This window comes from Microtus pennsylvanicus, chromosome 2 (genome assembly GCF_037038515.1).
Source record: "Microtus pennsylvanicus isolate mMicPen1 chromosome 2, mMicPen1.hap1, whole genome shotgun sequence".
NCBI classification, from domain to species: domain Eukaryota; kingdom Metazoa; phylum Chordata; class Mammalia; order Rodentia; family Cricetidae; genus Microtus; species Microtus pennsylvanicus.
In genome coordinates this window covers 125328021-125389092 of record NC_134580.1, presented here as the reverse complement: position 1 = coordinate 125389092, position 61072 = coordinate 125328021, and the positions used below count along the sequence as shown (strand labels likewise).

The 61072-nt window shown below is 45.1% G+C and overlaps 2 protein-coding genes across 3 annotated transcripts; both read right to left on the bottom strand.

Moving 5' to 3' along the window:
• Window positions 1-416: 416 nt before the first annotated feature.
• Window positions 417-13007, bottom strand: Gzf1 (GDNF inducible zinc finger protein 1). 2 transcript variants are annotated; one of them, XM_075962399.1, is made up of 6 exons: window positions 12922-13007; window positions 8720-10091; window positions 6595-6689; window positions 5077-5244; window positions 3329-3486; window positions 417-2788 (listed from the first exon to the last, which is right to left on the bottom strand). In XM_075962399.1, exons 2-6 carry the CDS (start codon window positions 10072-10074, stop codon window positions 2447-2449), a joined length of 2118 nt encoding a protein of 705 aa, XP_075818514.1. In that variant the 5' UTR covers window positions 10075-10091; window positions 12922-13007; the 3' UTR covers window positions 417-2446. The 2 variants fall into 2 exon arrangements, with proteins under 2 accessions (XP_075818514.1, XP_075818515.1); XM_075962400.1 differs by lacking the exon at window positions 6595-6689 and having other exon boundaries at window positions 421-2788; window positions 8664-10091.
• Window positions 13008-21647: 8640 nt separating this feature from the next.
• Nxt1 (nuclear transport factor 2 like export factor 1) lies at window positions 21648-25497 on the bottom strand. Its single transcript, XM_075962398.1, has 2 exons — window positions 25303-25497; window positions 21648-22383 (listed from the first exon to the last, which is right to left on the bottom strand). Exon 2 carries the CDS (start codon window positions 22325-22327, stop codon window positions 21905-21907), a length of 423 nt encoding a protein of 140 aa, XP_075818513.1. The 5' UTR covers window positions 22328-22383; window positions 25303-25497; the 3' UTR covers window positions 21648-21904.
• Window positions 25498-61072: the final 35575 nt, after the last annotated feature.

The window sequence follows — 61072 nt, the reverse complement described above, 5'->3', positions numbered from 1 at the left end:
GCCCACAGAAGGCAGCCTTGCTTTCTCACAGATGAACTGCTAGGATTGATAGGAAGACACCACAAAGTGGTGTTAGCGCCAAGGTTTATGTCCTTAAGGATCACCTTCCTCTCTTGGGAAGAGACAAAAACCTACATAGCCACATGGTCACTCTGACTTGTCACTGCAAAGACTGGTAGGGTGCCTTTACATTATCTGCTCCCCAGCTCAGCGCAGGCCACTGCTAAGCAGGGGCCATTCTTCTGTCTGACACTGTGGAGGTCAATCATCTGTGGTGATTATATAAATAAAAATCTACAGACCCTGATTTTAAGTTTTAATGTTCATGCTATTAAACAAGTTAGACTAATTTCAGTTAAGAATCTTTTTTTCTACAGACCATGTTAGAGTAATGTAAATAAATTTAGAAATGCAGAGCCTTTACAAAGACATTTATTAACACATTAAATTTTATTTAGAACTTTGAAACGAATTCAAGACAGCTCTTCCAATAAGTAACAAAATAATCTATTGTTTAAATTCCTTCTCATCAAGATGACTTTATTCCATAACACAGTTCATCAGCTGGGCAGGTTTGCTCTTAGCGGGTAAAATGATCATGTGCAGTCACTAGTCTGTAAACACAACTAAGACAGCCAGGTCACAACTGAATGTGAGATAATTCAGCCCTGAACCTTCAAGAGCAAGTCCGAAATACTAGAAGTGCCTGGAACACCTTTTGGTGGCTTTAACAGCTTTCTTGAAGGTGTTACCACAAAGTCAGCACTGTGGAAGGACCCTCAGTTTCTATTACAGTGCTCTGTCTTCATTCTGAACTTAAGGTATCTTCCTCTTAGAAACTAGAGTGTTCTCACAGCAAGCTTAATAAGTTAAAAACAGGAAACATCAACTAGAAAGCAGAATAATTCTCCCATTAAGGCGCTCTTAAAATTAATGCTTACGGGTCACACATGGCGAATGCCCACATACCCAAGGCCCTGTGTTCATACATCAGGAATAGCAAATGCCACAGAATGCATTTTTCATAGTGAAGTTTGCTGAGCAATAATTCAGCATGAGAAAGCCAAAGGAACATTGGAGACATTTCTGGTTCTTTATCCACTGGTTAAGGCATAGGAATTGAGCCGGGCGGTGGTGGCACAGGCCTTTGATCCCAGCACTCGGGGGGCAGAAGCAGGCGGATCTCTGTGAGTTCGAGGCCAGCCTGGTCTACAAGAGCTAGTTCCAGGACAGGCACCAAAAACTACAGAGAAACCCTGTCTCGAAAAAATCCCCCCCCCCAAAAAAAAGGCATAGGAATTGAGCATGCCAAGGCTTCTGGTACCCTCTAAATCAGTGGTTCTCAACCGTCCTAATTCTGTGACCCTTTAATACAGTTCTTCATGTTGTGGTTACCTCCAACCCTAAAATTCCTTGTGTTGCTACTTTAATAGCTGTAATTATGCTGCTGTTCTGAATTGTAATGTTAATATGCTATAGAAACCCATGGCAGGGTCACTACCCACAGGTTGAGAACTACTGCTCTAGCTCCTTACATGCTCCTAAAGAGGTGGCTTTGTAGCAGTTACTAGTCTGTGTCACCTTCCACTGTGGGGACTCTGGACGTTCTAGAAAAGCCTGGCAGAAGTCCTTGAGATTTGCCAGGCTCACTCAGCAGGCTGGTTGTGAAAATGCGACTAGTCAAATGTTCTGACACCTCCTCTTCATTTCTCACACCTCTGCAAACGAGACAACTATTTTGTGAGATTCTTTGGTAGGACAGCTTTGACTTAATCTGATTTAGGGAATGAAATTAACAGCCACATCTCATCCCAGGTTGAATTTTATGACCAACTCCCTACCTGCACACATGCTAAGGTACTACACGGAAACGTTCAGTGTGTCATTTCCTCTTCGTGTGTACAAATAGAGGATTAGGGAGGAACAAATGCAACCTTCAGCTCCATCTTAGGATCCCCAGAACAAATCCTATTTTCTTTTATCTTGGTAAGGAAGAAATAGCTAACTTTGTAGAAAAATGCCCTAAGAGGATCAGAGTGAAGTAAACACACGTAGAAGTATAAGGCAGGGCGAAACTAGACCACGAACAGCACCTTCCCAAGCTGGGTCAATGCTGTGTACTCTGTGATTAGGACAAGCAGTGGCTTAGACATCAAGGGAATCAAGCATTAGTGTGACTGACAGGTACAGCTACGCCAGGGTTAAGGGGTCAGTGCTAAGTGCCATATTTGTTGATGAAATGTAGCTAAGATCATGCAGATCAGAACGTTTCCGGAAAAGCTTTAAGTGTGGTACAGGCGTGCAAGGTCGTGGAAGTTTGGGGAAATGTTCAAGGCCAGTCTTGCCTATATCTCTGGATAGACAACTAGACAACTTTTTTCTCAGCCCCTGGCGTCACCTGGAATGCGGCAATTACACAGACTGTTCAGCACACAACTTCAGGCTCTCACTCCATGTTGGTCAAGGTGGGAAGGTGTGCAGGTATTGAGCCGGTCTGTGACGTCAGCTCACCAAGCTCACTGATGGTAGTGGTGAGAAGAGCATCCTGAGACACCACTGTTTTGCAAGCAGTGTCTGTGGAATTATTCTCCTGCACGGCAGGCACACTGCCTTGAACTTCCAATACGTTGTTAAAATGGCTATTTTCACCAAAAGATAATAATCTACCTGAAAGTTTGGGCGATACATATTCATCATCGGGTTGTTCTGTCGTATGTCCTTCGTCATTCTTAGGTGAGCCATCTACAATGACAAGGAAAGACTTCCACGGCGTATTCTTATCATGTATCTACAAATAAAACAAAAGTCACTTTATGTGTTTCTAAGTCTCCCAACTTACAGATACTTATTAGTAATACATGCATCTTCTAAAACAATATTTTCTCTTCAGGGCCTGGCACCTTGATACACACCCATTAAAAAAAAAATAATCCTAGCATATGGGAGTCAGAGACAGGAGGGTCATGCTGGGTCCGAGGTCAGCCTGGACTACAGAGCTAGACTGTCTCTCAATCAAAAAGTAAATATTAAAAAAAAATGATTTTTAATTACAAAAAAGAACAAGCACTCCCTGGTTTTTAAATATGCTTTCTAGTGGACCACCCTGGCACTAATTACTAAATTAGTACAGCAGCCTCTGCAAGGAAGTATTTGGCATAGACTTTGCAGTAGGGGGCCTTAGCCTTCCACCTTATTCCCTGGATGTCACTGCAGGACATTCAGGAGAGAGAGAACCTTGGACTCTCTGGATGGGAATAATGACAGGTATTCAGGGCTAGCAACCTAGACCAGAAGGGCTTTATTTTTAAACAGCCTACCCATCACTTACCGAGGTGTGCCTCCGGAGAGTGGACTTGTCAGTAAATGTTCGCCCACACGCATTGCACATGAACGGTTTCTCTCCCGTGTGGATGCGATGGTGGCGCTGAAGGGCATTTACCTGGGTGAACTGCTTCCCACACTGGTCACAACAATAAGGCCGCTCTCCTGAACACAGAGAGAAGGAAACTACTCAGCCAGTTCTCAGTCTACTTTACTTAACGCTGGATACACATCTGCATAGCCTGAGCACTCCCCAAAAGGGAAAGCTATACCACAACAACTCAAGGAAGTGGCACCTGGTGGAGATGCCAATCAACTATACTGTAATACCCAAGAACTTACAACTGTACCAAGAATAGGTCAGTTCTGTGCAGGCAGCTGACACTGTGTGAAATACAAACCAGTAGCCCTAGTAATACACTGTCCTAATAACAAATAGCATGTTGTGTGCACGTGTGTACAGTAACATCCATTCTTTCTCCCGGTTTATATGGGAAAGACTTGCATCCATTCAAGCATCACGCTCAAGCTGACGCACCACAGGAAGCTGTGTGCCCTCTCAATAGGCACCCATGCTGCACACAGACTGTCCCCCATTTGCATACTAAAGTGTTCTCGATTTTCAGTTTATCAGAACCAGAAACTGGGCAGATAAGGTGGCTCAGTAAGTAAAAGTACCTGCCAGCAAACTGGAAGATCTGAGTTCAATCTCCAGGACCTACATAGTGAGAGGCAAGAACCAACTCCCACAGTTGTCCTCTGACCTCCACGTGTGTCGAGGCACTTAGTCACCCACACACATACATGCACAAAATAAACTTAATTAAAACAACAATAAGACAAACAAAAACTATAAACTCAAAAGCATAAAAGCCATGTGGGAAGCCAGGCCAGTAACCCAACACTTGTGCGGTAGAGAGAGGATGATCAGGAATTGAAGGTCATGGGCTACAGAGCAAGTTCAAGGGCTGTATGAAAATCTGTCTCAAAAATGAAAACATAAAAATAGGGGTCCACGAATTAATATAGTGGCACAGTACTCATATAGCATGTACAAGGCTATATGGCCAGTCAAAAGCCCAGGAGGGAGTGAAAAGTTTAAAAATACTATCATATATAATTATACTTTAACTTAAAAAATCACTTTAAAAATGTGATTATAGCCAGGTGGTGGTGGCACACACTTTAATCCCAGGCAAAGGCAGGCGAATCTCTGTGAGTTCAAGGCCAGCCTGGTCTCTAAGAGCTAGTTCCAGGACAACTAGGGCTGTTACACAGAGAAATTGTCTCAATAAATAAAATCACTCTAACAGAGTTTGACCATTTTCTCCTAAAGCTTCGATTCGGAATGAATTTGAAATGTGCCTCACAGTGTTGTGGTCTTAATTCTCAGGCTGCTCACTATTTGAAGGCTATGGAATCTTTACAAACTGGCTACTTCCTGGGTGGCTGAAGGAGGTTAGTAGAGCAGATCTTTAAGATTATACCAGCCTCTGGTTCCAGCTAGTCCTCTCTAGTCTATACAATATGAGGATCCCTAATTTCCTGATGCCTTGAACCTGGCCATGCTTTTCCCACCATGAGAGAAGGAAGCCTGGGAAACTTGGAGTCACTATCAGTCCCCCCACCTCGGGAAGTTAATATAGTCACAGCACACCAAAGCAACACTCTCCAAGTGGCTTTGTAATACATCTAAAACTTGTGAACTGTTTTCCTTGCCAGACTGAACTCTTCTCTGGCACTGTGCAGCCATACCTGTGTGGATTTTAGCATGCTGGTAAAGGGAATTCCGCTGGGCAAAGGTCCGCAAACACACTTCACATTTAAAGGGTTTAGATCCAGTGTGGATTCTATTATGGTGTTTTAAGTACTCCTTAGAAGCAAAACTCTTGCCACATGTCTCACACATGAAAGGCCTTTCACCTACATGAGATAAGACAAAAGTAGACATAGTCATTAAGAACCCCTGCTGGTCTCCTCTCTACACCATGGCACGCAGCGCCAGACATTTCCTAATTAAACATCAAACACATTACTCTTGCTACTTGCTAAACGTGGTGACTATCCTGGGAAATCCAAGCAGCAATCCACTGGACTAGAATCAATGATTACTGTTCGGACAGCTCAAAGTTAACAAATTTCGTTACTGAAAATAAGAAAATTTTTACAACTTTGGGGGTTTGTTGGATTATTTTCAATAGTGTTTCTGTAGCTCCTTATCAGAACAAAAGTCCCTCACAATGGACTATCAAGCAGCTTCTAGGCTGGCACACCAGTCGACTTGACCAGACTGCAGGGCAATTTCAATGTTGTAAGTTCTCTGTTCATTCTTCCAACTCACTCATGGAGTCAACTGGTGTGCTCCTCATTTTACAAACATTAAAACACTGGCCTTCATAAAATGTTAATGCATTAATAGCCATATACAATGACCAACTCTAATGAAATCTGTGATGTGCCGCTGACTCCTCCGCAGCTTCCAGCGGTGTTCTGCATTCCTGGAACACATGGTCCACACCTCAGCTGTCAGGGCGGCCAGTGTGAGTGCTTAGATCTAGACAGTGCAAGCAAAGCAAGGCCTGGATGAGTCAGTACAGGACACGCTGATGGGCTGGGTTCTGTGTCCTGTTTACATCAAAATTTCAACCACAGGACTGCAATGCTGAGCTAGAATAAAGCCAACTTAAAATAGAGGTAATCTCCTCTCTAAGTATGATTGTTTATCATGTAAGTATTTGCTCCTGGTTTCTGTCCAGGTTTTTCAACAGTTGGCACTGACCATGTTTAACTGTTCATTGTTACAGTCAACATTCAAGCACAGATGTGCCCATAATTCAAGAGTCCTGCCTCTCAGACCAGGTCATGAGTAGGGCATGGATTTCCAGCCCGTTGGAACATTTCCTTGCAGTTGGTCCATCATGTTGTTCCCAATTGTTATTAAACATAGCAAGAAGAGAGCTGATCACACAGCTTTCTCAGATTTTGGATAATTTGTTTAGGACAGACTCCTAGAGATGAAGTTACAATAGGAACTGTTTCTTACCTCTAGGTATCTAAGACCCGTGTGCCCTATTTTAGGACCTACTGGCACAGACTATGTGTCGCCTGTACAGCAGCACTGCAGGCAGCAGGTTGGTCTGCAGTCCTCTCTTACTAGGTAGAAAAGCTTCATATAACCTGTCCTGCCATGGTGGATGCCAACTTATAATAAGCAACTGCAGCTTTCTTCTATAGCTAGGAAAGACAGTCAATCACAACAGCGTGGGTATTTACCTGTGTGGCACCTTTTATGATAAATCAGCATGTGGTTCTGAGTGAATCTTGCACCACATTCATCACAGATAAAAGGTCTTTCCCCTGTATGAATTCTGAAAGTACAACATTCAGATGATAACTCAGGGTATATTTCAAAGGTCACTTTGCAATACAATCTCCAATTTCCTCTGTATTGTGCAAAACCATTTCCTCCAAGAGAGCTGAGAAAACTGATGGGATAATCAAGAGTTCACCATATGCTTGGTGGTGGTGGCCCATGCCTTACACCTTTAATCCCAGCACTAGGGAAGTAGATACAGGTGAATCTCTGATTTTGAGGCCAGCCTGGTCTATAGAGCAAGATCCAGGATGGCCAGGGCTATACAGAAAAACCCCACCTTGAAAAAAAAATAGTTTACCATAATCCCGACACAAATGGAGTTTCCGTACAAGACCCGACGATGCTATCTTCCTTAGTTCCACATACCAGAGTAGAGCCACTGAGCAGCTCCTACCTCTCCCCTCGGCCTATTCATGCTATGCAGCACTGGAGGCAGAAAGTCCCTTTGGATACTTTACTATTAAAGGGTATCACTTAATATTTGAAGCTTCCTCATTTGGAATAAGCTTAGGAACTACTGCTGACAAAGTACCATATGACCAAACATTTTGCCATCATTTCCTAACACATGACCAGTCTCACCAGCCTAAAGAGAGAATCTGCTCTCAGAGTGCTGAGAAGCACACAGGATTATTTCAGTTACAGACAGAATGGTATGGCAATCGCCATGATCTGCTGAGTACACTATATACAAGCACTTTGAACTCAGGCAAATTGAACATTGACAGCCACCATGTTCCCTCCCCACAGTCTGTGCCACCATGCTCCCTCCCCACAATCTGTTGTAGGTTGGAAGGCAAAGACAGAATACAGTAGAAAATTCAACTGCTCAGCAGGAATGAGAATATATATACTTAGAACTATAACGAGACACATGCCTTTGATCCCAGCACTTGGGAGGCAGAGGCAGACCCACCACTGAAAATCTAAAGCAAGCACAGTCTACAGTCAAGTTCAGACCAACAAGAACTACACAGCGAGAAATTGTCTAAACCAGTGGTTCTCACCCTTCCTAATGCTGTGATCCTTTAATACAGTTCCTCATAGTGTGGTGACCCCCAACCACAAAATTATTTTCAATATTACTTCATTAGTAATTTTGCTACTGTTACAAATTATAAACATCTGATATCAACCTCTATGAAAGGGTCACTGGACATATCCTCACAAAAGGGATTACAACTCATGGGGCAAGAGCTGCTGGTCTAAAACAACAACAAAGAAAATCCTGTAAGGAAACAAATATGAGAACTCACTATCCACCTATAGTCTGAAAACAAACAGAAAGCATTGTTCAGAGGCTGGAGAGATGGCTCAGCAGGCAAGGGCACTTGCTGCTCCGGCAGAGGACCAGCATTCAGTTCCCAGCATCCACATGTAGCTCACAACCATTGGTTACTTCAGTTCCAGGGGATCTGACATTTGCCTTCTGACCTCTGAAGGCACCAGGCACTTACATGGTACACATACGTACATGCAGGCCAAACGCCGTATACATGAAATAAAAATAAATACCTTTAAAAAAATGAAAAAATGTTGTCTGATTCTTAGCTCCTAATTCTTAGATCAACCACTGAAAGACCGCTAGAGAAGTGTCTGCAGCGCTACAGCTCATCTCACAGAACTTCAGTGGAACTGAGTGAAGAGAAAGCCCAGCTCTTGTTCAAATACAGAGCATCTTGAGACCTCAGGCCACCTGGAGGCCAGGCACATAGCACCCAGTGTGCTGGATGGTTCTGCTGTACCCTGGCCTCCATGCTTGGGAGGAAGGGCCAAAGAACCATTTCCCAGACCTCCACACCTCCAAAGAGGATTCAATGTTGCCTCAATTTCCCAAGTCCTTAGATAGCACCAGTGGGGAAACGAAGACCCACAGACACAAACATGCTGGTCCACGCCCTACAGCCATCTCCAACCACCCCGTGCACTTTAGCACTCAGGAACCCTCTAGTACTTGGGAACTCACATCCCTGCACGAAGGACGGCCCTGCTATATACAGCAATATTCCCAGGCAGTCGCACCTCATGTGGGTCTTCAGCGCTGAGGGCTGTGAGAACTTGGCCTCACACTTGGTGCAGCCATAGGGCCTGTCGCCCGTGTGTGTGCGCTCGTGCATCCGCAGAGAAGTCTTGGAGCTCAAGCCCTTGCCACACAGGTCGCAGCGGTGCCGCTCACCACCACCCTCGTGCACCTGCAGCACATGCCGTTTCACGTCCTTCTTGCGCTTGAACTTCTTTGCACACAGCTCACACGGAAAGTGGCGCTCACTGCTGTGCACGTGGCGCTGGTGGCTCTTCAGGTTGCAGCGGTTGGCAAAGGTCTGGCCACAGGTGTCACATCGGTACACTACTTCGGTGGCCATGCCGTGGTGGTGCCTGATATGTTTCAGGAAACTCTTCTCATACAGGAAGGCCTTCTCACAGACTGTGCACTGGAAGTTACTCTTCTTCTCCCCATCCTTCCCTTCTTCATCCTCCTTCTCCCCCTCCGCTTTCTGCAGGCTTTCCTCCAGTTTCACACCAGCAGGGGAAGCCTCACTTTTGGAAGCTGGTTCCGTCTCCGTCCTTTCATGGTCTGCGCTTTGGTCCTGGGGACACCCGTCATTCTCTGCAGCTTCCTCCTCCGCATTTGTCTGTTGCTCTCGGAGCCTTCTTGTATATTTCTTTTTAGGGATTTCCACAAACACTTTTCTTCCAGCTAGCCTCCCACTAGGTCTTCTGATTTTAGGGTAGGGAGGCTTAGCCACATCTTTCTTCTTGTCTAATTTCTCCTTGCACTTCCTGGATGGTATTTCTGGCAAGAGGCCATTATCAAAACTCTCTATTGGATAGTCAGAGGTATCAACAAGGCCACTGGAGTGAGCATCCTCCCCTGGTACACTTGCTTTGGAGCTAGGGGTCACACTCACCTGGGGGCCACTGCTGGCCTCCACCTCCTGAGACTCAGGGAAACTCTGGGATTCCAGGAGGACTGACTGCAGCATCTGCTTCTTGAGCTGAAAGCATGTTTCAGTCAGGTCCAAACACTTTAGCTTTTCAGCCACTTCCAGCATCCGCTGCACCCGATCCTCTTCTACCTGCACCCTGGCCGTATAGACAAACTCCAGAAATGAAGCAAAGTCAACGACCTGAAGTTCATTTAAGCAGACATTAGTCCTGGTACCGTCCACACTTTTCTCATTCAGGAACACCTCCTTAAAAAACTTGCTGGTGGCTGCCAGCACTGCTTTATGGGCCATGAAGTCTTCACAGACACCCTGATACTCTACTCTGACTGTGACGTCACAAAGATGGCCCAGAAGTCGGAGCTCGTGCATCTCATGCAGAAGGTTCAATGGTGAAGATTTGGATTCCAGCAAAACTGTGCCGCTTTCCATCTTTCTTTTAAAAACAGCTTTGAAAACAAAAACAAGAATAAGCTCATATATGAATCCCTGAAGAAAAGGGACTTGAAATTATCAGGGTTTAAATTAATTCTTAAGAAGATAAACGGTAACTAACAAACCCAACTTTTCTCATTGAAAGATTCAAATCACAGCTGGATGTGGTGGCATGATTTATAGCCCCAGGTACAATCCAGTATTTAGATGGATAAGACTCAGGAAGATAAGGAGTTCAAAACCAATCTCAGCTACACAGTAACTTTGAGGCCAGCCTAAACTACGTGAGAACGCATCTCAAAACAATGAAAGCAAACAAACAAAACGCATAGACAAGGCTAGAGAGACAGCTCAGCAGTTAAGAGTACATACTGATCTTGTAGGGGACTCAAATTTAATTCTTAGTACCCACATTGGGTGACGCACAGCTGCCTCTCATTCCAGTTCTAGGGGATCTAACCTCTCATTCCAATTCTAGGGGATCTAACCTCTCAGGTACCTGCATTCACGTGCACATACCTCAAACAAGATATACACACATTATTAAAAACAAAACAAATCTTTTTTAAAAATCCACACATAGACACACAGAGTAAAATTATGCTTCACTTCTTGGCCATTTTCTAAAGTTCCTGAATGGGTTTCATGAGATAATATTCACGAAAACAATACTGGCAAGACTTCCCCCCAGTGATAAGCACAAATGATTGATTAGTTTGCCTTTAGTGAAACTCAGGGCAAAAATTTGCTTACCAAGGTCATTTCTAATCTACTAAAAGACATATGCCAAAGATATAGGGAAATCCATGTCTAGTTCTTTGAGCAAGAAATAGTCATTTGATAACCACTGCCACCACTAAAAACTGTTGCATACTTCCCGGGAAAATAGTTCAAACACCTATCCTCATTGCAATGTCCTTAAATGCCTGGTAAATAGAGATTCTCTCCTGAAATAATTCCAGTTCCCTGGCATTTCTAGACTGTGCTACCTTGAGCAGGCTAAAGTCTCTCCGAACCTTCACTTCCTCCTCTTCGAAGGCCCAGTTATCCCGAGGTTTTAAGGAACACAACACTGCAAACACTTCTAGCTGGCCTGACATCTGCTATCTAGTAGTGGACTTCCTACATACCTGAAAAGGTACCGAGGGAGCCTCATCTTACAGGTGACAAGCTAGGAAGAAAATTGGTTATTTGGCTGATGGGGTCTTGAAACTAAACCACATAGCTTTCATGGTCTATGTTTAACTGAAGTTTCTGAAAACACCCCTCACCCCAGCCTCACCAGAAAGTTGTTTCCCGGCAGTTGCCATATCCCCCAGGACTCCTTTGGACTCTAAAATGCTAATCCAGCTTCATGTCTTCTGCTCTGTGGACTCTTCACTGAGACCTCTGTCCCTGAATCTATCTTCCCTTTCTAGGTTCCATTTAGTTTCCAAGTCTCCTCTGTTCAGAGCACTCCTGCCGATCTTCATCATTGCCTGCCCATCTCATTCAAGAGACCACTACCCATAGCACCCAGGCTCAAACACAGAAGACTCTCCTAGGGAGGAGACTGTAAAATCAGCACCTGTGGATGGACTGAAGGGGCCTCCACAGGAAAACACTAGCTACTTATCAAGGAAGCTTAAGTAAAGGAGACATGCCTGAAGCAGTAGTGGTGAGCCAATGCTCTTCAGAGTTCCCGCGAGAAGTCCAGGAATATGAAAAAAATTGTATGCTTATAGCCTACACACATATTTCTGATTGCATGAGGACTGATAGCTGCTTTAACCCTTTGCCCTGCATTCTCCCAGACAAGGGAACATTTTGAACAAACACCCTGTTATCAGAGGTCGTAAATCCCCTAGTTCGAGCTCAGGAAGATCTTCCTGAAATGCCATGAATCTCCAAGCTCAAGCTCAGAGGACAGCACTCCCTAGATGCTAAGATGCCAAGACACCATAAATACCATTATGTATTCTCTGTCCTATGCATAACCTTTGACTATAAAAAAAGCTTATATTTCTTTCTCGGGGAACCAAATAATTTTCTAGCTAGTTAGAAGTCGTCGTCCGTCTCCCCACCCCCACCCCGCCGCTCCAGCAGTGTTTTTGAATAAAGTTGCTTCTAGTTAGTAGACTTCCGTGGTCTGCTCCCCGCTAATTGCGTGATTCCAGGACCCAATACCAGGTCCCAGCGTGGGGACAAAGGCTATAGGCCCCTCTCTACCTGATGCTCATATGGCTAGCCTGACTTCCTAACACCTCGTTCTGCCCCCTAAAGGGAAAGTCCTTCCAGCAGACCTGGCAGCGACTTCGCCATCAACCAAGGAGACCATGAGCAGATTTCCTCGTTTGCCTTCCAAATGGGGGGGGGGGGGGGGGGGCAGCCACCAGTCATGTTGAGCGGCTATTTGTGGCCTGGTGACAGCTGTGTTCCACTGACACGCATTGGCTTTCTGCCGCCTCTGGGAAGGCCGAGCATCCTCACCAAGGTCGCTAAGTAGCCTTGGGGTCTGGACTTCCAGGCTAGGCCTCCAGGAGATGCTGCTCTCCGCAGCGTGCCCACTCTACAGGGATCCTGGCTCTCACGCAGGGTGTAAAGTCCTGGTGGCTATGGCCTCTCTGACTGCACCACCTCCGTCCCCACTGTGATCCCCCAGAGTCCCAGACGACCAAAGATCTTCCAAAGCTACGGGGAGAAGGAACTCTTGCGGCCAAGGTCCAGCCCCTTGTCCCCGATTCCGGCCTCCAGAGCCCAAAGGGACCAGACTACTGCTCTCGGCCTGGGACCCCACAGCCCGCCGTTCCAAGGGACAGCAGGCGGAGGACAACTACTAAGTCAGACAGTCCGCAACACACTCACCTCGCAGTCGGGCTCGTACCCCTAGAACAGTCTCGCAGGAACAGCGGCACTTGGGGACCACGGAATGGTTGCCACGAGCGCGCCCCGCCCCCAAGTGGGCTCCGCCCCCCGCAGGCCAGGAAGGCGCTGCGCGCGCAAGTCCAGCTGCAGAGGCGGTTCCGGCCGTTGTGCTGTGCGCTGCGTGGTCCTACGTGATTTGGGGCAGGGCGACTGGCTGGTAGCTCCAGGATGTGTACCTGCAGCAAGCCAAGGCCACGCCTGTGCAGAAGACAGCAATGGCAGAGGGGAGGGGGGGGGGGAATGGGAGAGTGTTAGTTGCCCAAGTTGGAAATACCTGGGGCTAAGTAGCTGCGTTCTTGTCCTCAGCTGGTCGTTACTGTAGAGTAAAAGGGACAACTGGGGCAGGAAACCAACCAATCACAGAGCACCCTGACTCTGAACCCAGTGCCAGCGAAAGAAACACACCCTGTATTTGAGGCCTGGGTCAGGAAAAAAAATCTTTATCCCTAGTGTCAAAGAAACACACTTTGTCCCTAGGATCAGTCAGTGAAAGAAATATGCCCTGGTCCTAAGATTAGAGTCAAAAAGCTAAAAAGGACCAGTGAAAGAAACACAGTTTGGCCATGAAGGCAGAGCCATCTCTGCCCTTGACCAGCTAAACTGGCCAATCCCTGAGCAGGAAAAAACTAACCAATCCCCCTTATCCCTGGAAAAACTGCCCCTAAGAAGCCCTATATAAGCCTCTCCACCCTTCAGTGATTCCTCCTTTCCAAATCTCTTTCTCAAAAGATTCTTGGATGATGACCTTCATTGGTCAGCGCAGAGTAGAAGAACCTGCAGAGTAGAAGAACCTGGCGGGATGTCCCTTCCAGGACTGAGCTGAAAAACCTTGCTGAGAGCCCTCTAGGGGTCCTCAGCAAGGCCAAACAGAACAGAAGAACCTTGCTAGGATGTTCCTTAAGGGAGCTGAGCAAGGCCAGCTGTAGGAAAAGTTGTAACTACTTTTCCTCCAGCTGAAGAAATTGCTACATTTCTGCAGCTGGCTTCCCTTTAGCAGAGTGTTAGCAAAAGAAACATCTTGGGCAGGAGAAGAAGCAGATAGCTCTGCTAGGAAGCTCCCATAAGGGAACAGAGCAGATCTCAGCTGTAGTGGCTCTCCAGGAGAGGAGCAGGATCCCTATATCCTGCAGGGAAACCATCTCCCACCACACCCCAGCTTCAGGTAGCCTCACTTCCTGAGAGTCAGGACACCTTTCCTCCAGGGCTGAGCTGTCTTATTGCAGCTCCAGCCTCTAGAGCTCTCCAGTTGGGGATCTACCCCTCCAGAGCTGTCCTTTTGCAGATCTAAGTATATCCTGGCCTTCTGATAAGTCAGGATATCCCAACACCACTACTGTACCACATTCCTCTACGCTGGAAACAACTATTAGGCCCTCTTGGGGGCCGTGGTGGCCCAGATCTCATTGTAGGCATGCTTGCTGTGGCATGGTGGGAAGGATGGTGCAGTGCTCTAAATCCTTCATCTTTTTGGGGGGGCTGGGGGGAGGTTTAGTCTGCCCTGGAACTAGCGCTGTATGTAGATCAGGCTGGCCTCGAACTCACAGATCCACCTACCTCTGCCTCCTGTGTGCTGGGATTAAAGGTGAGTGTCCCTCCGGCTCCATCCTTGACTTTAAAACCTGGTAATATGAAAGCCCTGCTTAGATGTCCAATTCCTGTTAAATGGTGATCATGCTTGATGCTTCAACTCACTGCTAAAGCTTTGCGAAGTCGCCTCCATACTGCCATCAGCCAACAAGACATCTTCCTGCCGAGAACAAGAGAATAGACGGTCTCGAGTCACTCTCCCTTCGTGGAGCATTTAGTTTAAGGAGATGGTGCCTTCCCCTCATTGAAATGTACACAGTCTTCTAGAAGAGTAACATACAGACCCCATCTTTCTCTAAGCTGTGGAAGCTGCATATTTGAACTAGAAATGCCCACCGGGATTGATAGCTTCTTTAACTTGGCAAATGCCTTGCTCTTACTGAAACTAGCCCCTGCTGCAGAGATGATCGAGTTCTTTATTTTCAAATAAAGTTTCAATTCAATTAGAAGATGAAGTTATGAAGTTAGTTTAAAGTATGTATGGGAGTGCCATCAAATTATATTTGAAGATTAAATCTTAAAAATATGTCAATATATGTATAATATAACTGCTTTGCTACACAGAAGAATTAAATCTTGTTTTACAATTCCATTAGGAACACAAGTGAAACCATTTTGTGTAACCTGGAAACCACTTTCTGTGACTTTAAATAATATAATACTTACAAGATGTGTTAAGGAGTCAACCACAAGGCAGCTCCCCTAACCAAGCAGGCTTCAATATGTTGATGAATCAACCCCAAATTGTGAGCCCCTTAATCTTTATAGTAGCATGGTATTATCGGGAATGTTTATGTGAATGAACTGAGTGTATTTGAAAGGTAAATCTCGTACGTGTAAAAAAAAAATGTGACAGAAAGCATTCAGACTTCTTTCTTTTTCTTCTCTTCTTCTTCTTCTTCTTCTTCTTCTTCTTCTTCTTCTTCTTCTTCTTCTTCTTCTTCTTCTTCTTCTTCTTCTTCTTCTTTTTGAGACAGGGTTTCCCTGTCTCAAAAAAAGCTGTTCTGAACCTAGCTCTTCAGACCAGGCTGGCTTCAAACTCATGGAAATCTGCTTGCTTCCGCCTCCCAAGTGCTGGGATTAAAGGTGTGAGCCACCACTACTCAGTGAACCCCATCCTTTTTGTGGGATGAAAGTTGAATGCGTTTATAGGGACTGTTAGACGGGTATATATACAGACACATATATGTGGGTAGCTACCAGGAAGTTAAAGCTCCTCTCTCTCTCTCTCTCTCTCTCTCTCTCTCTCTCTCTCTCTCTCTCTCTCTCTCTCTCTCTTTATATCCAGACATTGTTTCTGCAGGTAGAGCTGAAGGTCCTAATTGCTGAGCTCCTCACAGCCCACCAGCGCTGCTCTGCACACACTCTTAATGGACTTGTAACTTAGAATACTTTTGCTAGAAAACACTGACTGCTTAGGCCCACAAAGTTGTTATAGAAAATCTGCCTTCCCAGTGAGAAATCACTCTGCACACTTGGAGATTAATGAAGATAAAGCTCTTTACAAAAGTACCTGACAACTGGGGCTAAGGCCCAAGTAAGGGTTAGCATCAACAAAGATTTCATTAGCTTACTATATCTATATATCTATATCTATATATATTAGGCTTATGCATTTTACATATGCTTTCATCCTTAAATTTCTTTTGGGTTCTGGCCCCAGAACTTTGAACAATTTAAACAGAGACAGGAGACTGCAAAGTCTGGCTGCTTAGGAGATTTACATCTCCTATATTTATATCCAAAGATTAACATATTGTCAGAATTAGTTTGGGCACATCAGTTTTTTGGTTGCTTTGTTTTTTGAATGGTTGTTACCCAGGGGACTTAAAGGCAGCTGTACACTTCATGATGGTATGATTTTGAGCTGCCCCCCTTCAACTTCCTCTTAGAGGTAGTCTTTGACCCTAATGGCTCACCCATCCTGGTGAATATGTATTTGCATCCTAAGTTTTGTTTCTCTCTAACAGACCTAATTAGCAAACTATTTATCTCTGGGGTATTTAGCAGGCAGCTCCTTTAGCTAAATCCCACTTGTGTGATTTAATGTCTCCTATGCAAATCTCTTAGTAAATCCTTTATAATTTTTTTCTACATCAAAGATACTAAAATCTGGATGGCAGCCTAGTCACCTCTTTCTCTAAGTTACTTTGACTCAGACTTCTGCTTGACTCTGCTGACCTCACTTCATTCCCTTTCAGTTAAGTCACTGACCTAACCTTTCTTCTTAAGATTACCGTGGATTTCAGAGCTACAGACCCATAAGCGTCCTTGTGGCAAGGGACTGAAGCTACTCTCATGTAAGACAGCAGGACAAAGAACCTCTGGAAATCAGCAACAAACCACCAGCAGAATGCTGGATGAATAGAAGAATCCGCTGAAAATGGAGCAGCCTAAAAGCCACTGCATGCTGTCAAACTGACAAAAATGTTGTGTTTGATACTGCGTGTACAAGAAGTGCAATCTCAGCAGTGAGGGGGAAAAGGGAAAGACGACATGTGTTTATGTGTGTGTAAAAATTTTCCCTGTTAGTCATCCTGAAGAAGCATGTGGAAGTCAACTATAATGTGTGTTCACTTCAAGGCGCTTATTTTGGTGAAACTTTGGAAACAATCTACACACTCCTAAGGAGACAGGTGAACAGTACGTTAGACATTGTCGGTCGCATTCCGGTACACCCAACAAGCCGGACCACGCCGTCCCTGGTGAGCATGCACTGCCGATAGGAGTACCCCGGTGGTCTGGGGCACCGCTTTGTCCCTGCTCCAGGAGACTCGGCAGCTAAGACTCAGGGGCCCAGATCACGTGCTTGGCCGCTGCGTTTCCCAGGGAACCGTCTTGCAATTGGTTCTGCGTGGTCGCGGAATGATGACGCTATATGGTCCTAAAGGTCGAGCGTTCCGGCGATACTACCACCTTAACGGGTGAGTTGCTATGGCGGTGTTCCGTGTGGATGGAGGAACCACATAGTAGTGTCGTGATGTGCGAGTCCCAGGCTCCAAAATCCTGCCAGTGATGCTACTGTGTCCAGCGTGTCAATTATGGGTCAGTTCAAGAGTTGAGTTTCAACAGGCCACAGGTTTTTACCTGCTTTAAATTTGGGCGCATTATCACTTAAAACTTCACCCAGTACACAACCCGATATAAGCCTTTTCTCACAAGTGCATTTGGTAATGACAATTAAGGTGTGTGTGTGTAAAACCATCTTGTTTTCATTACTCGCGTTGGACTGTTCTTACAGATAACAAATCCACAAGATTCACTCTGACTTTTTAAACACATTAGAGGACCTTTTTTTTTAAGTTACATTGGGATAGGATCATATGTTGGGGAGATCAGAGAACCACTTGCAGATGTCAGTTCCCTCCTTCTCACTATGTTGGTCCCGGTAATTAAATATTAAAATCCTAGAAGCCAGTGCCTGAGAAGCAGCTCTAAATTTTGATCGAAGTTCCTAGAATTTTCACGTCTACTATAATTTCATTTTAAATTCACAAATCAGTTACCTTATCAGTATTAAAGGCAAGCCCCCTTGAGCAGCTCTTGGGATGTCTGTGCTGTTTCTGACTCTTATCCCCCAAGAGCTCGTGCTTTTCTACTACCAAACTCAAACATTTCGTATGAACCCTATCACACAAAGGTGTGCGCAGTAATCTCCTTTGTGGCAATATTAGAATTATAAAAATAATCATGCTAGTGGACATTGGGAGTCTCGCGATTTCCACTTCACCAAGGATGCTTGGGATAGTGATCTAAGCCAGGTGTGGTGGCACAGGCCAATCTCAGGACTTTCCGTGGAAGGACGTTTTAAAAAGACCGAAAATAAACAGGAGGAAGGCGATCACAGAGAGCAAAAGCCAGCTAAGCCGAAAACAGAACAATCACTGACATAAACTCTCTGAAAACTCAGTAAAATTGGTAACTCCCTGAAAAGGCAAACATTACTGATGACAAGAAGACACTTTTCTAATACCAAGACCGTGGGTGCAGTTGCATGTGCCTGTAGTCCCGGCTATTCCCTGGAAAGTCAAGAGGAACATGTGAGCCTACGAGTTGAGCAGCCTGGGCAATGTTGTGAGACACCCCCCCCCCCATCGTAGAAAACATCTGTAAGTACTGTTTGTATTCACTGTACTGTGATCAGCCAGAACATGACCTCACTGGTCAAGGTCTTGTGCTGTTTGCTCACAAATCAATCTCAGTGAGCTGTGGATGCTGGATCCTGCCTCGCAAGTGCTTGGAATGTGGTCCTATGTCCTGTGGCTGACCAGATGATACCTGAGCAGTAAGATTCCCCAAAAGACACTGTACCCCACACCATCCTGGTTGTCTCAGAGTAGCTGGGCCTATGCTACTAATGCTACTAGCTTTCCCCTGGCCAGGGTCCACCAGATGAGGATTAGCAGTGGATGGGAAGACGTCACAGTCTCTGGATCAGGATCAAGCTTGCCCACTTTTTAAAATATGTATAAACATTACAATGTGTAATAGTTTTTTAAAAATCATGGTAGTAACATGAATGTTCACTACTAAAGAAATAGTTAAATAAATGATAGTGCATTTGAATTTAACACCGAATGATACTTGGCTACTGCGATTAATCCATATGTGACATATTAATATGAAAAAACACATGAGACAATCCTGTATATAGTGTGGCTCATAAATGACTCACCTATTTATATAGCTGTAGCACAGACCTTTCCCTTCAACTTCAGACTTCCTACTCAGTGTTTCCTCTTCCAGTCTCCAAAGTACTGAAAATTCAATAATCTAAAAACTGGGCTTAGAGATTTCTATCTTCAAACCTAATTGTGTCCACTTTTCCAGTTAAGTCGTCCACATATGTTGTATGTCTAGGACTCAACTTTAACACCTCCCTCACCCTGACATCATTTTCTCTCCAATAAGTTTGCCCACTTTTAACAAAAATTAATTTGACTGTGTGGATGTTTTGCCTGCATATATGCCTATGCACACTGGTGAGCCCGGTGGCCAAGGAGGCTGGAAAGGGCATCAGACCTGGAACTGGAGTTACACACGGCTGTGAAACACCATGCAGATGCTAGGAATTGATCTGGGTTCTCTGGAAGAGCAGCAAGGTCCCTTCCTGCTGAGCCATCTCCAGCCCTAAGTCAGGCCACTCTGGTTCCCAAAGTCCTTCCCTTTAGGGCCAATCCTAAAGCATTTCTCACCGTTCTTTCCAGGGACCAGGGCATGGGACATGAATTACAGAGGCCGCTAGAGCCTTGGGATCTTGAAAAGAGTTCAGTTTTCTATTGTTACCATGTCCTCATCACTGCTGAGAGCAAAGAAAACTCCGCAAAAATTAACTAATTTACCCTCACTGCTAAATGTAAAGACTGTTTTCATTTTTCCAACAAGGTAGCACCAGATATAGAGCATCTTGTCTTTTTTATAACAAAATACATGTTCTAAGAGAATCCAAACTTTGCCATTTGGCAAACACCATAGCAGAGAACTTGAAATACGACTAAAATGAGGAGTTGTGATTAAAGCAAACTTTGCCTTTATTGCTCCAAAACAAAATGTGGCTGTTGCGGGGCCAAAAAGCGGCACCTCCTTTCTTACTGAGTACCTTTTCCAGGTCCCTGGGTGCGTGCTCTGGTTTGCAGTGTGACGGCAGCCGGCCCGGTGCTGACAGCAGGGTGTGCTCGCCTGTTCTTTGTGTGTGTGAAGTGCACTCTGGTGAGGCTTGAGTGTGCAGGGAGGGCAAAAGGGAGGTGGGTTGATGGAGGGATACAGGGGGAAACCCTGACAGGGCAGGGAGTAAGGAACAGTAACCTGGAGAACAGAGGTGAAGGGGAGAACTGGAGGACGCTAGCAGAAAGAAGTGAGGGTGGCGTGTGGAATGGATATTGAGCAAAGCTTGTCTTTTGAAAGCCATGTTAATTCAGATTCAAACACTCCCAGAGTGCCAGGAAAATCGGAACCTTAAGAATATGTCTGTTCCAAGCCTGGAAAGTGAACACCATTCTATTCTTGCTATTTTGGACAGGATAGAGTTTAAAGAACTTTATTCTTTGACTCCAGGGCATTTGTATCAAGGTGAGTTTGTGGTATTTAAAGCTCAGCAACTTGTCCTTTCAAATCACTGAAACTTCTCATTCTCCTCCATTCTTCTTTCCTGTCTTCCTAAGGGTCATGTTTAGTGTTCCAGGATCTTAAGTGAATTCATGGCAGAAACCTGTTTGCTATTTCACACGTTGGTAGCATCTCAGCTTGAACTTCGAGTTTCATCTTGTCACCAAGTCTGTAGGACTGGTTTGACTGCTCTAGACGTGGCTTTGGAGTTCTAGCACAGGTATGACTGGCTGAGACACAGTAATATGATCCTAAGTTAAGTCGGGCTAGCACGGTATGACTGGCTGAGACACAGTAATATGATCCTAAGTTAAGTCGGGCTACTCTGGCAGTTGGGCTCTCCACATGCAGTTGTGGTACTGCATGAGGACCCTACCTCTAGGTCACATTCAGATTGTCTTGTCACTCAAGATGAAGTGGTCTAGCAGTCAGGAAGTGAAGGTTTAATTGAAGCAAAATCCCCCAGTTCAATCCTTCAGCTTCTGCTTCATTGGCCAGAATCTAATCACATGTCAATCTAGCAATAACTCAGACTGAAAAGTGGATCCTTTGTAGTTGCAGCCTCTGATGTTCCCTCTAACCTTGGTGCCTCTGGCAGGAGCAGCACTCAGCCATCAGCTAACTCTTCACATTTATCACCAGTAACTCCCATCCCAGGTGCTAAAGGCAAAGCCTACTGTCAGGTTCATCACCTTTTTTATTAATCACACATTAACACAAGGGCTTTTGAAAAATAGTAAAATGCCAATGCCCAGAAACTTATTTGTGGTGGAGGTGCTGGCTAGGGATATGGCCTAGGACAGGTAATTCGCAATGTTTTGAGGATTCTAGTGTGGCTAGTATTACCCACAGCGTTCACACTGGGATAGGAGCTCTTCCTGGACCCTCCCACCTCTATAGGTGCTTTCTACTATGTTTTCTGCCTGTCAGGCTCCTCCGTCCTTCTCAAAATTTAGACACATAAGGCAGAGAAGCAACATTTAAATTATTTATTTGTCAACTTCCAGAAACAGGGTCTCTACTGTTAAGTAGAAAAATAGCAAGTTTACTATTTTCAAAAGGCAACTACGACAAACCAGTATATAAGCAGGAAAGGGGTTTCTGGGAGTCTAACATCCAGTTTGCAGTGCTGCTGTGACAACAAAAACGAACTGTGTCCTCCACATCCTGAGATACGAGATTGGCATTCCTCTGTGGAGCTGAGTGAAGCCAAGAAGCCTTGCTCACCCCACTAGCTGGCCCAGTCCTGGAACCGGAAGCAGTCACTTGCTATCTTCCACACTGTGTTAGTGGGTGAGGCCTGGGCGGTCAAGATGAAGTTCTGGTTGAAGTCCCGCTGTTTGTTGCCCTCAAACTTCACTGATCCACAGATCACCACAAGGACTGTGGTCTGGCTTGGTGTAGCTTCATCATGGACAGGCTGGCAGTCTACCACGTTGATCTGGAACTCACTGGAAGGCAACATCTCAAAAAACTCATTCAAGGATTCTTGTCCTGTAACAGCATTTCCATTCCACACTAAGGTGGCCGTGCTCATGTACAGGCGGGACAGCAGCCGCCGCCGCTTATCCATGGTGGTGTAGTAGACATTGACGAACTCCTCTGCAGCTCTGCAGGCCTGGTCCACGTAGGTCTTGAAATCTACCGATGCCATCTCTGGTTCGGGACAGAGGCCTCTGTCAGAGTGGCTCCTCTGTAGGAATCCAGGGGCTGTAGGACAGAAAAGATGAAGGGAACACGTCAATATTAAAGTCTATTCTCCTCTGATAAAACTTTTCTCTCAAGTTTTAATTTTTAAAATTATAGTTGTATGTATGTGGCTTGGTACATGAGGTCAGAGGATAACCTGCAGGAGTCTTCTCTGCCCACCATGTGGTACTAGGAATCAAACTCAGGTTGTTAGGCTTGACAGCAAGCACCTATACCTACTGATCATCTGCCCCAACCCTCCTTTCCCACAGCTGACAGAACACTTACATACTGCAGGCAGATGACCTTAGGCTCACACTGGTGCCTATTTATTTTCAAGGCAGCTCTCAATATGTAGTCTTGGCTGCCCTGGAGCTGGGAAATCCATCTGCCTCTCTCTGTCAAGTGCTGGGATTAAAGGCCAACAATTGTTGCCTGTTTAATCTTATTAATCCCCAGTTTCCTCGTTAAAAAAAAAAAGGCACAGGAGAATTAAAATAGACAATGAATATCCAGCACTGAGTTAAGAAGTTTAAGCCAGGAGTGGAGGGACACACCTAAGAAGCTGAGGCAGGGGCCAGCCTGGAACAGAGAGAGCAAGCCTGGTCTCAAAAAACAATAACCTTGTCTCAAAAAAAGAAAGAAAGAAAAAAAAAGGAGTCTGATATGTTCATCTTACAATGAAATGAAAATTTTAAAATCCATTTTCTTACTAGAGCACATTTGATGAAAGAACACGGTTCCTTCCTGAAAGCTTGGAATAGATGTGACTGCCTCTAGGAAACCAGGGTGTGGCTCATCTTCATCAAGACAGTGGCTCATGCTGAAGAACTGAGTGGTTACTGGCCCAACAAAGGCTACCAGAGGGAGAGCAGGTGCTGGTCTGGGAAGACTACAAGGAACTAATTCAACAAGGACCCAGAAGATGCAGGGAATGGCAGATTTCTAAGGACAGTGGAGGATAGTGGTCACAATCCCCCCCAAAAAGTAAACCTAAGATTGCCTGGAATTTACATCTTTAGCAGTAATGCCCACAATGTTAGACCAGAGAGACCATAATACCACAGCAGAAAGCCCCTTGGATTCAAACATTCTAAGGAGGAGGTGATGGACAGTATTTCTATCTGAAAGATCACAGCTCCCTAAAAACATTTAAGTTCCAACAAATAAACAGCATTGAAGCATGATTAATAAAAACCCAGAGACAGAAATTAGGGTTCAACGTGAAGGCCAGAAAAACAAAATAGCCAGCCACTGGCTCTTACCTCTACCTCAGTTCAAAATGGCAATCCTGCCTCCAGGAATCTCAGAATGAGACCGAGAGCTGTCTCCTCCTGTCTTATAACCAATCCTCTCTAGTGCTGGAATTAAGGACATGCACCACTACCACCTGGTTTTTGTGGCAAGCTAGTGTGGCTACTGGGATTAAAGGTGTGTGTCACTGCTGCCTGGTCTGTAAGGCGGTCATTGTGGCTGTTTTCCCCTCTGAACTTCATGCAAGCTTTACTTATTAAAATACAAATGAAATATCACTACACAGTATTTTTTCCATTAACAGGAATGTCTGTTAATTTCTTCTATGATTAAAATTCTCCATTTAAAAGAAACTAATACTAACCAATATTATTGAAAATAGTAGTCACAAGTAATTTGTAGTGTTTGTCAATTTCCAGAAACAGGGTCTCTACTGAGTAAGCTTAGAACTTAGGTAGTGGACACTTCTTTTTCATTTCAAGTATCTTTATTTCATTTTATTGACACAGGGTCTCTCTACGTACTTCTGGAACTTGCTATGTAGACCAGGCTGGCCTCGAACTCACAGAGGTTCACCTGCCTCTGCCAGGACAAAAAGTGTGCATCACCATGCCTGACCCAACTGTTATTAACTATCAGTTCATAGCGATGATTCCACACAGGGCTGGGAGTAAGCTGGTCCTGTAGATGAGCAGTTCAGAGCCAGTTTGATAATGCTCTTTCTACTCTCTCCAAGGACCTCAGACTGAAGACTCAACAATCAATCCATCTGAAGACGTATTTGCTAAGTAGTTTAGGAACAAGTCCTCAATCATCACTGCACAAATGGGTATCTCTGTAACAACTTTACTAAAGAGGAAGAGGAGCGGCAGTCTCTCAATGTTCAAGGTCATAGGACGGGTGGAGGCCTCGGAGTCCTGTTTACTAAGTTCCTGGACTTTGAAAGTAGGTCTATATCCAGGGATGCCAGCTTGGGAATGCACTCCCAAGTAGCCACATTTCTCTCTGCCCAACCTGCTCATCTATACAAATGCCGCTTCCCTAGACCACGATGCTTCTGGGTTGACATTTTGTCTTCTGCTTTCTCCAAACACAATTCAGCAATGGTCACGCCCCCCAACGATGATCATCATCCTTATTTTTGGTCCTGAGCTACCCACAGAACCTGCTTAGCTCTCATATGAGGGGAAAACAGTAAGACCGAAACACAGTAAAGAGTGAAGGAGGATGCTTCATTCCGTGGTTCACACTCAACTTCCCGGACCTGGACCCCAGGAGAGGCAGCCCTGCCCGGGCCTCCTGTCCAGCCGGGCGTCGCTTCTTATCAAAGCCACTGGCAGTTGACTGTACGCTCTTCAGAGCCATCCTCGGGCCCCCAAACTGCTGCTCTCCTCCAGGCAGGGCAAACTCGCCGCTACCGTTTTGCAGAGAAAAAAAGCCTGATGGGCGGATCTCGGTGAGTTCGAGACCAGTCTGGTCTACAAGAGCTAGTTCCAGGAGAGGCTCCAAAGCCACAGAGAAACCCTGTCTCGAAAAACAAAAAAACAAACAACAACAACAAAAAAAGCCTGATGCCCAGCTGCAAAGGCACCACGTGGGGAAAAGACAACGCCCAGGTATTACTAAGCCCGGCCCCGCGGCGCCGCCCGACGGCCACCGCGCAGCCTGGCAGGGGCGGTCACTTACCTGCTCCGCCCCGGTCAGCTCCTCCAAGGCAACTCGGTCCCGGGTCCCGCCCTGGCCGCGGTCCCGGGCCAGAAGAGTCACGCTCCTACCCTCCCTCTTCCTCCCAGAGGCTTTGCCTGGGGTGCTGGCGTCCTGGAGGTGGGAAACGGTTGGGCGCCGGTAGGGGCTTCCCGCGCGCGGCGAGCTGCGTTGTACGCAGGCGCGAGGGTCCCTGTTTCCTGACAGCTTCCTAGTCCGCGCGACGGGCAGTGACGCGAGCCAGTAGAAAGGCTGGCTCCGCCCAGGTGTGGCTGCGACGACAGAGCGGCTTCCGGGGCAGTCACCAACCTAGAAGATTCGGTTGCGGGAGCTCTGATTGGAGGGCGTGGGGGGGGGGTGGGGTTTACGCGCTCAACTGCGGAAGATTGGCTGACGAGAGAGTGCTTCTCGGGCGCGTCTGGCTCTCTCCATCTCTGTTAGGCCGAGTCTTTGTGAAGACTCGTGAAGCTTCACGGTTTGACGCCACCTAGGGAGACAGCAGCATGGCTGCAGTAAGGCTCTGGACTGAACCTAGCCCATAGGACGCCCGCAGTATCGGAGTCCGAGTGGAAAGCTAAGTGAGAGAGTCCCGTAAAGTCCATGGAGCCAAGCGTTTTAGCTCATCGCCCTTTCTTAGGCAAAGCCATAGACATTGCAGATGTGCTTATACGAGAGAACCCGTTTCAGTCGAGAGAGAAGAACTGAGGGTAGGGCCGAGGTTGCGGGAGAGGGAGCTAGCGGTGGCAGTTGATTTTCTGTGCCTTGTAAGATGAGCCTCTCTGGCTGCGGCGCGCTTTTCCTCCGCACGCACGTAAGGTTTGTTTGGTTTGGTTTGTTTAATCTGGAGCCGTCTAGATACTTAGCGTTAGAATGGAACTATTTAGTGTAGGAACTTTGGAAACTGCTCAGGGTAACACAAAACTCTAAAAACTCATTTTCCCGAGACACGCGATTCTCTGCTTCACCTGTCCCGCTGGGAGAGCCCTCTGGAAGAAGGTTAATTGAAGTACTGCATTTTGTTGGCAACCTCTCGGGTCCTTTTGTTCACGTTCCTAAGATAACGTTTTTTTTTTTTGTTGGTTTTTCGAGACAAGGTTTCTCTGTGGTTTTGGAGCCTGTCCTGGAACTAGCTCTTGTAGACCAGGCTGGTCCGAACTCACAGAGATCCGCCTGCCTCTGCCTTCCAAGTGCTGGGATTAAAAGCGTGCGCCACCACCGCCCGGCTCCAAACTTTTGTTTATAGACTTGAGAAACCAGATAGACCACACCCTACTCCAGTCAAGTAGGTGAAAAGTTTGCTTTATGGAAAGAAGTAAGTGGGAGACTGAGTTTCGAGGATGAATCAAGTGTCTTCGGAGCAGACACCAAATTAGCTTTATAAACATGGCGGTAGGTAGTGATAGATCCTGAGAGAGGACTTGAGCTTTATTCTTTCTGTAGCCCTTGAGTTTGGGGAGATTAGAGATACCCCTGTCTCCAGAGGACATACCAATGACACAGTTGAGGATGGATATTAGCCAAGGTTCTCTAGAGAAACAGAACTTACAAAATGAATGAATGAATCTCCCTCTTTTGCCCTTTCTCCCCCCTCTCTCTATCTCAGCTCATACACTGTGGTCCAGCTGGGTGTCTCAGCTGGTCTTCAATGTATGCTGGAAGTAGGCTCTAATGCCAGTGAAGGAACGGACTTGCTAGCAAGGGTGAGAGCAAGCAGGCAAAGAGAAAGAACTTCCTTCTTCCATGTACTTTATATAGGCTGCTAGTAGAAGGTGTGGTGTAGTGGCATTTCATTTGTATTTTAATAAATAAAGCTTGCCGGAGGATCTGAAAAGTAAAACCACCACACTGGCCAGACCATGTAGCAGTGACACACGCATTTAATCCTAGTAGCCCCACTAGCTTGCCATAGAAACCAGGTGGTAGTGGTGCACACCTTAATCCCAGAACTAGAGAGGATTATACAACAGAAGGAGACAGCTCTAAGTCTCTTTCTGAGATTCCTGGAGGCAGGATCTCCATTTCCTACTGAGGTAGAGGTGAGAGCCAGTGTCTGGCTGTTTTGCTTTCTGACCATCAGGTTGAACCCCAATTTCCGTCCTTAGTTTTTATTAATCATGCCCCAAGTGATCCAGAATAAAGGTGGATCATCCCACCTCAAAAGATAAAGGATTAAAAATTTATCATCCCACCTCAGAAACCCAGATTAAAAGTGAGTCTTCCCACTTTAAATAATTTAATCAAGAAAAACAATCCTGGGAGCTGGAGAGATGGCTCAGAGATTAAGAGCACTGCCTGCTCTTCCAGAGGTTCTGAGTTCAATTCCCAGCAACCACATGGTGGCTCACAACCATCTATAATGAGATCTGGTGCCCTCTTTTGGTCTGGTGGCATACATACAGACAGAACACTGTATACATAATAAATAAATAAATCTAAAAAAAAGAAGAAGAAGAAAGAAAAACAATCCCTCACAGGTTTTCCCAGTTATTTGGGTTTTAGTTAATTTCAAATGTAGTCAAGATGACAACTAAGAATAGCCATCACAGGGTTTTGGAGGCCCAGTTACTCTCATTGGACTGGAGAAGGACTTTGATAGGGCATTCTGGGAAAGGAGCATCTTTTTTCTTTTTTTAATATAGGTGTGGACAGCAGTGCTTCAGCCTTTTTGTTTCCCCGAGGAGAAACTGACTGATCAGTAATGAGGCAGACCAGAAGGGTAAGAAGAAATCAGGCCTTTGGTGTGTGTGTGTGTTTGTGTGTGTGTGTGTGTGTGTGTGTGTGTGTGTGTGTGTGTGTGTGAGAGAGAGAGAGAGAGAGAGAGAGAGAGAGAGAGATAGGAATGGTGGTTGAACCCAGGGCCTCAACATGCTAACCAAATGCCTTGCCACTGTACCAAACCTCAGCCCCAGTCTTCAGTTTTGCAGTTTCTAGAATTAGTGTTTAAAACTGGGCATAATTTTAGTTACTTGCAGCTTCAGCTTTGTGTCTTTGAGTATCAGCCTTATGATTGTGGCATGTGAGTTTGCCTGTCTGGGAACCAGCTGCTCCTCTGTAAAGCAGGGGCACTAATGATATTCTTGGGAACAGCTTCACATGGGTCTGAGTCCAAGTTAGCATTCAGAAACATTAATGGGACCAAATTATGGTTTGTATTTTATGTCAACAGCAACTTCTTCATTTGTCAACAGTCCTTCTAATGAGATGATTGACTTTTACATTTGGGACAAGCGTATGACAAATTGGTGGGATTTGTTGCCTGATCACGTTTACATTTTTGATAAATGAGGCTGGCCTAAGCAGCTGTGGATCCTGTCCAGGAAAAAGGACACATCTGCTCCACACACAGAGTTGGTCCTGACTTAAAAATCTTGAAGCCTGTCAATACGGGCTTGCTCTCCTTCCCCACTGCCAGTGCTCTTCCCTAGGCCAGAATCTGAGCAGCCTGTTCGCAGAGCAGCTGTGACTTGCAGTGAGTGAATTCACAGCTGTGTCTTGAGTACACCGTCACCTGAACCACATCTGTCTCCCCCAGTCTCTTGACCTTGGCAGGCCCATCTGAGTTTTAGTGGACCAGGTTGGGCTAGGGCTTTGTGCTCATTTAGGGACTGGACTGTGCGGACACTATGCGGGAGACACGGAAGAAGCACAGTCAATCGAACCAGGTAGTATTTTGTAAAATCCATGTTCTGTCAGCGACTCTCAACCTTCCTAATGCCGTGACACTTTAATACAGCTCCTCATGTTGTGGTGACCCCCAACCATAAAATTATTTTCATTGCCAAGGAATAGAATGTAGTAGACACCTGGGAATGTGGCTTCTGTGGACATTACATGTAAGTGTTCTCTGTGATGTTATTGTTTGCCCTAGAAGGTTGTAATAATCGCTGTTGACTAAGTCTCAGGTGTGCCTTTTCCCATCTCTGCTATCAGCACCTGAAATGGTGGGACAAGTTACACATGCCCACAAAGCCTCTGTGTGGTCAAAATGGGACATCTATATTTATCAGTATTTGCAAAGTACAAGAAACCAATTTTGGTTAATTTAAGACAAAACGGCTTTATGGGAAGGCTGCTAGTAAAATCAGTAGCAACCATTAGGAAGGTGATTCCTGGGGTCTGGGAATATGAACTAGACAGAACTGCATAAAGAGATGTGTGCTGGGTGTGCTGGTTAGTTAGTGTTTGTTTATTGTTGTTAGCTTGATGCTTGATATAAGTTAGAGTCCAAGCTCAACTGAGAAAATGCCTCCATAAGCTCACAAGTGCCTGTAACTGCAGTTCCAGGAGATCTGATGCCCTGTTCTGCATACCAGGCACACAAGTCTTGCATAGACACCCATGCACATAAAATACTCACACACATAGGGTGAAATAAAGCAAAATAGAATTTAAAAAAATATATTGTCTTATAGGCAAGTTGGTGGGGGGTTAACATGGGAGGACCTAGCCCACTGTGCATGGTGTTACTCCTGGGTCCTGAGCTGTATAAAAGAGCAAGCTGAGCAAGCCATGGGGAACATTCCATTCAGCCATTTCATTACATTGAACTAAATGAGCAGGGTGGACATCCTTGTCCCATTCTCACTTTAGGAGGTAGACTTAGTTTTTTCCCATGAGTATCATGTTGGCTATGTGTTTGTTGTATGTAGCCTGCATTAGGTGGCGGTATTTTCCTTGTATTCTGGGTTCCTCATGTCTTTATCATGAGGGGAGTTGAACTTTGATGTCAATATTTTATCGTGTCACACATTTGTGGCCAGGAGCCTTCTTTCTCTTAATGGTGACATTGCTCATGGCCGTTCCTGTGGATCATGAAGGCTGTGTGACTATGAAAAATGCCCTACTGACAACTCCTGGGGACATTCTTACGTCTCTATTTCTTAGGAATTTCTATTAATTACTGTGTGTGAAGTGCCCGGAGCTTAGTTTGGACTCTCTCATTTACAAAATTTTAAAGACTTACTTATTTTGTATATGAGTGTTTTTTCTGCTTTTATGTGTTTGTACATTGCTTACATGCCTGGTACCTAGAGGCCAGAAGAGGTTGTCAGTCCCCTGGAACTGGAGTTATGGAAAGCTGTAAGTCAGCGACTCTCAACCTTCCTAATGCCGTGACACTTTAATACAGTTCCTCATGTTGTGGTGACCCCCAACCATAAAATTATTTTCATTCTACTTCATAATTAGTTTTGCTACTGTTATGAATCACAATGTAAATAGTTTTAGAAATAGAGTTTTGCCAATGGGGTCTTGACCCACAGGTTAGGAACCACTACTGTAAGCTGTCATGTGTGTTCTGGGAATAGAACCTTGATCCTCTGCAAGAGCAGTAAGTTTCCTTAGCTGCTAAGCCATCTCTTCAGTCCCTACTTTAATTTTTAAGAAGCCATTTCTTTTGTGTGTGTGGGTGGGCAGAAGAAGAATGCATATGCCATGGAGTGTGTCTAGAAGTCTGGATAATGTTAGGGAGTTAATTCCCTCCTTCCACGATATGGATTCTGGGTATTGAACCAGGTCGTCAGGCTTGGTAACTAGTGCCCTTACTTCCTGAGCTATCTTGCCAGTACCAATTCTTTAGTTTTTTATTTTGTTTTTGTTTTTATTTGTGTATGGTTGGTATATATGTGTTCAAACATGTTCATAAGCATGTGGAGGCCAGAGGTCATCAGGGGTCTTCTTCTACCTTATTTTTAGAGACAGGGTCTCTTCATTGGACGTAGAGCTCCTGTCTTTAGCTAGACAGACTGCCTAGCAAGCCCCAGGGATCCTACTTTTGCCTCCCCAGTGGTAGGATTGCAGGTGCCTACTGTGCCTACCTTTTCATATAGGTGCTGAGGTTCTGAACTTGGTTGGGTCTTTATGCTTACATGGCAAACACTTTACTGGCTGAGCCATTTCCCCAGACCATTAGCTTGCATTTAAAAAGATTAAATTTACATTATTTATTATTTAGTGTGTGTGATGAAGGTGCATCCACACACACGTGCGTCTGTGCCATGGTATATATGTGGCGGGAGAGGACAACTTTCAGCAGTCAGTTCTCCCACCATGTGAGTCCTTGGGATCAGACTCAGGTTGTTGGGCTTGGGGGCAGGTGACTTTACCTGTTGAACCTCTCACTTGCCCTAGAATGTATTCTTTAAGTACAGATTTAGGGGTTTGAGAGAATGGTTCTGTGGTTCAGAGTACTTACTGCTTTTCTAGAGGACCAGAGTTCCCACAAACTGCCTGTAACCCCAGCTTTGGGGATCCAATCCCCAAAGGCACCTGCACTCAAGTGCACATACTCTCACACAGATACATTCAGATATGAATAATTAAAAATAATAAAGATGAATCCTTAAAAGTAATTTAGATCAGGGAGTTGGGCAGGGTAGTGTAGGCCTTGAACCCCGACACTTGGGAGACACAGGCATCATATCTCTACAGATTTGAGGCCAGCCTGGTCTACGTGTGGAGGGCCAGCCCAGGCTATGGCTATGTAGTGACACCTATCTGAGAAAAAAGTAAAACAAGATTCACAGAAGGGATTCAGTGCAAGGCATTGGTCGGGAATGTGTAGGAGAATAGATGAGCACTCAGGCAGCTGCCACTATGAAATCACACTACGGAGCTCAGCATAGACCAGCATAGGCCCCCTCCGAGCACAGGCTTCAGAGTTCTCACTGGACGTGCTGCAGGAGGGGTGGGGCTGAGGAAGGGAATTGGGGTGAGAAATGAAGTTACACACCTCTCTTGAGTATGAAGACTGCTTGGGAAGTTCTTACTTTACTGATACTTTTGGACTGCCTAGCAAGAGATAGACAGAAGCTGTCAGAGGTCCCTCCCAAAGCTCACTAGGTATTGAGAAATCAGCTGAGTTCTCTGATGTGGTAAGCCCCAGGCTGCAATGCATAGTGTTGACTGTGGCAGGGATTGTAAATTTCCCAAGTGGCCCTGGATGACCCAGCACATTTTGTGTGCTTCATAGACACCTTGGTGACATTGAAGAGGACCTTCCAAGAGGTTGTTGCCATCAGACATCCAACCATGTGGATCAGCTGTCAGTTTGGGTGGGGAGGGACTGGGTGCCACACGAAGCCCAGGGTACACTGAACTGAGGACACAGAGAAAAAGTGATATATGGCATGACCTCTGTCATCAGTAAGCCAGTCTTGGGCTAGGGCATGACACCTGTGAACTGAGGGGACAGCTCTGTGGTCTTGTTTTGGCACTAGCCATTAAGCCCATGACCTGTGCATGTAAGTTAACTGCCCTATCACGTAGCTATACCTCCAGCCATCTTTGTACTTTTAAAATTGTGTGTGTGTGTGTGTGTGTGTGTGTGTGTATTCTTGTCGGTGCACATGTAAAGATCAGAGGACAGCTTTGAGTATCAGTTTTCTTCTTGCAGGTGCCAGGGATTAAACTCAGGTGGTCAGGGCTGATGGCAAGTGCTTTTTCTTGCAGAGCCATCTCAACGAGCTCTTTGTAGTTTTTATTTCGACACTGGGCCTTCTAAATGGCTTAAGCTGGATTCAGGGTCTCATTGAATCAGGGCTGGTCTTGTGCACATTCTGATTGGCCTTGGAATTTGATTATCTTGCCTCAGCCTCCCAAGTAGCAGGAATTGAAGGCCCATTTCCCGAGTAGCCAGTGACCTTGTGAGATGGCCTGAAGGCCCTTTCCTGAGTGTGCAAATAAAATCCCAGTGTGGTATCACTGGAAAATAACAAAAGCCAATGGGATGGTTGAGACAATGGAAGCTGTGTACACTGTATGCTTGTAAAATGGTCACCGTGGGATGTGGCGTGACGGTTGCTTCCCCTGCCCCAAATTAAGCTGATTTACCATATGACCAGCAAGTCTACTTCTTGATATGTACTCTAAGAATTGAAAACAGGTGCTCAAGCAAACATTTGTATATGAATATTTATAATAGCCCGAAGGAGGAAACAACTCAAATGTCCATCTGTGGATGAATGAACAAGCAAAATGTGGTTTGACTGTATGATGGAATTTAATTCAGCCATGAAAAATGAATGAGGTATTGCTATACACTACAGAGTCTATGAACCTTGAAATCACACTGTGTGAAGGAAGCCAGACAAAAGGTCACCTAGAATATGTTTCCACTTACGTGAAATATCCAGATTAGGTAAATCCATAGTAACAGAATGCAGACTGGCATTTTCTAGGGATTGTGGGCAGGGAGGAGTTGGGGAGAAGCAGCCCAATAGAAAAAGCATTTTATTGTGCAGGTGTGGGAACACTTTGAAACTAGACAGAAGTTGGGTAAGATTGAATGTACTAGATGTCGTCAAATTATTCACTTTAAAATGGTCATTTAATGCTGTGTAACTTTTATGTCAAGTTTGTTTTGTTTTGTTTTCGAGATAGGGTTTCTCTGTGTAACAATCCTGCCTGTCCTGGAACTCACGATGTAGACCAGGCTGGCCTTGAACATCCAGAAATCTGCCTGCCTCTGCTTCTTTATCACCAGTATTAAACGGGGAAGGGAAGAAAGCCCTTCTTTCAAGACTCAGTTCAAAAACCAGGTGTTCTCTGCTGCCTCCTTCTGGAATACCAGCTAGCAGTAACCTCTGAGAATTCGTTTTCCTATCCTGTACCATCTGTCTGTACGTCTGACTCTGTGAGCCAAGGGCCAAAGTCTGGGTGATGTTCCTCTCTGTGAGGCCCGCACTGTATCAGCCTCACAAGGCCACTCACGTCCCACAGTTCCTACTAGAACTGGAGCAAGAGCCTCATTGGCTTTGGGGATCATTAGAAGAAATCCACACAGAGGAAGCAGAAAGAAAAGGTAGACATGCAAGGTCAAGTGTGAATTGCTTAATCCCTGAGGACTCAGCTTCTCAATCCGCAGAGTTGGTGCTCTCTTCCTCATGCTGAGACATGGATAGATGAGTTGATACCCAGGTGGTAGGTACTGCTCTGGGTGTGGCTAGGTAGGTTCCCTTACCACAAACTCTGTCTCTGCCTTCCTCTTCTTTCCTAATTGGTGTATTGGCTCATCTATGCTGAATCTATAACCTTTCAAAGGGGTTTTCCTGGGGTGAGTCATGGCTAGCTCTCCTAGTCAGGGTATCCTGATGGCCCCAGTAGCTATGGGACTTCCTGCTACATAACCTGCCCCCTCTTGACTAGAAGCTGAGGTCCTTTGTTGAAGTGGAACCTCCTAGGCATCTCACTCTTAGTCAGCCAACATCTGGCTAACAAGACGTGGTTGTCTTGGGGGGGGGCATGGCTGGTTCTTTCATCATTCATCCTCCCTGCCTGGTGTGTACTGCCCACCTGGAAACCATGTCTGCTACAAAGTTCCAAGTTGGTATATTAGTCTAGTATACAGTTGGCAGTTTGCATGGCTCATGAGGTAAAGGCACCTGTTGCCTAGTCTGATGATCAGGGTTCAATCCCTGGAACCTGTACGGTGGAAAGAGAGAATTCATGTGCTGACCCTGTCCTGTGCAGTCCCTGAACCCCACCAGGTGTACTTCCTTATGCTAATGTGATTATGTCATGACTGCTAGGGACTGTGTGTGTGTGTCTGTGTGTGTGTGTGTGTAACTCCATTCTAGGGGCTGAGACAGGAGAATCCCTAGCCAGTTTGGCAGAATTGATGAGCTCCAGACTCGGTGAGAGACTCTACCTCAAATAAAGTGAAAAGGGTAGATAAGTCTGTGCAAAGCTGGAGTTACAGGTGTATATGTTAGGATATGTGCACATACAAACACAAAAATAGAAATAAAAATAAGATGAAGAGCCATTAAGGAAAATATCCACTATTGATGTATGCCTTTCACACACATGCACATATGTGCATACACACCCACGTGTACACACATACATAAACACATGTTCCACATGACACACATGAATAAGCTTCAGAATTCAAAGAGGGCATGTGGTATTTGGAAGCTGGACCCTTAGCTTCAGAGTGTCTCAAGCAGTAGCAATTTGCATTTCTAACCAGTTCTCAGAGATACTGCTGTTGTCATGGATCACACAGTGGGAACACTGCTCTGACTATAGTACAAAAACACTCGGTGTGTACAAATGCTGCAAGCTCATTCAATAAAACAACTTTACACTATCCGACTGTTAATTCAGGCTCAAAAATTGAGCCTCCATTTCCTGGTTTTGAAGCTGCCTGCATTTGGCCTGCTCTTGGATTCTGAGTTGACATTCAATGTACCTGCCACATGGGGGAGCTCTCGCCTTGCAAACGGTGCTGCTGCGTTGCGTTCATTTTTTATCCCTTCTAGGCATTTATTTCTCCCCTAGCTCAAACATTTGACAAACCTCAAAATTCCAAGGTTGTCTCTCATCTGGATAGGTGGTGATGCCCAGGGGCTTTGATGTCGTTGTTTCATTCCTTAGAGGGGACCTTTAGACACACCAGGTTTGTGTCGCTCCTGTTTAAAGCACTGGAACTTGTGTTGTTTCTGTCTCCAAAGTGCTTGCTCAGAATGCTTCTTGATTAGCATTTTAGGTATATGGCTAGCAGTTGGGACTTTGTATCAGGCTTGGTTCCAGGTGGGCAGTACACAGAAGGGATGGCGAGAGGATCAGCCCTGGTAGCCCCCAGGCAGCCACATCTTTTTGGCCAGATGCCGCTGACAGAGGAACCTAGGTAGATTCTAGCCATGAAAAAGTGTGTGATTAAAGAACATTCTAGATATCCCTGCCTATATCCAGATATGGAGGTTAGGTGTTCAGGACATCAGAGCCCCCCAATAGGGGGCCATAAGGATACCCTAACAAGGTGAGCTGGCCATGCCTCAGCTAATAAAACTGATATTTATTTTTATTTAAATATATAATAATATATATTTAATATTTATAATATTTAATATATATAATATTTATATATAATATTTATAATATTATTAATAATATTTTCTCAGTTTTCTCTATATTAGTCACTGATGAATGACTAGAGTTGATAAATCAAACTATTGAATATAAAGTTGTTTAGAATTTAGAGGTTGCTGATAAAAAAATAGAAAAGGTTGTGGTGATTGTGTGGATGTGTTAGCTGTGGTGGTGTAGCATTGCTCTGACTACATGACAGAAAATGTAAGGGTAGAGGGACTTATTTCAGCTGACTGCTTCAGAGGGTGCTTGGGCAGAGTTTCACATGGTGAGGATGTGACCCAGGAAGTTCTTCATTGCACTCAGGAAGCAGAGACAGGCAGATATAAGCTAGTACAGGATACTCCCAGCAACATACCCCTGGTGACCTACTTCCTTCAGCTACAATCCATATCCTAAAATTTCTAGGACCTCCCCAAATAATGCCGCCAGTTGGAGTCAGGTCCTACACACATGGACCTTTTGGGGGACATTTCCTCTATTAGTTAATTGCTGCGTGAGCACATTCTTCTCCTTCAGCCAATAGCCTTTAAGATACCAGCGTGGTCTCTTCTACTTTAAAAAGTAGCGGGAACCGTGTGCGCGTACTCTCTCTTGCTTCTGGCTCCCCGTTCTGGCTACTAGACTCTGTTTCTTGTTTGCAATGAGAGGACTGTTGTTTGGGATGGTGATCTGTAAGTTTTTCCTCTTAAATAAATAACCCTTTTTTTTTATTATCCGTTCTTCTGAACTGGGGTGGGATTGTTTTGCGGCTTCAGTTAATTGTCTCTGTGACAGAATTCTGACAAAAAGTGTGCTTGGTTTGCTCTATCAACTTCAGGCAAGCTTTATTTATTAAACCTATTTTGCCTGCAGAATTCCAGGCTAATTTTTAGAAGCTAACAAAGTAAATTATAAGTACTATCAGGCCCATCTGCATTTATAATTTGAAGACTAGCAGCGTTGCCTCTGCGTCAATACTGACCAAAGTTATCTTCTGAGGAAAATGAATGAGCAGTGTTCACATGACTACAATTTATTCTTTCCTCTTATAGGTCAGGCAGCATGTGGGGGCTCACACTCTCCTCTGCCCATTGCCCTTGCCTCCTGAAGGTGCTGTCAGGTTCACAGCACTAGGTGTTCTCTTTCCCTGCACTCCTTCATCCTCCCTAACTTTAGTGTGCTTCCCATTTTACTAGCTTTCTTGGGTAGAATTTCATTTTTTTTTTTAAAGTCTGGTTGCTGGCTTGGAGAGATGGCTCAGCAGTTAAGAACACTGGCTGCTCTTCCAGAGGTTCTGAGTTCAATTCCAAGCAACCACATGATGGCCATCTGTAATGAGATCTGGCACCCTCTTCTGGCCTGTAGGCAAACATACAAACTGTATACAAAATAAATAAATCTTTTTTAAAAATCTGGTAGCCGTTTACCATTGGCAAGATGATGATGTGCCTTAACCTTACCCTGCAGTGGACCAACCTCCCCAGAAGACCAATCTCTGCTTAGAAAGCAGCCTTTGTTTCTCAGTCACTGTGAACTGTGACACCTGCTCTGTCTGCATGGATTTCTTTACCTGTTGGTTATTTTAGAGTAAATACAATAATTGATTTTTGTATTTTTTTTCTGAGAGGAAGAGCAAGAATTGATCTCTCTCTCTCTGTCTGTCTGTGTGTGTAAGAGTCTGAGTACATGCACACTCTGGCCCACGTGTGAAGGTAAGAGACAGCTTTTGAGAGTTGGTCCTTGTTATAGAAGATGGTCAACATTATTAGTTTGCAGTGAATGATTCTTAGGGAAAAGGCACAGTGAGCACCTTCCCAGTTTCCCCTGGAGCATCAGGGAGCATCTTAAATCAGTTTCATTGCTATTTGCTCATCCAGGTTAACGTCAAAGCTATCTCTGCTAATACAGCCTTATAGGATGACAAACTCCACAATGCCTGAGATGCCTCAACAGGAAAAGGCTTTTTTTTTTTTTTTTTTTTTTTTGGTTTTTCGAGACAGGGTTTCTCTGTGGCTTTGGAGCCTGTCCTGGAACTAGCTCTATAGACCAGGCTGGTAGGCTGGTCTCGAACTCACAGAGATCCGCCTGCCTCTGCCTCCCGAGTGCTGGGATTAAAGGCGTGCGCCACCACCGCCCGGCCAGGAAAAGGTTTTAATTCCAAGTCATAGATTGCATTTCAATGCCAATATCCAGTGGATGTAATCATGAACTAAATCCCATTGCTATTGTGGTTCTGTCATACAGTAAATGATAAAATACTTTCTCTGCTTCACTACTTTATTGGGGTGTAAGTTGTTAGTTTTGTACTAACCAGCCTCAGTTGTTTTTATATGTTCAGGGCAGTTACCAAATGGGAGAAAGGACGAAGAAAGAAAAAAGACAAAAACCTGTCTCCATAGATTAAATTTGCCCTAAACTGAGATGGCATGGGAAAAAGTTCTACTCTTGGATGGAAGTTTTGACAAGTGTCCATTCAAAGAGCTACAAACCACAATTCTATTTGCCAAACTTATGAAGAGATTCTTGTTTTTTTACATTAGTTATTCTTCCTCTTTATAAATAGACAACTTTTTTTTATTTTTTATTTCTTTTGGCTTTTCAAGACAGGTTTTCTCAGTATAACAGTCTTGGCTGTCCTGGAACTTGCTGGCCTCAAACTCACTGAGATTCACCTGCCTCTGCCTCCCAAGTGCTGGGATTAAAGGCATATACCACCACCACCTGGCTTAAACAACCAATTTATATGGTAGTTTTATTGCCCGAATGTTAGTTTCCAGCCAAGAAAACAAAAAGCATTTGAGTTTCTTTCTTTTTTTTAAGATTTAGTTACTTATTATGTATACAGTGTTGTGCCTATATGTATGCTTGCACACTAGAAGAGGGCACCAGATCTCATTACAGATGGTTGTGAGCCACCACATGGTTGCTGGGAATTGAACTCAGGACCTCTGGAAGAGCAGCCTGTGCTCTTAGCCTCTGAGTCATCTCTTTAGCCTCCCCCCTTTTTTCCTCTTTATAAGAGATTTATTAGAAGACATTAATTCCATAGGCAAGTAATTTTCCTACTGTTACAAACTGTAACATAAATATCTGATATACAGGATATCTGATATGAAACTCGCATAGGGGTCGTGACCCACAGATTGAGAACCGTTGCAGATGCTTCCTTGACTATTTCCGCAGCTTTCAGGTGCATCTTTCAGTGTTTTTGTTGTCCTTGAGATCATGTGCCATCTTGTTTAATGATTGTTGTTTTACTCACAAATGGTTCTCATCTGCTGTGCTGACTCCCAGGGCTTCAGGTCATTCCTGTCTGTGGTGCTGATGTCTCCTATAGAGTTCTACAGAGCACATTCCTTTTATTAATAAAGACATTCTGCATAAAGCCAATGTTTCAAGTTAATGGGATACTGCTTAATAACCAGGGAATCTTTAGTTTTTAAAAAGTCATCCTGGGGGGTTGAGAGGACAGTATGGAAAGAGCTGGCTGGAAAGGGGGTCATGTCAGAGTCAGGTAAAAACCTGGTGCAAGAGAGACTCCAGGAATCTACAAGGAAGACAGTAGCTAGGACTACTAGCCATCGGGGATATGTAGCCTGAACTGGCCACCTCCTGGGACCAGGCAGGACTACCAGTACAGGGACTGGGACACAAACCCAACCACATAATCTTTGGCTTACAATCTGTCTTGCCTATATGATGTACCAGAAAAGGGGTGACACAGATTGTGGAAATGGCCACCCAATGATTAGTTCAGCGTGAGTCCCATGCCACGCAAGTAAGCCTGCCCCTGACACTGACTGGAGTGCTAAGGCCCAGAGTCTGGATGGTCCAGAGATGTAGAATAGGACCAAACATGACTGGAGAAAAAAATAATGTCTATGTAGTGATGCCTCATGATATTCTGCTGTACTCATAGACTGGTGCCTAGCCCAATAGTCATCAGAGAGGCTTCATCCAGCAACTGTGGAAATAGATGCAGAGACTCACAGTCAAATATTAGGCCGAGCTCAGGGAATCCTGCTGAAGAGAGGGAGAAAGAATTGTAGGAGCCAGAGGGGTCAAGGACATCACAAGAAAACCCACAGAATCTACTAAACTTGGCCTATAGGAGCTCACAGACACTGAACCAACAACCAGGGAGCCTTCATGGGACTGATCTAGGCCCTCTACATATATCTGACAATTGTGTAGCTTGGTCTTCTTGTGGGACTTTTAAGTGGGAGCCAGGGCTACCTCTGACTCTCATTTACTTTTGCGATCTATTCCTCAAACTGGGTGTCCTTGCCCAGCCTTATACAAGGCGAGGTGCTTAGTCTTACTACAACTTGATATGCCGAGTTTTGTCGATATCCAAGGGAGGCCTGCTCTTTTCTGAATAGAAACAAAAGATAGCGGGGGTTGGGGGATTGGGGGACAGGAGGTGGTGGGGAGGGGCTGGGAGGAGAGAAGTGGGGGGAAACTGTGATGGGGTGTAAAATAAGTAAATAAATAAAAGTCAAGAAGAAAAAAAGAGTTGTTCCTTGATTCTGTGTGCAAGCTTCCAGGTGATTTTCCTCTGCCGCCTCCCATATCACTCCAAGAGTACTGAGATGTGGAGAAAACTATGAGACATGGAAGCTGACTGCAGGCGGTGGGGAGAGAAGTGGGGGGGGATATGGATTTCCTACTTGGATAATTCTGCACATTATAATTCAGCAAGATGATGGCGACCACATAGATGGTGCTGACCAGGAGAGAGATGGATGCAATTCGGGAATATTAGGCTGGGTGTGGGAACATAGCAGATATTAAGTGGAAAATCATTTGCTGTTCAGGCTGGAGCACAGATGACACATTGGTAAAGGTATGTCTCTGAGGATCTGAATGCAGATGAAAGATAGAGTCACTCCAGTGCTCCCCTGATTGTTGTGTTTCAGCCTACGGTGCCACCAGAAGCACAGGACCCAGCAGTTAGGTGCCAGGATATTAACTTTTTGTCACTGTAACAAAAGTCTCAGAGGAGCAATTGAAAGGACAGATTTGTTCTGACATGTGGTTTCCACCCCCGCTTGGATGGCACCATTGCTTTGGTCCTGAGGTGAGGCAGACTCCACTACAGTAGGAATATGTGGGGCAGGAAAGTTGGTCACCTCCTGGAAACCAGGAAGCAAGGGAAGGGGCTGAGAAGATATATTCCTAGAGATCCATCTCTTCCGTTAGGCCCCATTTCCTCCTCTCACCATATCCCAATAATACTTTCTTATTATGACTTCATCAAGGGATTAATCCATGATCAGGCCAGAGTCTAAGCCATGCTGTGCCCCATAAAGATGAAAAGCTTGCACATTATCTTAAAGACATCCCCTGAAAGTAGAAGTTAAAAATGTACAGCACTCTACTGAAAAGCAAGAATCGTTGGAAGCCTGAGTGAGGCCACGTGGTTTGAATGAGGTTTGTTCTCTATAGGCTTGGGTATTTGAATATTTGGTCCCCAGTTTGTGGCACTGTTTGAGAGATTGTAGAACCTTTAAGAGGTGCCGCTTCCTAGAGGAAGTATGTCACCGGGGATGGGCTTTGAGAGCTTATAGCCTCAACCTTCCCCCAGTTCACTCTCTGCTTTACCCCTGAAGATGTGATCTCAGCTTCCTGTTCCTGCCACCTGCTCCCATGCCTCCCTTGCCATGTAGACTCTCACTCTGGAACCATAAGCTAAAATCAACTCTTTGTTCCTGAAGTAGCTTTTGGGCATTCCATTTTACCATAGCAACAGAAAAACAGCTTATGCAGGCACCTAGGCCTTTAACACATGAGTCACCAGGGAATATTTCATATCCAAACCAGAGCAATCTGGCCTAGGGCATCTCATAAATAGTATTAGCTATGACATTCATTTTATATTATATACTTACCTGAGGGGTTTTTTTTGGTTTATAGATGCTAAAATCTTTCTCTATAGGTTCTTCTATCTGTTGAATATTAGAATTTATTATACTTCCACTCGAAGGGGAAAATGGAAATGACAAATAACATGAAAAATCAGAGCTATTTTCAGGACTAAATTGGGTACAGGGAGCTTGCAAAGATGTAGTGAATCAACTTATGCAGGCACCAGGGATGCTTAAATGATTTAAGTACCTGGAAGTACAAATCATGTGATTGATTCATAGAGACAAATCTCTGGAGGGAGTCAGGGATGTTCTGAAAGATTAAAGATGGAGAACTTAGTCACAGGCCAAGAAAAGGGAACTGCTAGTATTTTTTTTTATTCAGATTCCCAGCACACCAAGAAGGAAGGCCTGCATCTTCTTGAAAGAAGGGATGAGGCACTGAACTGGTCATTATAGTAACTAAGTGGTCAGCCTGGGCTTGGCAGTCAGGAAGACCCTGGTGGAGCCACCCAAGTTTTCCTGGCTGGTGAGAGACTCTTTAATCTCTCTAGGGAGTTCCACAGTCCTTGATAAGTATCTTTGAAGCTCCTTGCTGCTGGCACATCTCGGTGTAGGATCATCAGTCTCAGTTCTCATTAAACAACAAAGAAAGTATGCATTCAAAGGCAATTTGGTCACATCTGAGATCCCCAAATGCACTCCCCTCCTAGGAATGGTTGGTGACCATAGCAAGCCATCTCCTAGGTGGAGACTGGAGAAAGAATGCATGGCTAGTGCTAATGTTGTTTAACCAGAGATTGACTGACAACAAAAGAGGACGCCGGCTCCCTGCAGGGGAGGACAAATGAGATGGGAAACTGAATTATTCATTTTTATTTACCTCTCTGGAACAAGCTGAAAAAGCTTATTTAGCAGAGGAATGAAAACTAGAGAAACAGGACTCAGCTGGCTCTGGAGAGAGGAGAGAGGCAAAGGCAAATGGCATCTGGGTTCTGAATTATTTATTTGTCTTTATTCATCTGTTGGTTGTTTTTCCTTCACTGTAGCTCCAGAGCTATAATTCATGCTAGAAGGATTTGCAAAAACTTAACAAAAAATATAAAGTAAAAGTTTAGGGTTACAAACAGCATTTATTCAAGAAGTGATGTTTTACCGTAGTAAATAGTGATTAGCTTTAAGGAAGCTCCTCAAAGATGAGCTTAGATGATGATAGGGTTGATGCTCTTCTTATCGACAACCAAATACAGGCCACATTTGAAGACGACCTTGCTTGCAAGTGGGAGGTGCAGGTGAAGGGCGGGGGTAGCATAGATTTAAGGTTACCGAGTCAGCCTAATGTCTATGAAGTATCTTTTTTTTTTTTGAAACTTAGGTAGGAGCAGGTTGTATGATGGACTGTCTTTCTTGTTTCCCAGAGTTGATTCACCAGGGATAAGGATTCCAGCCCCTTGGGTTGCATATCTATTCCCTGGTCACCGGAAACAAGCTTTCATATTGCATACCTAATTGGGTCCAAAGCAAGGAAGGCTGTGGCTGGACAGGGGTGGATGGGTGGCTAAAGAAGGTGTTATTGATATCATGGGAGAAATGATTCTTTCTTCCTGATTCTAGTGGGTTTTTTGTTCTTGGGTTGTTTTTGTTTGTTTTTTGAAATTTTTAAAGAAAAGAGGAAGAAAAGAAAAAAAAGCATTAACAAAAAGAGAGAGAAAGAAAATGATTCTTTTAAGTAATTTTTTTTTTCTGGGGCTTGAGATGTATACAAATACCAACAAATTACTCAAAGAAAATGAGACTTTAAAGCCTGGTGTTCTTACAGGGAGATGAAGGTTTTTTTTTTTTTTTTTTTTTTTTGTTTTGTTTTGTTTTGAGATTTATAGTGAGAAGTCATGGTTGATTTATCCCAGATCCCAGTGCGAAAGCTTTTAATGAAGCTCTTGGGAGGGAAAAATTAGCTGATGCTTTTGGTCCCTGGGGAAGGACAAAGCCTCTTAAATGTGACTCTGGGGAGTATCCAACAAACAGAATACTTGAGGCTGGTCATACCTGCTATAATTATCTTCTGGTAGTCATGTCTCACATATCAACTTTGTCCTCCTCATCCTTCTTTCCATCCTGAGCCCCTATTATGGGTCTCTTATAGAATTTTCTGCTGGGCGACGGTGGCACTTGGGAGGCAGAGGCAGGCCGATCTCTGAGTTTGAGGCCAGCCTTGTCTACAAGAGCTAGTTCCAGGACAGGCACCAAAGCTAGAGAAAACCTGTCTCGAACTGCCCCCCCACCCCAGAAAAGAATTTTCCAATGAATCTTGTTTAAGAAAAACTACCAAAGAAAACCCATACAAATAAATTCTCCAGTTCTAGAAGAAGCTATTCTTTCTAGAGTTCAAGTATTGTTATAGTCTGCCTCCTTGGAAAACACCAATAACTTTGTGTGTGGAAGGGTGCATAAACATTTTTTGGTCGAAGCCAGGTCTGTCTATGAGTTTTAAAATCCTGTTTGTTTCAAGAGCCTGTGTGGGCTGGGTAGGTCCTCTGCTCCAATTTCTATTACTGGACATTTCACCAACCTAGTGTGCTCACTGTGTGTTAACTAGTCATAACACACACTACCAACATAGCATCTAAATCAAAGTGCAATTCACTCTACACCATAGTCCATGTCCCTAAGCTTCTGTGGGTTACAATGAGGCTTGGTACCATGGAAATAAGACCCTTGCTCATTGCTCTTCTTCCCTCTGCCTTGTCCTGTCTCCTTTTCTCTTTGTTGAGAGTCATCCCAGATGGTACTTCCAGATTCCCATATCCCCATCTCTGGCTCTGGTTCTAAAAGAGCTAGCTTAGCCCTCATGTATCTCCTATATGCCTTCACTCTTTTCTGCTTCTTTTTCTTTAAATATTTAAATATGTATTTTTTTTATTGTTGTTGTTATTATTAGGTTTTTCGAGACAGGGTTTCTTTGTGTTGCCTTGGCTGTCCTGGAACTACTTCTGTAGACCAGGCTGGCCTCAAACTCACAGAGTTCCACCTGTCTCCTTCTCCTTAGTGCTGGGGTTAAAGGTATGTGCCACCACTGCCCTGCTGTTTATTTCTACTTTCTGTATATGATTGCTTTACCTGCGTATATGTAAATGCACGGTGTGCATGCCTGGTGCCTGTGAGCACCAGCTCCTCTGTAACTGGAGTTTCAGATAGTTACAGACTGCTGTGTTGGTGCTGTGAACCAAACCCTGCTCTAGAACTGCAGCAACTGCTCTTAGCCAGAGTCATCACTCCAGCCCCTATCACTGTTCCTCTTCTTAAAAAGCTTACTTACTTTTATTCGCGTGTGCGCACCTGTGTATGTATTTGCACATTTGTGTGTGGGTGCCTGCTTTGGTTTAGAAGAAGGTGTAGGACCCCTTGGAGCTGGAATTACAGGCAGTTGTGAGCTGCCCAACACGGGCAGTAATAGGGCAGCAGAGAGGAGATGACCATCTAACCAAAGAAAACTGCCCCTCTTCAGTTCACCTCGCTAAAAACAACAGCATCAAACTTTGTTGGGTCTTGCTGTTGACTTGAACATCAAGCAAATAACTCCATAAAGAACCGAGAAAGTATCGGGAACTCACCAAGGCCAGCTGGCCTGGGTCTGAAAAAGCATGGGATAAATCCGGACTAGCTAAACATAGAGGACAATGAGGAATACTGAGAACTCAAGAACAATCGCAGTGGGTTTTTGATCCTACTGCACGTACTGGCTTTGGGGGAGCCTAGGCAGTTTGGATGCTCACCTTAGGAGACCTGGATAGAGGTGAGCGGTCCTTGGGCTTCCCACAGGTCAGGGAACCCTGATTGCTCTTCGAGCAGATGAGGGAGGGTGACTTGATCGGGGGAGGGGGAGGGAAATGAGAGGCGGTTGCGGGGAGGAGGCAGAAATCCTTAATAAATAAATTAATTAAAAATAAAAAAATAAAAAAAAACAAAGTAAAAAAAAAAAGAACCAAGAAAGTACTGATGAGAACTGAGTGGGGACCTATTAGCAAACATGGGGAAAGGGTGGCATTCTCAAGGCATGGTGTGGGAATGGGAAATACCTAATAGGATCAAGACTTGTTTGCTCACCGGGTCTCTGAAAGCAGCTTGGTTTGGGGGCAGGGATGGGCCAGAGTACTTGGAAACTCACAAGATATGGACCAAGGGACTTATAGAACCTGGCAGGAGGCATCCTGTTTATGTGTGTGTAAAGAACATGATCCAGAAATCCAGATAATCAGGCCTTTGTACTGTGTTGGTGTATGGGCCCACAGAAATTATGCTACCAGAACTGAACAAGAATATGGTGTTTGGACCTTTTGGGTTTGAAGCAGGAGCAATGGCTGGTAGCTAGCCATCTGCAACCAGGATAGTCTGTGGACTTGATGCACTGAGGCCTAACAAAACATTCTACCAGAGCTCCAGTATTAGGCACATAGCTCAGCAAGGCTGTGGTCTGCCTTAAGGATCTCCTGTCTCTTTGAGATCACCTTTTCCTTGAGATCTCTGAGGCTGGCTCATGATAGTGGTGAGAGGCAGATAGACTCCCCTCAGCTGATTCTCATTCAGCACAAGTGATGCTAAGAAGAGGTCTGGTTCCCTTTGTTCTTGTCAATATTTCTAAATGCATCTGCATGTTGCTTAGGAACGAACCCTGCAATTTGGAAATCAAATCAGACATGTTTTATTTTAAAGAACTTGTGTCAAACGACTGCAAACGTATCATTATTCATTTTTATCAGGATTCATGATTGACAGCAACTCCCAAGCAGCAGATTCTTTTAGCTTATAAAGCAAATCCTTGTACTAAACCATTGCTAGAGTCTGCTTGCATTGTCTGACTGTTGATGACTGTTGTTTCCTGACCTCTTTATAATAGCATATGGGGTGGAATTTGTGATGCTAGCCACTGTAGATAGGAAACCAGGGGTGAGCAGCCTCAGCTCTCAAAGAAGCAGGACTGCAGGGGAGGGCTAAAGAACAGCACGGGACCAGTTGGTGATGATAACAGAGCTGGCATGGGCACACCCCGAGGCCTGTAGCTTCTTGTATCCCCTTCTCCATCTCTTGAACTCATCCATTTTCCTGTGCCTGATACCAGCCTGAGATGCCCCTCAGCTCTCTCACCTTCAGATCCATAAGAGAATGAACTTAAGTTGTGTTATGTCAGAGGCTTTTGGTAACCTGTTCCATGCCCCAGGAAATCAGTATACACTTGGAAGTTTCTGCACCCCCTCTGTGTCACACCCACACCTAAACCCTCAACAAGTCCATCCATTGCGTTTTCAAGAATGTTCTCAGGATTTGGTTGGTTCCTGTTATTCCTCAGCTCTGCTGCAATAAGCCCCCGTATCTCTTCCGTAGCCTGGTAGCTTCTGAGGTAGAAATGACACACGATCACATGGTCTCTCCATATCCATTTTCCTGTTTCACTTTATCAAAGATTCTCTTGAGCCTTTTGAAGTGGGAGGGTACATGGTGGCAACAGAATAAAGACGTGCCTTTGCTAGCAGGAATGCAGGTGTGCTAGCTGGAGCTGAAGCACTGTGTACAACTCTGAGGCACAGTGGCGGATGGCACAAGAACAAGCTAGGAAGACATCTGGAGTCACCAGGCATCCTCAACTTGCTTATCTCTGCACTTGGTTTACTAAAATCTTCCTTTGGGGCCATTCAGGCCCCCTGCATGCAATTCTAACTGACACACGCCTCTAGGCTATTTTATGTCCTGCCTCTACTAAACCCACCTGAACATTCTCAATGTACTAACCTGGGTGGTTTTCTAAAATTCTGATTATTCAGGATTTTTCTTCTGAATAAATACTCAATTCTCCTTGTTCCTCATGGTAAGTCACTTTTTCAAGATTCCCAGAGAATTCTGGAGATAGCTTTGGGGCTGGAGAGAGCTGTAGCACTGAATGATGAGAGGCTGAAGTGTTACCAGAACCTGCAATGCACAGACCAGTTTTTAGCTGGGGAGGCCGGGGAGTGGGGTGAGAGGAATTGGGGGAGGAGTTGGGGGGAGTCCTTCCGACTTGAACTGTCAATGGTCCTGAGATCCTGGCTTAAACACATCCTGTGATATCCTTGTGTTCAAGTCCCATTGCCTTCTGCTGATGTTGAGTGCTTGACTCTGGCTCTCTTCTGCTTCATAGGTGTGTGCAGTTGCACCCATTTGTAACCCTAGCACTTATGAGGTAGAAGCAGGTGAATCAGTTCAAGGCCGTTCTCAGCGATGTGATGAGTTTGAAGTAGCTCAGTTGGTAGAGCACTGGTCTGGCATTCTTGAAGCTCTGGGCTCAGTCTCCAGCACCAAATAAAATAGGCACAGTGGAGAGTACAGGAGGGTCACAAGTTCAAGATCATCTTTTGTTATATAGCCAGCCTGGGGTACATGAAGCTCTATTCAAAGAAGACAAAAGAAAATGAGTAACAATAAGAAGAACAAGGTAAACAAAGACTCCCAGTGCTTTTAGAATCCTTAGCAATTTACGGTGTTTTTGCCAGTAGATCAGTAACTGAGAAGCTCCCTCTTGACTCCCCATGTGTGGCGTGTGCTGCCTAATGATATCTTTTTGTTTTTTTTTCTTTCCCCTAAGTCTTCCCTTACATCCCAGGGTAGTTTTGAACTCACAACGCTCCTTCCCGAGATTAGAGGCATCTGCCCCACACTCCATTAATTTCCATTCTTTTTTCCTTCTCCTGTCAGTTCCCATCCCCCTTTCTGGCCTTTGTCACCGGATGCCATAGTCTTAACATACATTGAAACTTCGGCTAAAGAATGAATGATTGAGTGAACAAATGAAATGTGTGCAGGAAGTAGTTCAGCAGTTAGCTTTTGGCAGTCAACACTGTCCCCTGTGGCTTTTCCATGTCACCTTGTTTCATTAGATCTCAGTTCTCCTGTTTATGGGGAAAATCAAACACACAATGAGCCTCAGGTCTCATCTTTCCTTCTGGTTGGCCTCTGCTTAAATAAAATAACCAAAGCCATACAATTATTCGAATATTGTGTCTACCCTGGCTCTGATGAGCAAGAATGCAGTTTGAATGAGAGCAAAGAGTTATGAAACTCAAACCGGCAGGGATAAGATGCGAAAGAGGCTGTGACATTCACTGCAGCATAGCTAGTCCCTCCTAGGATTTCTTTGAATTTGGGTCCTCTGCGAGAATCCTCTCTTGCCTTCTGCACCCCAGGAGTAAAACAGAATCCACTCTCGTTGTGCTCTTTGTAGGATCCAGTCACTGGATCTGTGTTCGTGCGTGTACATGTGGCAACCAAACAAAGGTCAGCCTGCGGTGGCATTTGTCAGGAAACATCTACCTTTTTACATATTTTAAAATAATGATGGATCAGTGGTTAAGAGCACTGGTTGTTCTTCCAGAGGACCCGGGTTCAATTCCCAGCACCCACATGGCAGCCCACAACTCTCTGTAACACTAGTTCCAGGGGAGCCAACACCTATGGCAAACCCACCAATGCATATAAAATAAATTTACAAAAGAGAAAAAGAGGGTGTTACTGTGTATCTCTGGCTGGCTTGAAACTCACTATGTAGATCAGTCAGCTGTGAGTGCAATATTAAGTTAGGGGCATCACTGCAGCCCCTGGCAGTCATCCTTGGAGCACCAATGGAGCACCAATGGAGCAGAAAGCTCCATCTCAGGCCCCTTCCTCCTGGAAGTTGCCTTGGGCCAGACTCCACCTCCGGACTCTAACTCTGCCAAGCGCTGGCCCCTCCCCAGGGAGGGTCAAGACCACTCAAACAGCCTATTTGGGCTTGCTCAGGAAAAAGGAACTTGTGGTCTCTAGGGTTTGCGTGCCAACCGCCCCCCATCCCAATGCTGTCCTGGTCCACCTGGGAGTGTGGCAATTATTAAATGTGGGCATTTTTTATTTGATCTAATCTGGTCTAATTTTGCATCGGCGGAGAGGCCCCTCTTAAGATTCTTTGTAGCAGTGAGCTGACAACAAGGGTACTGGGAACTGAATTTGGGTCCTCTGTGAGAATACTCTCTTGTCTTCATTGCAGACCCATCTCTCCAGCCCCTACCTTGTTTGCCCCCAACTTGTATTTTATTTTATTTATTTCTTAAGATGGCATTTCCCAGTAGAACCCTGGGCTTTCTAATTAAGCAAGACTGGCTGTGAGGAAGCACCAGAGATCAGCAAGCACTGGGATTTCAAGCTCACGCCACTAACCAGGCTCTCTACGTAGGTGCTGGGAATTGAACTTGGATCCTTGTGCTTGCATGACAAGCATTTTACTGGTATATCTATCTGCCCAGACCTTACCACTGGGATATTTTAACACACTATTTAATCTCTTTTGGTTTCTTCTAGTACTTTAAATTCAGGGCATTTCCACTGCATTTTAAGAATGAGAATGTCTGAAATTAGCCAGGAAGAACACATCCATGTGGTGATGTGAGCCCACATGTAATGAGAACCAGTTTCCAGCTCTGGCCATCACACAGCTGTGTGTGTGGGCTTCATGTCTCACGCTCTGGGCTCCTTAGGACATCTGCTCCTTACACTGGGGAATTCTGGATGCTGGCAAAGGTGAAGGACAGAGTGAACAAGCACAGTTGCTCCGTGCTGCAAGCTCTGCAATGCAACAGGAGCACAGGGAAGATTATTTTGGTTTTATCCTCTCCCTGTTGTTAGCTTAATTGCTGTTTATTTGGAAGAACAGAGCAGACAAAAACAAAACAAAAAAATAGGATTGAATTTTTTCAAACTTAAGCAGTTGACAAAACAAGTCCATTAGTGGGGGTGTGGGGTGTGGGTGGAAGCTTTGTATCAGTGTGCTTGCTCTGAAGACCTCTCCAAGTCTTCCAGTAGATACGGGCACATTGCTAAAGTGATACTGTAGGAACGTATTGGATCCTTCCCAAGAGGGAAGGATGGGTGGGTGTTCAGCTTTGTGGTTGCTACGATTTGGATGTGAAATGTCTCCCACAGGCATATGTGCTGAACATAAGGTCTCAGCGGATGGTTGTTTTAACAGGGTGTGGGGACTTTAGGAGGTGGGGGTAGTTAGAGGAAGTAGGTAACTGGGGTGTGTGTCCTTGTAGATGTGCTGTCGTTGGTGATGTCTCTGCTTCGCTCTGCTGTGAGAGCACTTCTTGGAATCGTACTCTGGCCATTATGTCAATAAATGCATGCAGCCAATCAGGTGTGCACTGAACACTCAGCCCATGGGTGTTCTTCTTCCTTTTTTCTCTTTTTTATTGAAAAAAAAAATTTCCGCCTCCTCCCCGCCTCCCATTTCCCTCCCCCTCTTCCCACTCCTCTCCCCCTCCCTCTCCAGTCTGTAGAGCAGTCAGGGTTCCCTGCCCTGTGGGAAGTCCAAAGTCCTCCCCTCTCCATCCTGGTCTATGAAGGTGAACATCCAAACTGGCTAGGCTCCCACAAAGCCAGAACCTGAAGTAGGATCAAAACCCAGTGCCATTGTCCTTGGATTCTCAGCAGCCCTCATTGTCCGCCATATTCAGAGAGTCCGGTTTTATCCCATGCTTTTTCAGTCACAGGTACTTTGCTCCAGCCACACAAGTCTCCAATGCAATTGTCTGCTACAGTGCCTTTCTCTTGAGAAATATTTGAGCTCAGGGTACACGGACAGGGCAGGCTGAGCTCTCTAGTAGGGGTGGAAAGGACGGTCACTTTGACCTAGTTATAAAACGAAAACAAAAACTTCCTTCAAGCCAGTGACTCCCACAGGGTGCTTTGGACAGTCAGGAAGGGTGGGAACTCCGAAAAGGCCAGAAACCCACATGGTCCTCATTGCCTCCTTCTAGATTTCTTCTTCCTTTCCTTCCCTCTTAAGATTATTAAATTTATTTACTGAGCACCATCTCTAGAGTATAGTTTTTCAGATGAATTCGAAAAAATTATGTATGATTTGGTTAACAATGAGGTTTCAATATACATATGCCTTGTGCAATGATCAAGCCACAGTAATTAACACATCTATAACCTCAAACATTTATCCTTTCTTTGTGCTGAGAATATTCAAAATTCTCTGATTTCCTTCTCCCATGCACCTGCCTTTTTAAGACAGGATTTCACGTATCTTAGACTGACCTTGAATTTGATATATACCAAAATGACCTTGAACTTCTGACCTACCTGTTTCCACCTCCTGAAAGGGAGGAGTCATGGCTGTGTCACTGTGCTTTATTGTGCTGAGAACCAAATCCAGGACTTTATTCATTTTGAGAAAGCACTCTACCAGCTGAGTTATATCCTTAGCCCTACACTGCATTGTTTTTAATTAAAAAAATTTCATGCAATATATTTTGATCATGTTTTCCTCTTCCCCAAATCCTCCAAGGTCCTCCACACTTCCCTACCTACCCGACTTTTATGTTCTCTCTTTCTTTCTCTCTCTCTCTCAAAAGAATGAACACTAACAACAAACATCATAAAAAGGAAAGCAAAACCAAAATCATATGAAACTCAAAAACATAAAAATGAAATTTAAAACAAACAAACAAAAGATCAATAAAATAAAATACCCAAACAGAAGCAAAGCAAAATAAACCAAAAAGTCCACAAAAATATTGAATTCATTTTGTGTTAGCCAGCTACTTGTGCTTATGGGGCCTTCCTGGAGTGTGGTTGATGACCCCGGTGAGACTCCATTGGAGCTAACTGACTTTCCTTTTATAGTTGGTATCAATTGCAGATAGCTTTTTGGTTAAGTGTGGGATCCCATGTTTACTTCCTCCTCCCTATATATTATTGCTAATGAGAGTCACCTTTTTGAGTAATGGAATGCCAGAACTTATTTCTACTTTCTAACTAAGTAGTTGAGCCACCAATCCCTTTTTCCTTCGGATCACGTTGCTTGTGAACAAGATTGTTGGTTGTTCTGTGTAGTCTACCAGGTACATGTGGAGTTAAGGGTTTCACCGGAATTGCTCTGTGATTGAGATGCACAGGGTAGATCTTGTGAGGAGGGGACTCTACTAGTCGGAGTGCGTTGAAATCCTGCCAGATAGGGTGGTGTAAAAAGTAGGAGGCACTTACTCAGTGTGTCTTGTCAGGACACTGGTGTGCTTATTGAGAAACCTGGTTGGTTACTTCTCAGCTAACGGCAGATGGCACTGAAGTTGCTTCTCAGCCAGCTTCACCTTCCACCCTGTGAGCTCCTGTCCTTTGTTAGGGTGTGTTTTGTGCTGAGCAGACCTCTGGCTTTTCTGAAAGTTAGTTCTGTCACTGGAAGAGGTATAACATGCACCATCCCTCAGGGAACAGAATTAACTGAGTCAGAAGTATTCAGCCCTCAAGCAACCCATGTTCGCTTGGGTCAGCCAGAGTCTGGAGGTGCCTCGAATGACCAGCTTCTTTCTCAGAGCAAGAGTGAATAATTTACCTTTGGCCCAAAGCGAGGCCAGGAAAGTGCATTTCCTCATGGGTGAGCTTGCTGAGCGAGCAGCTGACCTGTGCTGGCTGTGCTGTAGCTCCAGGTGACTGTTCGCAATGGGCATTTCTAGGTGGGAAGCATCCTGGGGAAAGGCACAGGAGATGTTCCCGATGGCCGTTTTCTAAGGAGCGTGAAGGCAGCATGCTAATAATCCTGTGAGACAGGTGCCTAAAGGACGGTGTTGACATTGGGGCTACCCTTCTGTACCCGACATAAAGATCAGTCTACTCAATCCCATCTCTCTCCCACCCTGATAGCCTCATTCTCCAACAAAAACGACGTCTTTCCAGTTGTCTAGTTTACTCTTCCATCTCGCTCACCCCTTAACCCACCCATCTTACCAAGCCTGGGTGGTTACTATTAAGTAAAGTCAGAAGGACTATTAGCTAAGTAACGCCAGAGGCAGCCATACAATAATGGATGTGTTTATGTGAGGTGGTCAGAGCCACTTAGCCTCCAGTGTGGGAAACAACCTGACAGCTTCCGCCCCACTATCGATTCTAGAGATAAACGGTGTCACCATAGACCCCTGGTATAATCGGCAGTGGTCCGAGTTGACCTGATGCATCAACACTTTATGTGACTATTTGGAGGAAAAATTGAGAATGTCCCTTCCTTGAGTCTGTGGGTAAAGGTGCTGCCTTCCTGTCATTAACAAGTTTCTGGGTTTTTGTCACATTTGTCAGTGTTTCTGAAAGGTCACACATAACAGAAGGCATTCAGATAATACTTGGTATCTGTCTCAGTGTTCTCTTTCTATGAAAAGGCACCACGACCAACGCTTAAAAGAAATCATTTAACTGGATGCTGCTTACAGTTTCAGAGGGTTCGCCTGCTATTATCTGAGAGCTACATACTGATCTGCAGGCAGTAGCAGAGAGAACACTGGACCTGGTATGGGCTTTTTGAAACTTCAAAGCCAACCCCTGGCAATATACTTCCTCCAACAAGACCACACCTACTCCAACAAGGCCATACTTCCTACTTCTTCTAATCCTTCTCAAATAGTGTCACTCTCTGGTGACTAAGTATTCATCTGTATGAGCCTCTGGGGTCATTCTTGTTCAGACCACCACATTATCATTCCTCATCTTCTAGGGTTAGGGTTACAAATGAAAACCCTGCAAGTGTCCTTGCTATTGCTCCATGGTGCATGGTCACACTCTCTTAGTGATTCATCCACTCGGCAGTGTGTTCACTGTTACTCGCTCACTCGCTTGTTTTCTCATCCACGCACTTGTTCATTCCCTCACTCACTGAACTTAGTGCCGAGTGTGTCCTTCTACACTTCAGGTGCAGCAAAGTGTAAGAGTCCAACCCCAACCTCAAATTCTTGTGTCTAAACGCCGTCCCCCAGCTCAGGGAGTCACCAAGAGGATTTTACTGCACATTATTAATACAGCTTTCCATCGTCACTCCCCAAAGCTACCTGCTCATGAAGGAAGAAATCATTATTTCCCTAGAGCCTGGCTGACCTCTGGATGCTGTCACCACCACACTGTTCTGCTGCCAAGAAAGCCCTGCTATGTGTTTGCAGGCCTGACATCTGGATCCTTCCTACACTGTTCGGGGATCCACCCCTTCCTTACTTTCCTTCAGGAACCCAGCTCTTTGTGCCTGTGCACATGATGCAATGCCTCCTGGCCGGGACAAGCTGAGACCAAGGTTTGGAAATGGCCCACCTGCCCTCTGGGGCACCTTGGCTCCGAGAACTCTCTTTGCTTCCAGGATCCACATTCTTGGAAGAGTGCCCTTCCATCCTTTGCAGGACTTCCCAGTGTCCCTGCCCACCACACCCAGCACCTGCCCTAAGCACCTACCACTAGACACTTCCCATATGATTCTATAAGACAGGTGGGGGCCGCGGGAGTCAGGCCAATAGAGTGAGCAATGTTATGTCAGAGGAATAGCCACACTATGGGTGTGACCATATCCAAGAATGTAGGGACACGACAACTCTAACCAGAGACCTGATTTCACCCCATTAAAAGCCTTAACTCAAGCACAGAGCTGCCAGGGATATAAGCACAGACAACTTTGCGAAAGGTGTCCAAGAGAGAAGAAACCCAGCTTTCCACTGGAGATAGTTCTCCAGGCTTTGTCATCATGTCCTGTGAAGGGAAAATGGCCAAAGCTGAGGTCCTGCCCAGACTTCTTCCTCTGTCACTCCTTTATGGTCTTCCCTCTAGTATCTGAGCCTGCCTGGTGTTTTCTCTGACTAAACCAATATGGCTACTCTCTTTTGTCTGGTAAGACCAGAGCCAAGGGGGGTTGGAAATACAGCACATCTACCATAGCAGAAGTTGTGGGCAGACCAATTATGCCTGCCGCCTCTGTCTGTACAGGTGAGTAGCTTGTCCAAATTCGTTAAGTTCCCTGGATACCAGCAGAGACCAGATTTATTATTGCCTCTCCTACCTCTGGCTAGTCTCCTGTCTCTGTGTGTGAAGGCGGCTTTCAGAATCTCTTTTGGAGAGAACTTTATTTGCTGAGAAAGTGAGAGCAAGGCTGAGCGCCTACCCTCTGACCCTCTCCTGTTAGGGTCCAAGGTCTGATGGCCCACGAACTCCTGAATAAGAAGTTTGGAAGGGTCATTGAAAGGAACTGGGGAGGCACTGTAAGCTACATGACAATAGGATACCAGCATGTAGGCCCCAAACTTTCCAAAGGTTTTTGAAAGTACTTCCACAGACCCAGAGAATGGTCAGTAAACTCACCAAAGGGTAAGCAATCCTCAGGGTGTCTGGAGTATCCACAGGCATTGGTGGGGGGAGCAAATTAACAGAATTCAAAATTACTGTACACCCACTGGGATGAAAGAGCTGAATAGTATAGACAGACCACAGAGAGTGCTGATAAGAATGTAGGGTCCCTGGAGCTCCTGTGCCTTGCTGGAGGGGAGGGGAGGTACTACCATCGCCTTTGAAAACTCCTTAGGAGTTCTTAGTCAGTTGAGTGCTTAGTGTCTTTTATCACTGTGCAACTCTACCCTGGGATGTTTGAGAGAAATGAAAAGTTATGTGTTGAAAAGATGACACACAGAAGTCCCTGACACATTTGTTCACAGTAGTTCTAAGCTGGACATAGTCTTATTATCCAACAGGAGGAAAATGGGTAAAGAGTTATGGCATAGTAATCCTGCCTTATTCATAGTTTTCTCTCTAGGTACCTGCTTCAAGTATAGCTGGAAAATAATAAATAGAACATTCTGGAAGCATATAGCTCATAACTGTTAAAGCATCCATTGTTCTGAGTAGTGCGATAGAATGTTATGTCAGCCCACTGGGGATGCAAGTCGTCTTTCTGTCCAGCATCCTATATGTAGCCAGGGTGATCATGTCTGCTGTAAATGCCATGCTGTGTATAAGGCACATAGAAGCATCTTAGTTATGACAGCCACTGTGTGGCTTTACAGCATTGATGTTCAGGTAACTCCCATTTTGCCTCAGTATTCTGAGTGAGCACAGAGAGGCAGTAACCCTGATTAGCTGCTGTGGGCATTTTTATTGTTTCTGCTTGGTGTCCCAACATGGTCACCATTGTATTGACATAGCCTGAGAAGTTTGAAGGACATGAGCAAGTCAGCCATAGCTGAATGGGTGTAGGAAACAGGTCCCTTTGGAGCTGGGGTCATCAGAAGGTCACCAGGAGGAAACGATGTTTACACTGAGTTGAGGACATCAATGGGAATTAGTAGGAAGTGAGAGGTGGGCAGGCCCCCAGATGGAAGAGCAAAGCCTCTTCCACTGAGGACGGTGAGGCAGAAAGACCCTGTGCCAAGCTGGTGCTGAGTCTAGAATCACTCTGAGTGACTCTCGACTGGAGCAACCTGGAAGGATACTGGGCTTCTTGGTCAGGGCATATAGATCTGTGCTATTCCTGGTTAGACTCAAAGAAGTGTTCTGAAGGAGGGAGAACCATTTGTATTAGCATTCGGTTTCCTTTTCAAGTCATCTGCTCATGGGCCATAAAATGGTTCTTTTGCTTTCCTGTTTGGCACAGGGGTTCCACACTCTCACTCAAGGGCAAAGGACTTAATTAGATATTAAAAGAGAGATGAGGAAGGAGGGTGTCCCCGATAGATAGAGAAGTTTCCTAAGGGGACAGATATGGGCAGGGCAAAAAGGAGGGTTTAGGTCTACCAGGCAGGGGCTTGGAATGAGGCCTCAAACCTAGCATTAGGCATCCACGAGTTGGGACGTGGGCACCAGGTTCCAGGCTGCTTTGCTTCAGCTCTCATCACTTCCTTTCTCCCACATTCCCTGGATGCTGGCCCAGGAACAGTCTTGCTCTTTGGTTAACTCTCAGCTGATTCCATCTGTGGTTTGGGAACAAGCTCCCCAGAAGAGAAATGTGCTGAGGATGCAGTAACAGACCATGACAAGTGCTTTCCGCCCGTCATTCAGCAGACAGGAGGTCAAGTGGCCGGTGAAACTCAGGGGTGCGCTTCCCGGGCCTTGAGTGGAGGCCAGGCTCCAGTGGCTTTCATGTTAGTACTGGCCTGAGTCAGGAACAGATGGCTTCCTCAGAGAAACAATAGTCTGCTGTGGGGTTCCGCAAGCCCCACTGCCTTCTGCCAAGGACTTTCTGGAACCGGATGACCTCCTGTACCCTTGAGGTCTTGAGTTGCTGGCCCTGCCTTTCCAGTCCACTGCTCCCCTATTCCATCCTATCCAGGCTCCTGGCAACACTCTTGCTATCCAGCAGGAGCAGGGTAAGCGCAACCTCTCTGCCCTCAGCTTGTGTCGAAGTAGAGGGTTAGCATGGGAAAGAACCTCTGGCGTTTGAGGTGCCCAGTCCTGTAGGATGGATGCACCTGTAGGGTGATAACAGGACTCTCTGAGAAGAAGCCTCGGAAGAATTCCTGCCAATTCCATCCATGTATCTAAAATTTGTTCTACATTTACTGAACCATCGCTACCACCATTGAAGCAAAAAAACCTAGGTTAACCCAAACCATTCAACTTAAAAACATGGCACTCATATAACCATGTATTCATCACTCACCCACCATGAACCTGGCAATCTCTAAATATTAGTCCTTATGTATTTTTTGATTTGGTTTTGTTTTTTAGAGACAGAGTTTCCTCTGTGTAGCATTGACTGTCCTGGAATACTCTTGTAGACCAGGCTGGCCTTGAACGCACAGAGATCTGCCTGCCTCTGCCTCCCAAGCGCTGAGAACAAAGGCTTGCACCACCACGGCCCAGCTAGTCATTAAATATTAAGTTTCCTATATTGCCAAAGATGTGGAAAGAATTACAAAACGACAACAAAATACAACAGTTGGAAGGTAAAAGCTGGAGTCACATTTTCTAATAATTGTAATCAACTCAGTGAAACCCGATGGCATTCGACAATTCATTTATCAGGGCAATGTACTTTTGAACTACAAAAGGCAGTTCTAACAAACCTTACAGTAATTTTCAACAGGGTGTTTTCTGTTCACTAGAGGCAAATTTCTTGTGGTTTCCTGTATTATGATTAACTGAAATTTTACAGTGGCAATAGGTGCACTCTCCCTGTCAGGCACACTGCGTCACTCCAGTGGGATCACAATCCCTCCGAAAGTAAGCACTTTTGGCTTTGCAGCCAGATGCTGTTGTCACATCTGCTCAGTCCTGAGTGAAGGTGCTGATGAGGGGGTGTGGCTGGATTCCAGAAAGGCTTCTCTTGCTTTGCCACTACTGAAGAGAAATTCCATATGAGTCATATGTATAACTATAAACATTTTAAGGCTGGAGTGATGGCTCAGAGGTTGCAAGCACTGCCTGCTCTTCCAGAGGTCCTGAGTTCAATTCCCAGCAACCACATGGTGGCTCATAACCATCTATATAATGAGATCTGATGCCTTCTTCTGGCATGCATGCAGATAGAACACTGTATACACAATAAATAAATAAATCTTAAAAAACTTTAAACATTTTAGCAGCGACATTCAAACAAGAAAGACTGACATGGCGGCTCATGCCTATAATCCCAGTATTTGGAAAGCTGAAGCCAGCTGGGCTGCGGCGTGAGACAATCTCAACAAACCCAAACCAAAGCAAATCAAAATGCTACAGCCAAATTACTTTAAGCAGTACATTTTTCATTGACTCAATTCATATAAAATAATATTATTTTGACAGGTAGCTAATAAAAGGGACATCTGCTTTCCTTTTTTTTTTTTGTCAGTCTCCCAAAGCCAGTGTCTGTCTTACACATTGTAAGCATGATTGTATGGACAGAAGACTCCCAAGAATATATTTTTACAAGCTATGCTAAGTTTATTTTTTCTGCTTTAGTAATTCTCTAACTAGCTTCGTTTCTTCCAGATTTGGGGAATTTGCTTGGTTCTTCATGGGAGGGTGCGGCACAGCACTGGATGTGTGTATCTCTGTATAGCATGTATAGATATGTTTGTATGTGGGGGCGTATATTTAGCATTGTCATCTTCTGCAGTAGGCAAGATGATGAGGACCTGATCTCTGTCCACAGGACAGAAAAGGGCAGAGGCACAACCATGATCCAGTGTGGGGCTCAGTACCTGTAGGGAGGGATGGGAAAGGTACCTGGATCTCAGAGAAGGAATGAGAGTGTCCAAAGGAATGGCAGGCTCCGACAGTGCAGCTGAGAAAGGCAGAAGCTGTTCTCAGGTGGAGCTGGGGAGGCGCTGAACATCTGGAGAAACATACAGCTTTGTGTGGGACCCAGACTGGAGTCTTAGAAAGGAGGTTCATGAACACAGTAATCGGAAGAGAGGAAAAACTGAGGCTGTATACTGGGTTCCTTCTCCTCGGGGCTCCTGTGAACTGACAAACCCCATCTAGGAGAAGAGGGAGGAAGGAGCAGAGCAGGATGCGGGTTTGAGGCAAGAGATACAGCAGCAGGTGAGATTGGAAGGGACAGGAGTGGAGGCATTTAGGGAGGGAGTAGAAGAAAGCATGCTGGGATTTCCTTCTCTGTAGGCAGGAACAGAGTTCCCTGCTCTCAGTCTCTGAGGTCAGATTGGGGCTCCAGGCAATGGCAAGAGAGCACAGCCAATGGAATCTTTGAGATGCAAGGCTTTCCTAGCAAGAAGGGGTGTCTTGGAGAGGACAGAAGGGGATGCTAACTGCTTAGTGACCCAGTTTGCAGAGGTTTGACTTTCTGTGGACACATGTCCTGTCCTCCATGTGCCATTCCTAGAGGTTAGCTTAGGTTTTTGGTTTCAGTGGAGGAAGAGAAGAAGGCTGGGGTTGGCAAGGGATCCTGCAGGGAATGCTGGGATGTGAGGGACTATCACAGCAAACTCCTTTTCTTCAGCAGTAGGACTTTGATGTAGCTTAAAGGTCACTTTGGCATCCTCTTAATGAATGGAGATTAATTCCTTTCTCTTTACTTAACACCCTGACCCTTGTTATCAAGCACTTTCCTGTGACATTTCTAAGATCAATTGAATTTCTCAACTTTTTTGGGGGTACTAATGAGGCCTTCAAAGGCTTTCCAAGATGCGGCTGTACTGCAATATTCTCTTTCCTTACCCTGCATCAAAATTTAAATAGACTCCAGCCATCACAGTGCCTGTGTGCTGTTTGCAGTCCGTGATGGGAGAAGATTCCAT

What these genes read in the sequence shown, in the direction of transcription:
- Gzf1 (XM_075962399.1), bottom strand. Translation starts at nt 10,074, where the DNA reads ATGGAAAGCGGCACAGTTTTGCTGGAATCCAAATCTTCACCATTGAAC. An exon ending in GCGCTGAAGACCCACATGAG is followed by an intron (nt 6,690 to 8,719) that starts GTGCGACTGCCT and finishes TTGTACTTTCAG; the next exon opens with AATTCATACAGGGGAAAGAC. An exon ending in TCATAAAAGGTGCCACACAG is followed by an intron (nt 5,245 to 6,594) that starts GTAAATACCCAC and finishes TATCTCATGTAG; the next exon opens with GTGAAAGGCCTTTCATGTGT.
- Nxt1 (XM_075962398.1), bottom strand. Translation starts at nt 22,327, where the DNA reads ATGGCATCGGTAGATTTCAAGACCTACGTGGACCAGGCCTGCAGAGCT.